We start from the raw sequence: 72,089 nt of genomic DNA, 5'->3' as shown, positions 1-72,089 counted from the left end.
CTAGACTGGGTCTAAGTGGGAAGCAATGGGACAGAGTCCAGGAATCTAACTGTGATCTTGCATGTGATAGTGCCTATCGCTACTCAATCCCAATCAATATTAAGCACTTACTATGTGCAGAACACTGTATTAAGCATTTGGGAGAGTAAATATAACAACTGGTAGACATGTGCCCTGCATACAAGGAGTTTACATTCTTGAGGGGGAGAAAGACATTAAAATAAATTACAGATAATAATAATAATAAAAATAATGATGGCATTTGTTCAGCGCTTACTATGTGCAAAGCACTGTTCTAAGCACTGGGGAGGTTACAAGGTGATCAGGTTGTCCCACGGGGGGCTCACAGGTTTAATCCCCATTTTACAGATGAGGTAACTGAGGCACAGAGAAGTTAAGTGACTTGCCCAATGTCACAGAGCTGACAGTTGGTGGAGCCGGGATTTGAACCCATGACCTCTGACTCCAAAGCCCGTGCTCTTTCCACTGAGCCATGCTGCATAAGTGTTGTGGGACTGATGGTGAGGTAAATAAAGCATGGCCTAATGGGTAGAACATGGGCCTGGGAGTCAGAAGGACCTGGGTTCTAATCCTGCTCCACCACTTCTCTATTGTGTGACCTTAGACAAGTCATTTAACTTCTCTTTGCCTCAGTTACCTCATCTGTAAAATGGGGATTCATAATAAATAAATAATAATTATGGTATTTGTTTAGCACTTACTATGTGCCAAGCACTGTTCTAAGTGCTGGGGTAGATACAAGATAATCAGGTTGTCCCACCTGGGGCTCACAGTTTTAATCCCCATTTTACAGATGAGATAACTGAGGCACAGAGAAGTTAAGTGACTTGCCCAAGGTTACACAGCAGGCAAGTGGCAGAGCCAGGATTAGACCCCATGTCCTCTGACTCCCAAACCTGTGCTCTTTCCACTAAGCCAGGCTGCTTAAGACAGTGAGTCCCATGTGGGACAGGGACTGTGTGTAATCTGATTTGCTTGTATCCACTCCAGAGCTTAGAACAGTGCCTGGCACATAGTAAGCATTTAACAAATACCACAATTATTATAATTATTATATTATTATTATTATTACTAATAAAGGTGCAAATCCAACTGCAAGAGTGACCCAGAGGGAATAGGAGAAGAGGATTGTGAGCCCGTTGTTGGGTAGGGACCGTCTCTATATGTTGCCAACTTGTACTTCCCAAGTGCTTAGTACAGTGCTCTGCACACAGTAAGCGCTCAATAAATACAATTGAATGAATGAAAGAGGAAATAGGGGCTTAGTTGGAGAAGGCCTCTTGAAGGAGCTAATCACTAGGAAATATGATTTCATTAAATATTCTAAAGTGGAACTTATTGAATATACAGCTTTCTCTTTCTTCCTTTTTATGAACTTCTTTCTCTACTGAAGGTCCTTCCCCAGCCCCCTTTTTTTAATGGCATTTGTTAAGTACTTACATTGTGCTAGGCACCATATTCAACGTTGGGGTAGATACAAGCTAATCAGTTTGGATCCAGTCCATTTCCCACATGGAGCTCATGATCTTAATACCCATTTTACAGATGAGGTAATTAAATCATAGAGATGTTAAGTGACCTGCCCCTGTTCACACAGCAAACAAGTGGCAGAGCTGGGATTAGAACCTTCTGACTCCCAGGCCCATGCTCTATTCACTAGACTACACTGCTCCCCCTTAAAGAATTTTCATCTCTAAACCATATGATGCAAATAAAAAGAAAATATATGCTCTTCAAAGTCTGGGGAATTTAGAGAAAGATCAAATGTATACAGTAATTTGAAAGAAAGCCCACTGAGAATAAAACTCTGGAAATTCATGACTTTTCTCAGCACTGCTGTATCTTTCCATGGCACACCTCATAATTATTAATAATTTCTATAATTATGGCACTTAATAATAATGATGATGGCATTTGCTAAATGCTTACTATGTACAAAGCACTGTTCTAAGCACTGGGGAGGACACAAGGTGATCAGATTGTCCCACATGGGGCTCACAGTCTTAATCCCCATTTTACAGATGAGGGAACAGAGGCACAGAGAAGTTAAGTGACTGGCCCAAAGTCACACAGCTGACAAGCTGTGGAGCCGTAATTTGAACCCATGACCTCTGACTCCCAAGATATTAGATAATCAGGTTGGCACCAGTCCCTGTCCCATTTAAGGCTCTGAGTCTAAGAGGGATTAGGATTTAATTCCCATTATACAGATAAGGAAACTGAGGCCCAGAGAAGTTAAATGATTTGCCCAAGGTCACACAGCAGACAAGTGGCAAAGCCAGGATTAGAACCCAGGTCCTCTGACTCCCAGGCCCACATTCTTTTCACTAGACCATGCTGTTTCTCAAAACCATGTTCAATACCATGTGTCAAATCCTTATTAATTCAATCAATCCATCAATCAATGGCATTTATTGAGCACTGCTAAGAACTGTACTCTTAATCCCAGTTTTCCAAATGGGGAGAATAAGGCACAAAGAGATTAAGTGATTTGTCAGAGATGGCACAGCAGACCAGCGGCAGAGCTGGTGCTCAGTCCCAAGTCTCTCAACTCCCAAACATTTAATGCCTTTTCCACTAGACCGCATGTCAACCACTGCCAGGGGTCCAGAAGGTCGGGTATTTAAAGGAATGCTCATCTCTCTTTCCCTAAAGATCATGGAAATGTGGTACCTTCCAACTTCAGATTAGAAAAAGTTCATTTAAGTCTGTTGTTAGTTGTCATAAAAGATTGATTTGCGTTTTAAGGAACTGACAGACCCATTTTTCTTTTCCCAGGCAAAATTGACTTTGAAAGATAGAAAGAACAGCTTCAATGCGGTCAGTAATCATTTTCCTTGGCTTCTCAGAGCTTTGTCCTGGCTGCTCCCTTTGCCAGCAACAGTGCCTCAAAGACATCCTTTAGTCTTGTCATCCCTTTGAAAATCACAGCAGATTATACTCTGTGAGCCTCATCAGGTGTATAATATGAAAACTCCTTTTTACCTGAGAAGTCCGCTTTTGGCCAGCAGCAACGGGGCTTGCTTTCTGCATGCTCTACAGTGATGGCCACTACTGGCAAACTAGAGAGATGAAACATCATGCAACCCCCAAAGAAAGTCATTTGGGAATTCACTTCTACTACGCTTCGAGAACTCAAACAACATTCTGATTACAAAAGAGACAAATGGCATACGTTTATAAAGGTTGGCTCCCTCCCCCGCCCCCGCCAACATAATTATGTTTTGGTAGTTGGGCCATTTCTCATCGGATTTCTACTGTGCAGGTAATTAGAAGCATAGCTTAAACATAGCTTCTCATTTTAACAAATTTGCTCTCTTCACTTCTATTTCCCAACTCTTTCTCTTCACCTCTCTTAAGTGAACCTTCTAACTGTACCTCATTCTCAACTCTCCCACTCACAGGCTTCTGCCTGCCTATATCTACTTTGCCTTTGAGTCCACCAGATCACAGCTCCTCTTATCAATCAATCAATCAATCATATTTATTGAGCACTTACTGTGTGCAGAGCACTGTACTAAGCGCTTGGGAAGTACAAGTTGACAACATATAGAGACAGTCCCTACCCAACAGTGGGCTCACAGTCTAGAAGATACTGAAGATTCTTATCTTCAAAGGCCTCCTGAAATTCCACCTCCTCTAGGTAGCCTTCCCCAATGAATTCCCAAAACCCCAAGTCAAATCAGCCTAACATCCACCCCTAGCACTGAGGTATTTACACCCATCTTAGCAATCAGGTCTCTATTGTTCTACCTATACTACTTATTCCTTTACTCCTTTCTTAATATAATTCATCTTTCTTTACTCTTGTTACTACTAATTTTTTTGTTCTTCCTCTTGCCCCCACTTTTATTAAATAATTCATATCTACTTGTTTCCCCAAAATACTATGACATACTTCTGGTCCCAAGTGATTCTCTAATGAGAATCAGTGTGGCCTATTGGAAAGATCCCAGGCCTAGGTGTCAGAGGACCTAGGTTCTAATCCTGGCTCCACCGCTGGTTTTTTGTGTTTTTACCATGTTTGTTAAGCACTTATTCTGTGTCAAGCACTGTTCTAAGCTCTGGGGTAGATAGAAGTAATTCAGGCCAAATACAATCCCTGTCCCACATGGGGCTCACAGTCTAAGTAGGAGGGAGAAGAGATAATTGAATTACCATTTTACAGATGAGGTAACTGAAGCACAGAGAAGTGAAGTGACTTGTCCAAGGTCACACAGCAGACAAGTGGCAGAGCCGGTATTAGAACCCAGATCCTACTGACCCCCAGGCCTGTGCTCCATCCAGGAGGCCACGCTACTTCTTATTGCAGGCAACATCCTAGCCAGAGTCAGGCTGGGCATGCTACTGAAAAATATCTTGGACATGTTGAAAAAATCACAACATGGCTTCAAACTATGGCATGACACAGTGGACATAATCTGTGCAGCACATCAGATACAGGCAGCAGAGCCAAAACTTCTAAACAGTTTTCATAAACCTTCCAAAAGCATTTGATGTTACCAGTAGATCTAAACTCTGGAAACTGCTTGGTAAATTTTACTGCCTTGAGATCATTCAGATTCTGAAACTGCTTCATGATAGTATGGCTGATCATGTCAGAGCAGGTACACTGTCCAATCCGTTGCCACTGCCAATGGGGTGAAGCAGGGTTGCGTAGTGGACCCAATTCTGTTCGAAATAATTTGGAGGATATGACAAGGGATTTGGATGCAGGCATTAGGATATGCTTCTGTCCCTCTGGAAACTCTTCCAGCTCAACAAATACTACAATTAGCTCAACAGGCTACCAACGTCATCCAAATCCTAGAGACAGTAATTCAAGATTGGCTCTAAGCAGATGACTGCACTCTAGAGGCACAAACCCAAGAAGATCTGCAATGACTGTAAATCCTTTTTGCCAAGTCAGCCAGGTACCGCAGAGTGATGGTCAACCTGAAGAAAATCGAAATAACATATCAGACTGCACAAGAGAAACCCTATGCACAACTAAACACCTATATTATTCATTACCAAGCTAAATCAATCGTATTTATTGAGCGCTTACTGTGTGCAGAGCATTGTACTAAGTGCTTGGGAAGTACAAGTTGGCAACATATAGAGACAGTCCCTACCCAACAGTGGGCTCACAGTCTAAACATCATCATACTCTCTGGGAAAAGATTTCAACGTTCTCTATGGTTATGGGATCTGGACCTTACAAAGATGCCCCATCTGGCTCCTCGAATCAGTTCCAGTAGCTTCTCTCGTGGGCCGTACTCAATATCAAGTGCCAAGATAGCCTCCTCTCTATTCCCTCTGCCTTAGACACCTCCCATCTTCCATCTCTGTACTACACTCTGCCACAAAGTTTGTTTTCTAAAACAATGTTCAGCTCGCATCTCTCTCTTCTTCAAAAACTTCCAAAAGTTTTCCATTTCCCTCCACATCAAGCCAAAACTCCTGATCATTGGCTTACTAAAAAAAAAAAAAACCTCCCTTGACCCCATGGCTCCCTCCAGTTATCACTCCATCTCCCTCTTACTGTTCCTCTCCAAACTCCTTGACCAAGTTGTCTACACTCACTGCCTCCACTTTAACTTCTCCAATTCCCTCTTTGAATCTCTTCAATCTGGCTTCCCTCTTCACTCCACAGAAACTGTCTCTCAAAGGTCCCCAGTGACCTCCTTCTTTCCAAATCCAGTAGCATCCACTCCATCCTAATCCTCCTCCATCCTAATCCAAAATTGCCTTTGACACTGTGGGACACCTCCTCCTAGAAACCTTATTCAACATTGGCTTCACTTGCACTGCCCTCTCCTGGTTCTCCTCCTATCTCTCTCTCTTGGCAGCTCATTCTCAGTCTCTTTCACAAACTCCTTCTCTGCCTCCCGCCCTCTAACTCTGGGAGTCCTTCAAGGTTCAGTTCTGGGTCCCCTTCCATTCTCTATCTATACCCACTGTCTTGGAGAATTCATTTGCTCCCATGGCTAACAACTACCATCTCTACACAAATGATTCCTGTATTTACCTCTCCAGCACTGCCTGACTTCTCTCCTTCTCTGCAGTCTCGCATTTCCTCCTGGCTTCAGGACAGCTCTACCTGGATGTTCTGCGGACATCTCAAACTTAACATGTCCAAAACAGAACTCCTCATCTTCCCACCCAGACCCTGTCCTCCCCATCTCTTTCCCATTACTGTAGACAGCAACACCACCCTCCCTGTCTCATAAGCCTGTAACCTTGGCATTATCCTCGACTCAGCTCTCTCATTCCACCCACATATTCAATCTGTAAGCCAAATCTTGTCAGTTCTACCTTCATCATTAAAATGTCCTTTCCTTGCCATCCAAACTATCATACTGATCCAAGCATTTATCCTATCCCACCTTGATTACTGCATCAGCCTCCTTGCTGACCTCCCTGCCTCCTGTCTCTCCCCACTCCAGTTCTTACTTGACTCTGCTGCCTGGATAGTTTTTCTAAAACCATTTAGTCCACATATCCCCTCTCCTCAAGAACCACCTTTAAATATCTGATATTCATCCCACACTCATCCCCACAGCACTTATGTATATATCCATAATTTATTTTAATGTCTTTCTCAACCTCAAGACTGTAAGCTCCTTTGGGGCAGGGGATGAATCTACCAACTCTATTGGATTCTACTCTCTGAAGCACTTAGTACATTGCTCTGCTCATGGTCAGTGCTCCATAAATACCATTGATTGGTTGATTCAAAGCTCTCCACCAGTTCTCTCCTTTTTTATCTTCCCTCTTCACCTGCTATTTTCCAGCCCACATTCTATGATCTTCCAAAGTGAACCTCCTCACTGTTTCTCTCTCCCACTACCCTTTCTCCAGCCCCTTCCTCAGGTCCTTCACCCTGCCTGAAACTTCCCACACTCAACCCCAAATCTAACAGATCACAGCTTGCCCCATCTTCAAAGCCCACCTGAAATCCCATCTCTTCCAGAAGGCTTTTCCCAATTAAGTTTCTTCTCTTTGGATTATATTTTCCCAACTACCACTTCAGCATTCAATTACTCACAGCCACATAGAGCACTGACAGAAGTATTGATTGACATTACAATTTAAGGACTTTTTATTCACTTTTCCATCTTCCCATTCTTTTGTTATTAGTTGTATCTTTCCTTTTCTTTCTAGCTAGATAATTTTAGGTCTGTCTCTCCTTTTACAATCTAAGCTAATTGAGGGCAGGGATGATGTATTTTATCTCTATTATACTCTATTATACTCCTATGAACAGTGCTTTGTGTTCAGTAGGTGCCCAACAAATACAATTGATTGATTGAGAATCACATGTAATGAATTTCTGGAATGAAGCCAGTCTCGTAGCATTAAAGCTATGTTCAAATCAACACAGCTTCACTAGGTGAGATGTGAGCAGAGTGGATGAAAATAAGATATGCAAACACCTGCTGTTCAGTGAGTTGAAATTGTACAACTCAACACAAGGGGACAGGGGAAATATTTTAAGGACTCGGGAAAACAAATCCTCAGATTATATTACATCTCAGCAGAAAAGTGGGAGACAACTGTGGGAAATGGACCAGTATGACATGTAAGCAAGAAAGGATGGGCTCTTTCTGATCAGACACTGTGCCGAAGCATCAAGAGGACCATGAAACAAATAGGCAAAATTGAAAATAGCACCAGGAGCAACAAAGAACAAACTCAACAGAGACGCAGCATGGGCTAGTGAAAAGCATGGGCCTGAGAGTCAAAGGACCGCGATTCTTAATCCTGGCTCCGCCACTGCCCGGCTGTGTGACACTGGGCAAATCACTGAACTTTACTGTGACTCAGTTTCCTCATCAGTAAAATGAGGGCTAAATAACTACTCTCCCTCCTACTTAGACTGTGAGCTCCATGTATATAGGGACTGGTGTCATTCATTCATTCAGTTGTATTTATTGAGCGCTTACTGTGTGCAGAGCACTGTACTAAGCACTTGGGAAGTACAAGTTGGCAACATATAGAGACGGTCCCTACCCAACAACGGGCTCACAATCTAGGAGGAGGAGACAGACAACAAAAAAAAACATGTAGACAGGTGTTAAGTCATCAGAATAAATAGAAGTAAAGCTAGATGCACATCATTAACAAAATAAATAGAATAGTAAATATATACAAGTAAAATAAATAGGGTAATAAATCTTTACAAACATATATACAGGTGCTGTGGGGAGGGGAAGGAGGTAGGGTGGGGGAGATGGGAAGAGGGAGAGGAAAAATGGGGCTCAGTCTGGGAAGGCCTCCTGGAGGAGGTGAGCTCTCAGTAGGGCTTTGACGGGAGGAAGAGAGCTAGCTTGGCCGATGTGCGGAGGGAGAGCATTCCAGGCCAGGGGGAGGACGTGGGCTGGGGGTCGATGGTGGGACAGGCGAGAACGAGGCACAGTGAGGAGGTTAGCGGCAGAGGAGTGGAGGGTGTTGGCTGGGCTGTAGAAGGAAAGAAGGGAGGTGAGGTAGGAGGGGGCGAGGTGATGGAGATCCTTGAAGCCGAGAGTGAGGAGTTTTTGCCTGATGCGTAGGTTGACTGGTAGCCACTGGAGATTTTTGAGGAGGGGAGTAACATGCCCAGAGCGTTTCTGCACAAAGATGATCCGGGCAGCAGTGTCCAACCTGATTGTCTTCTAACTATCCCAGCACCTAGTACAGTGCTTGACACATAGTAAGGATTTAACAAACATCACAATTACTATTATTACAACAGCACCAAAAAGGCAGTATTTGAGAAGCATAATGGCCTCATGGAAAGAACACAGGTCTGGTAGTCCAAAGACCTGGGTTTTTTCATTCATTCATTCATTCAATCGTACTTATTGAGCGCTTACTGTGTGCAGAGCACTGTACTAAGCGCTTGGGAAGTACAAGTTGGCAACATATAGAGACGATCCCTACCCAACAGTGGGCTCACAGTCTAGAAGGGGGAGACAGAGAACAAAAGAAAACATATTAACAAAATAAAAGAAATAGAATATGTACAAATAAAATAAATAGAGTAATAAATACATACAAACACATATACATATATACAGGTGCTGTTGGGAGGGGAAGGAGGTAAGGCAGGGGGATGGAGAGGGGAAGGAGGGGGAGAGGAAGGAGTGGGCTCAGTCTGGGAAGGCCTCCTGGAGGAGGTGAGCTCTCAGTAGGGCCTTGAAGGGAGGAAGAGAGCTAGCTTGGCAGATGTGTGGAGGGAGGGTTCTTAATCTTGACTCTGCCACTTGCAGGCTGCGTGATCTTGGGCAAGTTACTTAACTTCTCTCTGCTTCATTTTCCTCATCTGTCAAATGGGGATCTAATACCTATTCTCCCTGCTACTAAGACTGTGAGCCCAATGTAGGACAGAGTCTGTGTCCTACCTAAATATCTTGTATCAACCCCAGCGATTGTCACATAGTAAAAGCTTAACAAATACCAGCCGTATTATTTAAGGAAGCTTTTTGTTTGGCCATGGTATGGTCGGGACTGTAACTCCAGCACTAGTTTTTTTGGCCACAGACAAAGAACCGTGAATAAGCTATCACCGTCAGTGGCATTTTCTCCAAAGACCAAGGACAAATGTATGTAGTGATGACATGGCCAGAAATATAAACTTTGAAGTATTAATTCAAAGTTTTAAGCTTCACTGTGCTCTTCACAGTGTTTTCTACCCCATGTACTCCATCCACCGGCCTTTGGTAGTATGTGACATTTGAAACCAGGATTAAATAATCTACTGAAGCCTAATAAAACCTCAGTCATCTGAGGGCATTTACTCCAGTATTCAAGGTAAAAGGCTTCAATTTCTAGAAATATCCTAATATTTTAAACAACTGAACTGCCCAATCAAGGTTGGGCAAGACAATTCAAATTACAGTAAAAATGGTCTCTGAAATTTTAATTTTCAGAGACAAACTTCATTCATCCAGTTTGAAAGAACTCGCTGAGATAACTGCATTTCTGGTACTGCCCTATGAAGGCTGAAATTATAGGATCTGAGTATTTAGACAGACCTCTGCAAAATCCAGAAATGTGATAGCAACTTAAACAGAATACTGATTTAATTTCTACAGCACCATCCTCCCTGTCTCACAACCCTGTAACCTTGGCTCTATTCATCTCATTCAACCCACATAGTCAATCTGTCACCCAAATCCTGTCTGTTCTACTTTCACATCTCTAGAATCTGCTCTTTCCTCTCCACACATGGGCTTCACACAAAATGCTACCACATTGATCCAAGCACTTACCATATCCTTCCTTGACTACTGCATCAGCCTCCTAGCTGACTCCCTGCCTCCTGTCTCTCCCCATCCCAGTCCTTTCTTCACTCCGCTGTCCACATCGTTTATCTAAAAAAAATTCAGTCCATGTTTCTCCATTCCTCAAGAACCTCCAGTAGTTACTCATCCATCTCCACATCAAACAGAAACTCCTTACCATCAGCTTTAAAGCATTCAATCAGCTCTCCCCTTCCTACTTTACTGTGTTGATCGCCTACAACCCAGCCCACATGCATCACTCCTCTAACACCAACCTACTCACTGTACCTCAGTCTTGTCTGTCTCGATGCCAACTGTTTGCCCACATCTTCCCTCTAGCCTGGCCTCCCTCTGTCTCCCTCTGCTTTCATATACAACAGACCACCACTCTCTTTAAAGCCACCTTAAAATCACATCTCTTCCGAGAGGCCTTCCCCAACTAAGCCCTCATTTCCTCAATTTGTTCTCCCTTCTGCGTCACCTATGAACTTGGATCTCTAACCTTTAAACACCTGAGATCCGGCCTACCCTCAGCCTCACAGCATCTTTGTACATATCATTATACCCTGCCATTTCCCTTATCTGTAATTTATTTTGATGTTGGTCTTCACCTCTTGGCTGTAAGCTCCTGGTGGACAGGGATCATGTCTACCAACTCTACTGTATTATACTGTCCCAAGTGCTTAGTACAGCACTCTGCAAACAACAGATGCTTAATAAATACCATTGATTGATTGACTGATTGATTAATTCTCCTGTCCTGTGCTTCTTGATGGGAAGATGGCCTGATAAAATTATTCTGTGGGCTGGTAAATATTTTGTAGTCATTTGCAAGTATTTATAAAATAAAAAATAATGATATTCTGTTAACATTTGCCAATTAGCAAGATTTTACTCATGTTCATTTATTCATTCATTCATTCAATAGTATTTATTGAGCACTTACTGTGTGCAAAGCACTATACTAAGAGCTTGGGAGAGTACAACACAATAATAAAAAGACACATTCCCTGCCCACAACAAGCTTACATTCTAAGGCGGGGGGGGGGGGGGGGGGGAGACAGACATCAACCCAAATAAATAAATTGCAGATATGTACATAAGTGCTGTGGGGCTGGGAGGGTGGGAAGAACAAAGGGAGCAAGTCATGGTGATGCAGAAGGGAATGGGAGAAGAGGAAAGGAGGGGCTTAGTGTGGGAAGGTCCCTTGGAGAAGATGAGTCCTCACTAAGGCTTTGAAATGGGGGGAGGTAATTGTCTGTCCGAGGGAGGGTGTTCCAGGCTAGAGGCAGGATGTGGGCGAGGGGTCAGTGACGAGATAGGCGAGATTAGGACATAGGGAGAAGGTTAGCATCAGAGGAGCAGAGTGTGCGGGCTGGGTTGTAGAAGGAGAGTATCGAGGTGAGATAGGAGGGGGCAAGGTGGTGGAATGCTTTTCATTCATTCATTCAATCATATTTATTGAGCGCTTACTGTGTGCAGAGCACTGTACTAAGCACTTGGGTAGTACAAGTCAGCAACATATAGAGACGGTCCCTACCCAACAACGGGCTCACAGTCTAGAAGACGGTTAAAGCCAATAGTGAGGAGTTTTTGTTTGATACTAATAATAACAATAATAATTATGGTATTTGTTAAGTGCTTACTATGTGCCAGACACTGTATTAAGTGCAGGGGTGGATACAGTCCCTGTCCCACATGGGCTTCACAGTCTCAATCCCCATTTTACAGATGAGGTAATTGAGGCCCAGAGAACTGAAGTGACTTGTCCAAGGTCACACAGCAGACAAGTGGCGGAGTCAGGATTAGAACCCATGACCTTCTGACTCCCAGGCCCGTACTTCATCCTCTACGCCATGCTGCTTCCCATGCAGAGGTGGATGGGCAACCCCTGGAGTTTTCTGAGGAGTGGGGTGACATGTCCTGAGCGTTTTTATAGAAAAATGATCCAGGCAGTGGAGGAAAATATGGACTGGAGTGGGAAAAGACAGGAGGCTGGGATGTCAGCAAGGAGGCTGATGCAGTAATCCAGGTGGGATAGGATGAGTGATCGTATTAACATGGTAACAGATTGGATGGAGAGGAAAGAGTGGATTATATCGATGTTTAGCGATGTGTTATGTTTGATAAGAGCCAAAATTAATCCAGAAAAGAGGACATTGGTGCTAATAGAGTGTTTTCAATTCCATTAGCTTTCCTCTCACAACCCCACACTCCACAGTTTGTTCAAATGTATTATTTGCATGACTCTTCTGCTCTCTCAGAAGTACATTTATCTCAGAAAAAGATCTTGAAAATCTCCCTCATTAAAAAGAAGTGCCTGAAAAGTGGGACACTTTGAAAAAAGGGAAAAATCTAAAGATGCTATGAAACGTGATACCACTCTTTAGGTAGGTTTTTCTTTCAACCCGGTCAGACCCTTTTACACGTGTCTAAATTAAAGGTGGTAAGGAGGGAGAGGGAAGCCCTATAACCCAGCCCGAGAAAAGGCTCAATGTAGAATAGCAGGTGCCCAAAAGGCATCATCCAAATGGCTCTGTCCCCTTGTAACTCATAGATAATATGTGTCCCTAAGATTTCTGGGAAACTCAGAAAAAGATACAAGAGAAAGCTTGTTCTTTCCTGGTACCATTGTCCAAGTGCTTCCGTAGAGACCACTTCCAGTGTCCCAATTGTCCACAGAAAAGCGCAGGGCTAGGGACCATCGATTCAGGCTGGTGAGGTGCGGTTGAGGGCGGTACATATTTAAGGAGAAGATGTTCCCTCCCAACACCCCTGCAACCCGGGCCAACATCATACAACAGACATTCTGATACCACTCTCCCCACCTCCTAAGGAACACTGCCCCTGCCCATCCCATCATACATGACCCATAACAACACCCATCCCATGTAGAGCAGACGAGGAAATTGCGATGGCTAGCCACTAAATTACAAGCTCCTCCACTAGACTGCAAATTCCTTGAGGGCAGGAATCATATCTGTCAATTCTTTTTATCCTACTCTCCCAAGTGCTTACTAAGGTGCTCTGCACCCAGTAAGCACTCAGTAAATACCATTGATTGACTGACCGATTGATTCATGGAGGCAGACAGTGGGTAGCGGTGCTGCCCAGACACTTGGTCATGCCAAAGCTGACTTCTGTGGGCCGGTGACAGAAGTTTCTGGCACAGACAGATAATACATTTCTGGCTGCTGTAAAAATTCCTATCATTGGCCAGGAAAGGCCAGTTGAGCTGTAGCAACAATAGCAATAATAGTAATAATAATTATAATAATATGTGGTATTTGTTAAGTGCTATGTGCCAAACACATCTCACATGGGACTGACAGTCTAAGTAGGAGGGAGAACAGGTATTGAATCCCCATTTTGCACATGAAGGAACTGAGACACAGAGAAGTGACTTGCCCAAGGTAATACAGCAAGTAGAACCAGGATTAGAACCCAGGTCCTCTGATTCCCAGGACAGTGATCTTTCCACTAGGCCATGCTGCTTCCCACAATAGTCATAGCTGCTGTGGCCACTGCTGAAGAGTCTTCTCCCTCTTTTCAGGGGCTGCAGGAACAACCACCAGGAAGCAACATGGCTTTAAGGACAATGCACAGGCCTGGGAGTCAGAGGACCTGGGTTCTAATCCCAGATCTGCCACTTGTGTGCTGTGTGACCATGGGTATGTAACTTAACTTCTCTGTGCTCAGTTCCCTTATCTGTAAAATAGAGATTAAATCCTCCCTCCGACTTGGATTGTGAACCCCATATGGGACAGGGACTGTGTCCAACCTGATTATCTTATATCTACCCCCGTGCCTGGCGCATACTAAGTGCACAGCAAGTATCATTTAAAAAAAATAAGCAGTCACCACCTCTGTTGTCGCTCCATCAGCCCTGTGGTGGAAAGTTCCCCTGTCATCATGTCCTGAAGTCCTTAATGGGATATTTTGAGTGTTCCCAGAAGGGAACATTTCAGAAACACTAACAGCTCATTCCTTTCCAATTCAAATAAAAGAATAAAAGAAAAGATCTCTTCAGCATTTTTTGAAGAACTATAATCAATGAAATTGATTATAATTTGATCAAAATCACTGACGTACAGAAAATTGTCATCTGCATCTAAACCAAAAGAAGTCCTTTTCATACCACTTCCCTTCCCTCAGAAAGGATGGCAAGCCTCACCCAACATGAAGCCAGAATGATTTTAGCTTGTTTTCAGGAATCAGCACTGCATTATTAGCCATTAAGTGAAGTTTTTTTCTGAGCTATCAACTAGCACTGTATCCACAAGTGAAATTTGTATCCACTCCAGGGTTTGAATAAAGAGTAACTAGAACTTTGAAGTTAACAACACTTTATATTTCATTTCCACTCTTCTTTCTGTCTTCCCTCATTTTTCTTTTCACTTCCTTTACCCACTTTTCTCCTCTCCCTTCTTTTTTTGTCTTCACCTCTCTTTCCTCTTCATCAACTTCTCCTCTCAATTCCTGCCCTTACTCTGAGCACCCTCCTTTCTTCCCACTCTCCCTGCTTTATCTTCACTTTGCTCAACTCCTTTTATCGTTGTCTGTGTCTCTCCAACTTTCATTCATCACAACCCAAGGAGGCTGGCTAATGTCACGACTTCCCCACTGTCTGACTCCTTAGAGACCTGGCCTGCATACAGGTGCTGCCAGCCAAGAAGATAATTACACTCCAGATGTTGGTGCCCAAATAATAATATATCTGCTTTGCTCCTCTAATAATAATAATAAACACTTCTGATGTGCCAAGCACTATATTAAGTACTGGGCTAGATACAAGATAATCAGGCTGGACCCAGTCCCTGTCTCACAAGGAGCTAACAGTCTAGGAAGAGGGAGAGCAGGTACTGTATCTCCATTTTACAGATGAGGAAACTGAGGCCCAGAGAAATTAAGTGACTTGCTCAAGGTCACAGAGCAGGCAAGTGGTAGAGACAGGATCAGAATCCAGGTCCTCTGACTCCTTGGCCTGGGCTCTTAAAGAATAGCTAAAGGAATGAGAAAATAGATATAAGTAATAAAGCCAAGTGGTTAAATGGAACATAAACAAATAAATATATAAACTAGTGAGTGCTGAAACAGCTGATAGGAGAACATGACTGGGAAGGTGAAGAGGCTAATCAGGGAAGGCCACCTGGAAGAGGTGGCTTTTTAGAAAATCTTTGGAGGAAGGGAAGAATGGGAGACATCAAGGGGGAAGAACAATCCAGGCAAGGGGAAAGATGTGAACAAGGGAACAGAGGCAGGAGATTTGAGAGCAAGGAGAAGTTTCATTTGGGAGGTGTGAAGACCACAAGTTGGGTGAAACAGGAGAAGGGCAGATAGGGAAGAAGAAGCCAGGTGGACAGCCTTGAAGCTGATGGGGAGGGACCATCACACCTACAACTCCACTCACCTTCAACTTGAGTAGGATTTAAGAGTAAACTGAGCTCCAGTAGCATTTTCCCATCATTTTAAAATGAAGATGTTGGGTAGGGATTTAACTGATTTTCACAATAGAAAAGCATAATTGTTAATTTCTTCACCATTTAATTCACTCAATTCTATATTGTGTAAATAATAATAATAATAATAATGTGTGGCTTTTGGTAAGCATGTGCCAAACACTGTATTAAGCTCTGGGGTAGATACAAGATCATTAGTCTAAGTAGGAAAGAGAACAGGTATTGAATCCCCATTTTGCGGATGAAGAAATTGAGGCACAGAGAGAGAAGTGACTTGCCCAAGGTCACAGCAGGTAAATGGCAGAGCTGGGATTAGAACTCAGGTCCTCTGACTCCCAGGCCCATGCTCTTTCCACTAAGGCACACTGCTTCTCTATTGCTAGTCTCTCTCTTGTTTGTTTTCAGGAAACTAGAAAAAGTCCCAAGGAAACTCAATGAAAGAGGCATCCTGACAGGCAATAGTACTGTCTTTACATGAAAACCACCCTTTCAATGTTAGAGCACATGGTCCGAAACAAATATGTTAATCAAACAGTAGGAAAGAACAGTTTTTCTTGTTAAGAAGTAACCTTTAGACCCGTATGTTCTGATTAATGTTTTTCCCAAACACCTTCTCTCTGTCATGTAGACCCAGTCTTAGAATACTCCCAGTAACCAAAAATATTACTCCACAGTGTGAGATCTCAATTCAGAACAGTCCCCTTTAAGGAGTGCATTCAGAGCACAGTGTGAGTTACAATATTAATTTTAGCTTGGAGACTTGCCATAGTCAGCTTTACCAGAGGATCTGGGTAAAGTTATGTGAGACAGCTGTCCTCTGGCATGTGGGGTGGGGCTATTTAGAAGGGTAGAGCCCAAATCTTGGAGCACTGGATTCACAACTTTCACCAAAGGTATTGTTTTCCAGCCGAAAGTTTGAAGATTACCATTCTGAAACCGAAGAGAAATCATGGCTGAAGAGCACACAGACCTGGAAGCAAGGATAATAAAGGACATACACAGTAAAGAAATCGATCTGGTGAACAGAGATCCAAAACACATTAACGAAGATGTGGTAAAGGTATATTTTCGGATCCTTAACTTTGACCTTAATTTTATCATTGGAAGGGATGGATTATTTCTTTGTAAAAGGTGGATATGTAGTATTAGCCTGCTTGGCAGTAGAGGACCTGTTGTTGACATTTTGTTTGTATTCCTAACTTTTCTTCCTTCCAGAATTTATATCAACTTTGAGTACAAAGCTTGTGCCAAGTTTACCTCCTGGGAGAAAGTACAAAGCTACGAGGATCAAGGTGGGGGAGAGGGGAAAAGAGAAAAGAGGGAGGTGAGGGGCAAATATTGACATAAAACAAGAAAATATTTCTAGTCCTGAACTTCAGAATGACTGCTTATATACTCATCCCTGCCTTTCTTCTAGAATAAGTTGAAATGAGATGGCCAGCAGTGTTTACTTTTCTAGTGGAAATTGAATTTGGTAATGTGAGTGCAGGAGGCTAGTCTATAGAGAAAAGTCTTATCCATTGTAAAAGCAAAATTCCCTGGCCTGAGAACACAAACAAACTCTGGAGATCTCATACCTCAGCACAATGCCATTCACTACTCAGACTCACCAGATGATCTAAATGAAAGAAATCTGTCAGTCCTCCAGTATGCTTCAAGAAACTTGCCTGAGAGTGCCTCTGAGGACGGCATTTGCCAGTTCTTGCTGCTACTTGAAAGGACATCTCTGAGGGGGATCACCAGTTCAGAATCTTATCCCGAATAGAGATTTTCTCATCTTCAGGTTGTATATGACTGCACGAACCGAGATGTAGGCATCAAACAGCTACTGTTTCACATAGTGGGAGCTGTCAAATAGCATATTGAAAAGTCTTCTTTAGCTTCTTCTTTCTCTGAATCATAAAAGTGAAGTCAACACATGAAGAGATGAGGAGGGGGACTGAAATCATTTCTGTTTCATACCTCTTTGTCTTTGATAGAATCTGTAGACAAATATCTCAGGTGTGTGTGGACTGGGATAGAACTTTCAGTGCAGCTACCATCATCTTGGAAGCAGTGCTAAGTGCTTAGTAGAGTGCTTTGCACATAATAAGTTCTCAAAATATATCACTGATTGATATACTCTCTCAGCCAGCTACCTCACACCCATATGGCTGGGTGCTTGCACTTTCAAAATGAATTTCTGTTAAAAAAGGAGATGGTGACAATCAAATTAGCTGATAAGGCAGACAAATGGCTGATGTCAGAGTGCTACAGTGCATGGGAAAGCAAATAATTATAATAATAATAGTTGTGAGGGCAGGGATCACACCCGCCTACTCTATTATTCTCGCACAAGCACCTACTACAGTGCTCAGCACACAGTAAGCACTCAGTGAATACCACTGATTGATTGACAGAGATTTGTTAAGCACCTTCTGTGATACTGATTGCATTTGTTATGTGCTTACTATGCGCCAAGCACTGAACTAAGCATTGAGGTAAATAAAAAACAATTGGAACAATGGATTCATTAGGCAAGGCAGTTTATTTGGAACAGGCTCCATTTGAAATCATGTCATTTCCCATAGCTCCCTTGTAATTCTTTCTTCCTTTCCTAATACCCTTCTTAATAATGTTTGAAGCAGTATACGTTGTCAAGTTAGGTGGATGAATCAGGCCAAAGTCTTCACTTTTATTTGAAATGACTGGATAATTGAAGCCAAAATGTTTTTCTAGCATCCAAATTATCCAGATACTTTGCCAGTGGGGGCCAAGGCTCAATAAAGAAAAGTGGATTAGGGGAAGACAAGAGTTTGACAGAGAAGTGAAAAGTATTAAGATTTCTTGTGGTGAGGCATGAGTGTTGGGTTGAGCACTGAGAAGTGTAGATTAGTGCTCTGCTGGAAACCCTAAATGCAAAGTGAATTTGGATGGTGTGTACATGAGCCCCTCTTCCTACCTACACTTGGGAGTACAGGTTTCTTCTAGGTGAGTGCCACCAATAAGTAGTCATGCCCCTTGATGGGGCTAGGTTGGCCTTTTGTGCCCCAAGTACCCTCAGTGATATACAGTGCCAAGACTAGAATCTACACAATGGGAATTCTTGCAAATGCTCTTACCCCAAACTCAGAAGGCCAGACAATTTCAGATCTTCCCAGCTCGCAGTCTCTGATTATAGGGTCATCTTCGGTTTTGGGAAGCATGCTCTCCCCACTCCCCATTCCATTGTAGGGGATGGATGGGGATGGATGGATGGATCCCCCATCTGAAAGAACATGACTCCTCCAATTTCTGAGGCCTAAGGCAGGCATCCTGGATGCCTCAATAGCTATTTCGCCCATGGTGCCAACTTTTCATTGCAAGTTTGCACCTGGTCAAACTTCAAGAGATGTGTTGAGTGGATGGGTGATGGGGCAGAGCTTTGAGGGGGGTGGGATTTGTGCAGGGAGGCAGAGGGAGAGGAAGGAAAAGGGGAGAAAACAGGGTTGAGATAAGAAGAGGGGAAAGATAGAGGAAGGGAGAAGGAAAAGGAATGGGAAAGCGGTGATTAAAAAATGGAAAGCCAAGAGGAGGAAGAAGGGGAGGAGGAGAGGCAGTGGGAGAGAGAGGAAGAGAGGAGGGCACTTACCCTCCATCGGTGGGCCATCTCCTCCTCCCTGGCCTTGTTCTCTGCTGCTGCTGCATATAGTTCTGGTATGGATACAGGACAGAGCAGCTGATCCAGAGGTCACTCCTGCTTAAGTGATGGCAGGGGGTGGCCAGTGGCTCCAGGTTCAGAAGCACTGAAACCAGTGAAGCACTGAAGCACTGAAGTACCAAACACTGTTCTAAGTACAAGTTAATCAGATTGGACTCAGTTCCTTTCCCACATTGGGCTCGCACTCTTAATTCCCATTTTTTACAGATGAGGTAACTGAGGCACAGAGAAGTTAAGTGACTTGCCCAAGGTCACACAGCTGACAAGTGGTGGAGCCGGGATTAGAACCCATGACTTTCTGACTCCCAGGCCTGTGCTCTATTCACTACACCATGGTGCCTTCTTGTCCCTGTAGGATGTCCCAGGCTGTCTAGGAGACATACAATTCATCCTCACTAGGCTCTGGGGCCAAAGGCAAGAGAAACCTGTGGCCCGACCTCAGAACCTGTTGAAAATAAGGGGGATCCAGCAGGGCCTGGGTCAGTCTGTGGGCCACACTCTGTCAGTCGAGGGCAAGAAATGGTGCCAACACCTAGGCTCCATTTCCAACCCCTTTCCAGCCATATGGTCTAGTGGAAAGAACCCAGGTGTGGGAATCAGAGGACCTGAGTTCTCACCCCAGCTCCACTACTTACCTGCTGTGTGACATAGGGCAAGCCACTTCACTTCTCTGGGTCTCAGTTTCCTCATCTGTAAAATGGGGAATCAACACCTGTTCCCCCTCTTAGACTGTGAGCCCCATGTGGGACAGGGACTGTGTCCAATCTGATTACATCGGATCTAACCCCACATTTAGTACAGTGCTTGGTAATGGATGTCCGTTCTACGCAAAAAGCTGTGGACCAATCTGTGCCAGTCCCTCATTCCCATGAAACTGGTATACCTAGTTCTCCTCATGATTTCTATTTCTATCTTTGACTTCCTTCCCTATAACTCCCAAGAGTGGAGTGGGGTGGGGAGGATTGAGTCAATCTAACAGCACTGTTCACTGAGCGGCCCTACCAAACACCTCCACTTTGGTTCACTATTTCAGTTGCAAGGGATTGGCAACCTCTGACTCCCAACATGGCAACATTTCACTCCAAAGACTAATGTCCTGTGCTGCTTGGTATGCTACTTCGGAACTCTCATCAGATATGAAGCTGGGGAGAAATTTATATATAGATAGATAGCAAGAGAGAGAGAACGTGCTAGTATGCATCCCAGTTCTGTACACTGTATCTATATTTAAATAAAGATCTAATTTAGCTCACATTACAGAATATGCCTTAAACATTATAGCCAACAGGAATGCATAACCTTTTCCTTTGAAGTTTTCAATTACCTTGGAGTAAAATATAAGGCTCAAGGAGACCAGATTGTAAAATCCAGATTAACTTTGAAATTCTGCTTTGCCTAGAAATGTCCTTTCTGTAAGGATTTTTCTTGATGTGAAGAATTATAATTTCCTTCAAGAAAAGGTTAACTGAAAAGCACCACTCTTGTCCTGCTGTGGTGTTAACTCCTTAATGAGTTGATTGCTTTTGATATAGTATCATTAGATCTGCTAGTATGTTGCAATTAAAAGAAAAAAATTAAAAGAAAATCCTTCTGAGTCCAAAACACTCAAAGCAGGGAAGATTTTCAACAATGTTTAATGAACTCTGTTTAGCCCTGATCCTCTTGAAAATGCCTTTGAGTGAAGATAAACTGCAATGAGTATGGCATATAGCCTCCTTATGGGGGAAAAAGGAAACAAAATGCTTGTGCATTGGAAAAAAGGCTACTTTGAGAAAGGAAATCTCTGCTCGATTTATATGGTTTTTCATAAACATATACTTCTCCTATTATATAATAATAATAGCAACAATAATGATGACAATATTTGTTAAACACTTACTTTGTGCCACACACTGTACTAAATGCCAGGGTAGATTCAAGATAATCAGGTCAGACAGTCTCTGTCCGTCATAGGGCTCATAATGTACATAGGGGGGAGAACAAGTATTGAATATTCATCTTACAGATGAGGAAACTGAAGCACAGAAGAGTTATTTTACTTAACCAAGGTCAGACAAGATACAAGTAGTGGCGTCAAAATTAGAACCCAAGTCCTCTGACTCCCTGACCCCTGCTCTTTCTACTTGGTCATACTGCTTACCAAAAGCAGTATGGTGCATTGCACTCAGTAGTTTGCCATGCCCTGCTATAATATTAACCTAAATTTTAACACCTCTTTTCACATCACTCAGAGAAATTTGTTCTCTCTATCCTCCCTCTTTGCCATCTCAGCAGACTTTAGTATCAACAAAATGGCTACCTTCTGTCCTCTACAAAAAGATGATGCCATCTCTCTGCCACACTAAAGCAACTCCTTGATGTTCTCTAGTTGTTTCAGAGCCCAAATCAAAACTTTCTGCTTAGCTTGTGCCATACCCTCCCCAGATCTGAGATTTTGAGCTGGTGGTCCACTGTGAGGCAAGCCACTACTGGTCCCCCACACCTGCCCTCTCAGCACCCTGTCTATGCTCTCAGCTGAATGTCCCACAGGGCCTGAAGTGACCATTATGAAAGCACATGTCCTTCAAGAAGCCTTCCAAGATTAGGCCCTCAGTTGCCTCTTCCACTCCTTTCTGCATCACCCTTATACTTGGATTTGCACCCTTTATTCACTCCTCCCTCAGCCCCACAGCACTTACATACAAGTCTGTAGTTTATTTATTTATATTAATGTCTGTCTCCCGCTCTACACTGTAAACTCATTGTGGGCAGGGAACATGTCTATCAACTCTGTTATATTGAACTCTCCCAAGCACTTAGTACAGTGCTCTGAACTCAGTAAGTGCTCAAAAATACAATTGATTGATTGACTTCCTAACTCATGTTTCATTCAGGTACAGAATGTCCAAACCTGCATGGAGAAAATCAATCAATCAATCATTAATATTTATTGAGCACTTACTGTGCAGAGCATTGTACTAAGAGGTTAGGAGAGTACAATAAGATAGAGTTGGTAGAGAAGTTTCCTGCCAATAAGGAGCTTACAGTTTAGAGGGAGAGACATAAAATTAAATTATGGAAATATACATAAGTGACGTGGGGCAGAGGGTGAAGTGAATATCAAGTGCTTATAAGGTACAAATCCAAGTGCATCGGTGATGCAGAAGAGAGAGGGAGTAGGGGGAATGAGGGCTTAATCAGGGAAGGCCTCTTGGAGGAGATATGATTTTAGTAAGGCTTTGAGGTGGGGAGAGTGGTGATCTGTTGTATATGAAGCGTAAGGATGTGAGCAAGAGGTTGATGGTGAGATAATAGAGATCGAGGTACAGTAGGTTGGTGTTAGAAGAGTGAAGTGAGCAAGCTGGGTTGTACAGGAAATCAGAGAGGTAAGGTTGGAGGGAGCGAGTGGTTTGAGTGCTTTAAAGCCAATGGTAAGGAGTTTCTGTTTGATGCAGAGGTGGATAGGCAACCACTGAAGGTTCTTTAAGAGTGGGGAAATGTGGACTGAACAGCTTTTCAGCTAAATGATCTGGGCAGCAGAGTGAAGTATGGACTGGAGTTGGGAGAGACAGGAGGCAGGAAGGTTGGTGAGGAGACTGATGCAGTAGTCAAAGTGAGATATGACAGTGTTTGGATCAGAATAGTAGCTGTTTGGATGGCGAAGAAAGGACAGGTTTTAGCCATGTTGTGAAGGGAGAACTGACAGGACTTAGTGACAGATTAAATATGTAGATTGAGACTAGACTAGACTAGACTTCTAGACTGTGAGCCCACTGTTGGGTAGGGACCTTCTCTATATGTTGCCAACTTGTACTTCCCAAGCGCTTAGTACAGTGCTCTGCACACAGTAAGCGCTCAATAAATATGATTGAATAAATGAATGAATGAATGAATGAGAAGCAGCATGCCCTCATGGAAAGAGCATGGGCCTGGGAGTCAGAGAACCAGGGTTCTAATGCCGACTCTGCCATTTGTCTGCTGTGTGACCTTGGGCAAGTCACTTAACTTCTCTGGATCTCAGTTCCTCATCTGTAAAATGGGGATTCAATACCTGTTCTCCCTTCTTCTTAGACTGTAAGAGGGACTGGGCCCAACCTGATAAACTTGTAATTACCCCAGCACTTACAACAGTTTTTGACAAATAGTAAGTACTTAACAAAAGTCAGTCAGTCAGGTCAATCAATTGTATTTACTGAGCGCTCACTGTGTGCAGAGCACTGTACTAAGCACTTGGGAGAGTCTTATCTTCTCTTATGCTGTCGAATCATCTCTGACCCATAGCAACGCCATGAACACATCTTCTCTGCCAGAACACCCTACCTCCATCTGCAAATTGTTCATATCCATAGAGTTTTCTTGGTAAAAATACAGAAGTGGTTTATAATTGCCTCCTTTCACACAGTAAACTTGAGTCTCCTCCTTCGACTCTCTCCTATGCCCCTGCTGCCCAGCACAGGTGAGTTTTGACTTGTAGCAGATTGCCTTTGACTCGTTAGTCACTGCCCAAGCTAGGAATGGAAGGGGTAGGCCTCTGCTTGACTCTCCCTCCCATAGTAGAGACTGGTAGAGTACTGGCAGCATTCCAGTATGACTTTGAGAGGGGCTAGGGAAAGTACAGTATAACAATATAACAGACACAGTCCCTGCTCACAAGGAGCTTACAGTACAAACCATTATTATTATTATTATTCATTACTGAATGAGAGAGTTGAGTTAAGGATAATGTCAAGGTTACAGGCTTGGGAGAAAAGGAGGATAGTCGTGATATCTACAGGAATGGGAAAGGCAGGGGGAGGACAATGTTTGTGAAAGAAGGTGCAGAGTTTTGCTTTGGACATGTTAAGTTTCAGTTGTCAGCAGGACAGCCAAGTGGAGCTGTCCTGAAGGCAAAAGGAGATGAAACACTTCAGAGAAAGAGCAAAACAAATGTATTTTGGAAAAACAATGGTAGATTCCCCAACGTTTCTTAGAGCAAATGCTGGCCAATTCATTCTCAGAGGGGAAATTGCCACCCAGGGGTCTCTGACACAAGCTAAAGTCTATTTGTTTGGGTCCTCTAGGTAGGTTTGCTTATCTCCATGAGATTGTGTCCTCCAGCAGGAGTCCTGGAGGAGAGGAAACTGAAAGGTGAGGGTAAAGGGAAGGTTCAGCTTGATGACAGGCTACAGCTTCACTGTCTTATAAACCTTCCCATGGGTTCTCTTCCAAGCTGCCCTGGTTGACTAAGTTAAATTAATATGGCCTCTTCTTGCTTAAAAATAAAGTTGTCCATGAGACAAATGCCAATACCAACTTGGCCTTTTTAATTTTCTCCCTCCCTTTCTCCTCACTTCAAACCCAAACTAAATGGTCTGTCTCACTGAGAATGCAATCTGAAATTCCACAAAAGAGTTTATTCTCAAATTCTGGTAACCAATTAAGACATTAAGTCACTGTATTTTCTGATAAACCACTGGCTGTACATAGTTTTCCCTTGAACTGTGCGTAAAAATCCTCTTTTCATTTCCTGCAAGTGGCATAGTGAAGTGTGAAAAAAGCAATCTTTTCTCTTAAATTCAAGCAGCTTAGGCCTATTCCAAGTCCTGCTAATTGATCATGAGATATGTAATTCAAAGAAAATGAAACTTGTGACAGCTTTGGACTCTCTGAATGTTTTAAAGGCAATAATGGTAAATAACCAATTCAAATCTCAAACTCAATTGCTTCTAATAAGAATACCTTATGAAAATACACTGTATCAAAACTCTCTGGAGTAGAGATGTTACCATAAGTAGAAAATGAGAGATAGATTGAGTTAACCCATCTTTCTAACAAGGCAAAGAGCACATCCCCTACTTCCATGATTATTTATTTTGCCCTGCTTATGTATGTATGTGCTGATGGTATGTTCATGTGTTTTATATCTGACTTTAGACAATTAAACACCTTGAGAGCAAAGAGTGCATCTGTGTAGAAAACACTGTGAAACTCAGTAGTGCCTATAATAGTGCCATGGTCACAGCAGTGACTATTAATGTTTTAGATGATGATTAAATAGATGAATTTAGTATGTAATTACATATACCAAGCAAATCCCTAAACCAAGTGGTCATTGAAAATTTGTTGATATGACCTACTTGTTAGATCAGAGGTTTCAACCTGGGGTACAGTCAATTCTGAGGGCACTTCAAGGTGTCATAGGAGGCTTAGTCAACATGGTGGCAGGAGGAGCATTGGCTGAAGAAGAAATAACAATAGCAGCAGGAGAAGCAATAGCTTCTTACTGGGTTCCTTGGAGGGGTGAGGACTCCAAGGAGCATCACAACAAGCAGGATAGCAGCAGGGTTACAAGGCACAGTCCAGATTAATTGGATTGGATTGGTTGTTATTTCCAAAAGCCATTTGGAATCCTAATTGCACTTCAGGTAGATCTGCCTAGTCCCAGCAGACACAAGCACAGATGGGAGGGAACTGGGCCCAAAGCAAGGATGGGACTGGAGAGAGGCATGGTGGAGGGGATTCAGAGGGGCACAGAGGGGAAGGGGACAGAGAGAAATATGAAGGGGAGAGATCAGAGGGAGACAGGGAGAGAAGGGGGAATCAGACATTGGGATGAAACAGGGTACTTACAAAAGCTGGTCTGCTGTACTCTCTGCTACCCCACTGTGATCACTGTGACTGAAGCAAGAGCTTCTGTGGGTCCTGTTGGCCTTGGCCTTCGGCCTGCTCCTGTGGAAGGCCAGGCCTAATCAGTAAATAAATCACCGGTATTTACTGAGTACTTACTGAGTGCAGAGCACTGTACTAAGCACTTGGGAGAGCACACTACAACAGAGTTGATAGACACAAACCCTGCCTTCAAGAAGCTTACAGTCCTAGGGTGTGGAGATGGTAACAGGTTGGTGGGTAGCAGAAAGGGTGCTAGACCCTGGAGTCATGACACCGTAAGTTCCTTCCTCCTAAATGATAGGCTGTTATTTTTATTTTCATTGTTATCCTTTATATCAAGACTATCTAGACCATAAGCTAATTGTGGGCAGGGAACATGTCTACCAACTCTGTTGCACTGTACCCTCCCAAGCACTTAATACAGTGCTTTGCACACAGTAAGTGCTCAATAAAAACCGTTGATTGAGTGATTGATTGATTTATATCAGGAGTAGAGTGAAGTGAATAATATTTTGAACTACTTCTCTTGTCCTATGTTGTCGAGTCATCTCCGACCCATGGTGACTCCATGGGCACATCTCCCCCTGAATGCCCCACCTCTATCTACAATCATTCTGGTAGTGTCTCCATAGAGTTTTCCTGGTAAAAATACGGAAGTGGTTACCATTGCTCTCTTCCGCGCAATAAACTTGAGTCGACTCTCTCCCATGCCACTGCTGCCCAGCACAGGTGAGGTTTGAGTCGTAGCAGATTGCCTTCCACTCACTAGCCAGTGCCCAAGCTAGGAATGGAATGGATATGCCTCTGGTTGACTCTCCCTCCCATAGCCAAGACTGATAGAGTACTGGAAACTCTACAGGTGCAATCCTGAGAGAGGTTTGAAACTACTACATGCATATAAACAGAAAATAGTGTGATATCATTTTGGAAAAAGATCTAGTATCAGTGATGTAGAGAAGATATCATTTTAGGAAAAGATGAGGGTGTTTAACACCTCAGTAAATGAATTGGCTTATCTTTGGTCTGTTCTTTGAAAAATTTAAATTGCAGCTCTAGCTATATTAACAGTAATCTATTTCAACTGGTTCAAATATCTGACATTATCTCTATCAATGCCTCAGGTTTTAAAGTGGATTCTCATTTGAAGAACCTCCTTGTACTCCTTTTCCATCATTCCCGTGCTACCTTTAAGTCAAAGTGCCATTTTTTTTAAATGAAAGTATTTGATTTTCCCTGTGAATATAAATATTTTATAACCTCAAATGGACCTGTGCAGTCAAATAAGAAATAAAGGCTAATCTGAATTAAATTTTCTGCTGATATAAGCTTTCACCCTCTCCCTATCTAAAGAACTCCCCTGTGATTGAAATAAGGAAGGAATAGAAGTCTGACTGTATGTCCAACTTGGTGATTGAGACCTTCCAGGATGGTGTCCAGCCATTATAAGATGATGATCACCTGCAATAGTTTATTGAGCAGTTCACCCAGTGAACTGACTGTACTCTAGCTGCTAGCACCCTACATGGACTGGGACCACCCTACAAGTCCTAGGGCTCTCAAAGCAGTAGTACTGGATGAGCACAGAGCCAAAATCAATCAATCAATCGTATTTATTGAGCGCTTACTGTGTGCAGAGCACTGTACTAAGCACTTGGGAAGTACAAGTTGGCAACATATAGAGACGGTCCCTACCCAACAGTGGGCTCACAGTCTAGTCATGTATGAGCAAGCTGATTTGGGGTATTTCTCCAGGAAGACCTCCAAACTCCTCACTCACTCCAGTCTTTGTGTTCCCCTACAAGGTCCATAGGAACTCTAGTGCCATGTCTGAGCAGAAGAACATGGTGGCAGGCCACTCGGTGCTGAGAACTTTCAAAATGGAAAGCAGCCAGGCCTGCATCAATTCCAGACAGGGGAGAGACCCACTGAAAATCAGACTGTTTGTTGTGAAACTGGATGACTGGCCACCCTAGCCGAGGCCCTTTATGAGTCAACGCTGCTGTATGGGCACATTTTTTCTTAGTCCAGTGTTCGGGCAGGCCGGACCCTGAAGCATCTATTCCTGTTCTTTTCAGGTTGGGTTGGACCTGGTCCTGAGAATCCAGCCTGTTCCAGTTGCCGTGATTTGGACCTCTCTCCTTCAACAGCAAAGCACATGGCAAATACCTTCCAGCCCCAAAGAGTAGAACTGAGTTTGATGTGGTGGTAGGACATTCAATTAAAGATGTCTGGCCAACAGTGAGATTTGGGCTCAGATAGAAGAAGAGAGATCAAGGATAAAGAGAGAGACCAGGGCACAGGTGTCAATTACTTGAGAGTCGTGGGCAAGAGAGCCCCCATGCTGATCTATCTGTGATCATTTCCCCCCCACAGTCCTCTGCCCCAGCTTGGCCTTCTAATGGCTTTGATTGTAGATTTGGAGCAAGCAACCACTGAACACTTCTGAGATTCTAGAGTGTACAGAAGAATGGGATTTGGCTACCATCTGGCCCACCTCAGAATGTGGTGTCACACTTCCTGCTCATTTTTCTCATTTTTCTCCCTGCATGAGATGAAAAGTAGAGAATCTGGGTTGAAGAGCATAAATAGAGAGGGCAAAAATCTGCAAGGGAGGCATCAAAAAGTGGAGGGCTAAGGCAGCAAGGTCCTCTGTTTGCCTGCTCCCAACTGTTCATGCCTGTCCCTATGTCCTGAGCTGGACCTCTGGATACCCTACTCTCTCACTTGTTCTTCCCAAGCTTTTTTTCATCTACCTCCTAGAAGCCCCACTTCTCATTTGTCCCCCCCCTCCTCTCACAAAATTAAAAGTTCATATCTGAGGACATGGCAGCCATTTACATACTGGTCATAGAGAGCAACATAAGAGCAGATGAGCTTTCAGATAGAGTAGAGAGAAAGCACTTCTCAATCCCCCCATTTCTTAATAAAAAATCATCCTTATGAATGTTATTTATTGAAAATCCAAATGTGCTAAACAAATGTGCTGAGCTACGGACTCCGCCCTAAAGAGTTGGCATCAGCAACTCCACACATGCCTTTCTAGAAGAAGGCTTGGAGGAAATAGACAGGGTGCATGCCAGGCTCCCAAAAGGAGCCAGAGTCACTGTACAGTTGCCAGACATTTCCAAGTCTGCAGCATTTGAAGCTGTAGTTAGGATCTTGCACCATAGACCTCAACAAAGAAGAACAGACAAGTAAGGGTGATAAAACTTACTTGAAGAAGCAACATAGCCTAATGGAAAGGGGAGAGACCTAGTGGAAAGAGCACAGGCCTGCGAGTCAGAGGTCATGGGTTCTAATCTCGGCTCTACTACTTGTCTGCTGTGTGACCTTGGTCAAGTCATTTCACTTCTCTGGGTCTCAGTTACCTCATCTGTAAAATGGGAATTGAGATTGTGAGCCCCACATGGGACAGGGACTGTTTCCAGCAGGATTTGCTTGTATCCAACCTAGTGCTTAGTACAGTGTCTGGCACACAGTAAACGTTTAACAAATACCTAATTTGTATTTGTATACCAAATACAAATGCCTAATGGCCATTCTGAGAACTGCTGTCTAAGCCTGGTAGGGTGGGCAACATTTTGAAGCCCCCGAGGGCCATCAGCAGGGGTAAGCAATGTGGTGGGGGGAAAGGAAAAAGGGAGGGGAAGGAAGGCAGAGATAAAGGTGTTGTATTGTTGTAAGGTACTCTCCCAAGTGCTTAGTCAGTGTTCTGCAAGTAGTAAGTGCTCAATTGATTGATTGACTGGAGGGGGGAGTCGTGGAGAGTGGGGAAAGGGGAAGAGAGGAGGGAGTCTGAAAGGAGAGGGAAAGGGGAAAGGAGTCCCTGAGGGGGAGAGAGGGGAGGAGATATATGAATAGTAATAATTATTGTACTTGTTAAGCGCTCACTATTCTAAACTCTGGGGTAGGTATGGGTTAATCAGGTTAGGCACAATCCCTGTCCCCCATGGGGCTCACACTCTTAATCCACATTTTACAGATGAGGTAACTGAGGCCCAGAGAAGTGAAGTGACTTACCCAAGGTCACACAGCAGACAGGTGGCTGAGCTGGGATTAGAGCCCATGTACTTCTGACACCCGCTTATGTGCTGTAATAATAATAATAATAATGGTATTTGTTAAGCACTTACTATGTGCAAAGCACTGTTCTAAGCGCTGGGGAGGTTACAAGGTGATCAGGTTGTCCCACAGGGGGCTCACAGTTTTAATCCCCATTTTACAGATGAGGTAACTGAGGCACAGAGAAGTTAAGTGACTTGCCCAAAGTCACACAGCTGAGTTGGCAGAGCTGGGATTTGAACCCATGACCTCTGACTTGCCAGGTGCCACTCAGTAGTGCCATCACTTGGGACCTCACTAATCCTGTGCCACTCTAGGCCCTACCAGGTAAACCAGAGAGCTGGATTTGGGCCCAGCTTATTGCACCAAAGTCAGTCAGTCAGTCAGTCAATCGTATTTACTGAGTGCCTACTGTGTGCACAGCACTGTCCTGAGCACTTGGGCGAGTACAATAAAACAATAAACACATTCCCTGCCCACAACGAGCAGGTCTAGAGGGGGAGACAGATATTAATATAAACAAATAAAATTACAGATATGTACCTAAGCTGTATTTGGGGGAAGGGGGAAAAATAAACAGAACAAGTCAGGGCGACGCAGAAAGGAGTGGGAGAAGAGGAAAGGAGGGCTTAGAGAAGGCCTCTTGGAAGAGATGTGCCTTCAGTAAGGCTTTGAAGGGAGACCAGGGGTGTAATTCCCTCCCTCTGCTCTACCCGCCTCTCTGCGCACAGCACTTGTGCATATATGTACATATTTGTTATTCTGTTTATTTTATTAATGACATGTATATATCTATAATTCTATATAGTTACATTGATGCAATTGATGCCTGTCCACTTGCTTTGTTTTGTTGTCTGTTTCCCCCTTTCTAGACTGTGAGCCCATTGGGTAGGGATTGTCTCTGTTGCCGAATTGTACTTTCCAAGTGCTTAGTACAGTGCTCTGCACAAAGCAAGCTCTCAATAAATACAATTGAATGAATGAATGAATGAATGAAATACCATCATTATTATTAAGGCAAACCAGGAAGCGGGCAGCTCTCTGGGATGGTGATTTTGAACCGTCAGTAGCCGTACAGACCCTCAAGTGCCCTTACCTGCGTTAGTGGACAATGACGCCCTTAGACGATACTAGAAACAAGCCTGACAGCCAGAATGGGTTGGGTTGCCACCTTCAGCAGGCATGCTGGGAGCTGCCAATGTCTGCTCTAGGAGTTTATTTTGTAAAATGGCTGTCTCAAAAGCAGGTTTAATATTGCAGCTGACAGAAGTTTGCAATTCTTGGACCTATCTAGCTAAAGGTGTCAGGGGCTGACAAGTTTGTACACACAGTCAATCTCATGCTCACACCTGGAACTCCCTCCCCCTTCACATCCAGCAGACCAATGCTTTCCTACCTTAAAAGCCTATCTGAAATCACATCTCCTCCAGGCCTTCCGCAAATAATTTCTCATCTTCCCCTCTTAAAATCCCCCAACTGTCACTTCAAGCAGTTCCTTACTGCCTAAACACTTTAGTACTCGCAATTTCCACAGTACTTATGTACAAATCTTACATAGAATTGTCCTTTGTATTGATGGTGAAATTCACCAATGAGTACGTGTTACTGAAAGGCCAAGGTGAGACCTACAGTCCTGGCCGCTTTGTGCACACAAAAATGCTGTCCTTTGTTGTGTTGTCATGCTTAATATTTGCAATGAATGGTGCTGTTTTCTCTTTTGCCTCTTTGTCTTTTGTCTGTTCTTTCTTGATGGTGTGGCATGTTGGTCTAACCCTCAGCTTTCAGCTGGGATGCAACTTTGAGGCTTTGCTTTACTGTGTTATATCCTATATATGATGTTATTTCCTCCTCTCTGTAATGTCTGTCTCCCCCATTTGACTGTAAACTCCCTGAGGGCAGGGAATATATCTACTAATCCAATTGTACTCTCCCAAATGCACAACATCATTAAAATCTACCCTTTCCTCTCCATCCCAAGTAGCTACTATGCTGATCCAACCATTTATCATATCTGGCCTTGACTACTTCGTCAGCCTCCTCGCTGACCTCCCTGCCTCCTGTCTCTACTCACTCCAGTCCTTACTTTATTCTGCTGCCCGGATCATTTTTCTAAAAAGTTGTTCAGTTCACATCTCCCCACTCAGAAGCCCCCAGTTGTTACCCGCCAACCTCTGCATCAACCAGAAACTCCTTACCATTGGCTGTAAGGCACTCAGTGAGCTCTCTCCCTCCTACCTAACCTTGCTGATTTCCTACTACAACCCAGTCTGCACACTTCATTCCTCTAATGCCAACCTGCTCACTGTAGCTCGATCTCATCTATCTTGCTGCTGATTCCTTGACCTTATTCTCCTTCTGGTGTGGAACTCGCCTCCCCCTCCATATATGGCAGACCACCACTCTCCCCACATTCAAAGTCTTATTATTAAAGTCACATCTCCTTCAAGAGGCCTTTCCCAACTAAACTCTCATCCTCCCTACTCCTCCCCCCATGCTGCCTGTGCACTTTATACTCATCCCACCGTTAGTCCCATTGCATTCATGTGCATATCTGTAATGTATTGTCTGCCCCCCACCCCAACTCCAAGACTGTAAACTCCCTGAGGGTAGGGAATGTGTCTACCAAGTAATAATAATGATAACAATAATTGTGGCATTCATTAAGCGCTTACTGTGTGCCAGGCACTGTACTAACTGCTGGGATGGTTACAAGCAAATTGGGTTGGACGCAGTCCCTGTCCCACATCAGGCTCGCAGTCTTGATCCCCATTTTCCAGATGAGGTAATGGAGGCAGAGAGAAGTGAAGTGACTTGTCCAAGGTCACATAGCAGACAAGTGGCAAAGCCGGGATGAGAACCCATGATCTTCTGATCCCAGGTCTATGCTTTATCCACTACACCATGCTACTTCTTCAAGTGTGTTGTATGAAGCAGAGAAGCAGCGTGGCTCAGTAGAAAGAGCCTGGGCTTTGGGAGTCAGAGGTCATGGGTTCTAATCCTGGCTCCACCACTTGTCAGCTGTGACTTTGGGCAAGTCACTTGACTTCTCTGTGCCTCAGTTACCTCATCTGTAAAATGGGGATTAAGACTGTGAGCCTCATGTGGGACAACCTGATTACCTTGTATCCCCCCAGCGCTTAGAACAGTGCTTGGCACATAGTAAGCACCTAACAAATATAATTATTATTATTATGGCACTCTCCCAAGTGCATTGTATAATGCTCTGCACACAGCGAATAGTCAATAAATAATAATGATGAATAGTAGAGCTCTGCACACAGTAGGCACTCAATGAATACTATTGATAGATTGAGGGTCAATTAAAATTAGACTGGGACCTAGGAATCCTGACTCCAGCTCCTGTGTATGAATATTCAAGATCTTTACTATTTAAATATTAGACTAAGTACTCTGTCAAATAATTTATTTTGTATTTTTGATAATTTATTTATCTATGTGTGCTAATATCTGTCCCCCCCTCTAGACTGTGAACTCACTGTGGGCAGGGAATGTGTCTATTTGTTGTTATATTGTACTCTCCCAAGAGCTTAGTTCAGTGGTTTGCACACAGTAAGCGCTCAATAAATACAGTTGAATGAATGAATGAGTTGTGGTGGCAGTGGCAGGAGGGGCTTCTAGATGGTACCAGCCCAAGAAACTTGGTGGAGAGAGGCAACATGGCCAGCAAAGTACAGTGCTAAGAGCTTAGTACAGTGCTTCTGCACATACTAAGTGCTCAATAAATACCATTGCTTGCTTGCTTCATTGATTGACTGAGTAACCCAGACATGACTTTCCCCAAACCTATGGACCTGCATATGTCCTTTCCTCTCCCCTCTGAGCTCATACTGGCCCCTTCTCTCTGGGTCACCTCCTGCCTTTTCCTCTCCCTTTCCTTCATGACTGAATCTACGTGTGTGTCTCTGTATGCCTGCGCCTATATTTTCAAACTGTATCTTTATCTGCCTGTGACTGTCTGTCTCAGTGTGTGCCTGGGTGAGACTCTATCATGCTGCCCATGAGAAGCAGCATGGCATAGTGGGTAGAACACGGGCCTGGGCATCAGAAGGTCATGGGTTCTAATCCCAGCTCTGAGGCTTGTCTGCTGTGTGACTTTGGGGAAGTCACTTCACTTCTCTGGGCCTCAGTTACCTCATCTGGAAAATGGGGATTGAGACTATGAACCCCAGACGGGACAAGGACTGTGTCCAACCCGAGTTGTTTAAAACCACCCCAGCACTTAGTACACTGCCTGGTACATAGAACACACTTAACAAATACCATAATTATTATTATTATCACCCTTGTGCAAAACACACTTTATTTGCCAATCCTAAATACAAATCTACCTAATCATCTTTTCTTACACAGCATCTGACTTACATAGCATCTCCCCCTCTAACCTGTAAGCTCTCTGTGGACAGGGAACATGTTCTATATTGTACGCTCCCAGACACTTAGTACAGTGCTCTGAACACAGTAAGCGCTCAATCAATATGATTAATGGATTAATTGACTGGCTGCAGATAGACCAAAGCGGTTTACCTACATATTAATCAAATTCAAAAATGGAAGGATTGTTTGGAAGGGGGGTAGTTTCTCAAATCAATAGAATTTTTCTAAATTTGTTTCAAAATCATTTGACTTCATGGGCCTTGTTTTCCCCTCTCTATTAAATGTCTTGTAGGTGGATTTTGAAGATGTGATCGCTGAGCCAGAAGGCACCTACAGCTTTGATGGAGTCTGGAAAGTCAGCTACACCACCTTTACGGTTACTAAATATTGGTGCTACCGGCTTCTTTCCACTGTGTTGGGCATCCCACTAGCCTTGGTCTGGGGCTTCCTCTTTGCTTGTATCTCCTTCTGCCATATCTGGGCAGTGGTGCCATGCATCAAGAGCTACCTGATTGAAATCCAGTGTGTCAGCCGCATCTACTCCCTGTGCATCCACACCTTCTGTGATCCTCTGTTCGAAGCCCTAGGCCGGATCTTCAGCAGCATCAAAGTTTCTCTACGAAAGGAACCCTAGTTAGTTTGGAAGAATGGGTGGCGGGGGGAATCTATCCCCGTCTGCTCACACAGTAATAATCCATTGATATTTCTGAGAGTTTTCTTTTAAAGACTTCTTCATCTTTCAAACCGTGTATATGAGATTTGTGAAAAGAGAGGGAAAGCACCAAGGGAAGTTACATTTGGGCACAATGCACCTGAATCTGTTCACGTCTCCTGTCAAAGATACTGTTAATTGACAAGATGTGACAATGACAACCGCTTGAAGGGCAGCTACCGTAAAAGTCTCTGCATTAATCCATACTGTAATTGTAGCTATTTAACCATTTTCATGGCAGGAAAATGAGTCGCTCTCTTTCCAAGCATTTTGCTTCTATGAATGCCCAGGTACGCAGTGAGTGAACAGTTTTTGAGTAAGGATGAGCTCTGTTCTAATAAAGAACTCTGGCTGCATTGTGGGGGAGTCCTGCATTTATTTCTGTGACCTAAGCGACAACAAATCATCCTCCTTAACTGATTCTTTCACCATGCATCTTACTTCTCCAAAGACAAACTCATTCCTGCTAGTGTGTTGAAATCTAGTGGGATGGGACCAACTCTAAATGAACGTAATCATAGGAGTTTCAGGTAGGAAGGCTGAATGAATCTACCTGGACCTCCTGGGGGTCAATGTAGAATTGTTTCCTAGCATGTTGTATTATACTCTCCCAAGTGCATAGTACAGTGCTCTGCGCACAGTAAGCACTCAATAACCACCTTTGATGATGATGTATTTTCTCCTGTCCCATCCTGCCACTCATGCACTTACCTAATAAAGTTTCTATCGCTTTCAATTTATGTCTTTGTTCTTGTTCTTTTGCATTGAGCTTATCATTTGCAATTGTATGAAATCAAACTGACAGACTACAGATCAACTAAATTGCAAGTATCATGCAGCCACTAACCTCACAAGTATTCCTGGGCATTAACATCCCCTCCTCTTTCCCAGGTCATCTTCAGCCCTCAAGCACACACATACATGCTCCCCCCACCCTTGTGGGGTCCCTGCTTTACTTACCAAAGATAAAGCCTGTCTTCTTCCATTTTTTCCTGATGCCTCTCCTCCTAATGGGTCTAAATATAGCTATGATTCTGTGTATCTGGAGTATGTGTGTCTGTGTGTCTGTGTATGTGAATTCAGCACTGGAGACTTGAGGATGCTGTACCTAAGCCCTTCTGGGACAATCTAGGAACTCTCGGGCTTACCATGTGAACAAGCTTGGGGCTGGCAGTGTAGCGGCACGTACTAGGGATGAAGGAGAAGATATGGTAAAAAAGTTACATCCAGGTGGTTGGGTCTTACTTCCTCTCAAATGAAACAGCAGCTATGGCAGACACTGTTGTTCAGAGAATTTATTCCACATGTCTCTTAGGACAAGCCTAAACAATCAAAACAGGACTGGCCTCAGATGGTGAGGTAAGCAATACCTCAGGGCACGGCACAGTGGGAGAGGCAGTGCAGCCACTCACAAAGATGATGGCTGTGGTTGTGCTGTACCTAAGACAGAGGCTTATTGCCTCTCATGAAAATGGTGGCTGTGACCTTGCTGTACCTAAAATGGTGACTGTGGCTGTGCTGTACCTAAGATGACTCTGTGCTGCCTCTCATAAAATGGTGGCTGCTGCTGTGCTTTACCTAAAAGGGTGGCCATGATGTCTCTCACAAAGATGGTGACTGTGGCTGTGCTGTACCTAGGATGTTGGCTGTGCCTACATCTCACAAAGATGATCACTGTGGCTGTGCTGTACCTAAGATGGTGGCCACTGCCTCTCACAAAAATGGTGGCTGTGGCTGTGCTGTACCTAAGATAGTAGTTGTTCTGCCCCTCACACAGATGGTGGTTGGGCAGCTTCTCTCAGAGATGGCAGAAACAAGAGCTACATGTCTCTCCGCCCCTCTAAAATGGCAGAAGCAGGATTGTGAGTCATGCAGAATGAAAGTGATCTGTGAGTGGGGTGGAAGTGCACATCTCAGAGCAGAGCTGCCCAGGACCCCGAGTTATGGAGTGGCAGCAGGGCGGGTTGTAGTGACCATGGAGGCAGTGGCAGAAAAACACTGTTAAGATGGACTTCAGCAAAATGTTGCCTCCAACAAATTATATAATGCTCCACACAGAGCACATAAATGATATCTAGTGAAGTCCTGCATGTGCATAGTACCAAGTAATGATGTCATGCAGTTGCATGTGCATGTAGTGTTACACAAGGATGCCACATGGAACAGGGTCAAGGGAGATGGTCATACGTCTGAACCTGACTCTGCCCAAAAAGTTTGTATACTCCAGTTTGGGAATTAGTGGCTTAGAGGATCGTTGCAAGTCCATACCTCATCCTGCTCAGTGGTAAACAGAGGATGTTACCAAGATGGGGAATTAGGACACAATCTGAAATTGCTCGTGATTCTGTCGGTTTCTTTCAAGGGTCCTTTTGCAACTAAAGATGTTCTTGTGCACCCTGTATTAGAATGAAACACATGATGGGTAGAGGCATAGAATAAATAAGTAAAATATAATTCAGCTTCTTGGGTCACTGAATTATTTCCAGCACTACTGTGGAATGTTTCTGCTACTGGAGAAGGGGGCTGGGGAGCAACCAACCTCTATCCCTGAAACACTAAAGCCAGTTCTCCATTGCCCAAATAAAATGGAAAATGAGGCTATTGTGGCTACCTCATAATCTGGGTCTCCCCCTTCCCCAGATCCACCTTTTTACTTCACTGTAAAGAAAACCAGCATGGAATACCTGTGATGGAGGCTGACCAACATAGAATCAGACCATGAATCCTAGATGCTCAGTTCTTCTACTTATTCTTCCATACTACCAGGACACCCTCAACATGCATTTCATTTGGAGGGCAGGATGAAGGTTGAATTAAACTAAAAAGAAGGAGCTGGACAGTATGTAATCTAAGAGTCAAATAACACAAGGCCCTCCTCCTTGATGAAATACTTAAATCCAAGTGGGCACGTTGCTTTATTTCTCTGGGCCCCTATTTTTCCACCTGAAAATGGGAGTGAAAATATCCTTTTGAGAGCTTGTTCATTTCATGGTATTTGTTAAGCACTTACTATGTGCCAGGCACTCTTCTAAGCACTGGAGTAGATACAAAATAATCGGGTTGGACACAGTCACTGTCTCACATAGGGCTCACAGTCTTAATCCCCATTTTGTAGGTGAGGTAACTGAGGCCCAGGAGTGAAGAGGCCCAGGAGTGAAGACAGCATATCAAAAATAGTATACATGGCTGTTGGAAAATCAGTGAGATTCTCAGAAAATAAGTCCCTGTAAAAACTAGCGTCCTATCTTCTTTAGAAATGTTAACATCTTCAGCGATGTGAATCAGAGGGAAACATTTTGGTAACAAAATGAGTTCACACAATCACCAAAGGTATTGAATTTAATATGAAATAATGAATTCCATTTCCTGTGAAAAATTTTAATCAACACGGCCTAGCAGAAAGACCATGAGCCTGGGAGTCAGAGGACCTTGGTTCTAATCCTGGCTTTAACTGTTGTGTTTCCTTGGGGAAGTCACTTAACTTCTCAAAACCTCTGTTTCCTCATCTGTAAAATGGGGATTCAATTGCTGTTCTCCCTCCCACTTAGACTGTAAGTCCCACGCAGGTGTCCAACCTGATTATCTTGTATCTATCTACTCCAGCACTTAGTTTAGACAGTGCTTGGCACGTAGTAAGCACTTAAATACCATCATCATTACAATAATAATATGGTATTTGTTAAGCGCTTACTATGTGCCAATCACTGTTCTAAGAGCTGGCATACATACAAAGTAACCATGTTGGACACAGTCCCTGACCCACATGGGGCTCAAAGTATTAATCCTCATTTTACGAGGTAACTGAGGCAAGGATAAGTTAAGTGACTTGCCCAAGATCACACAACAGACAAGTGGCAGAGCTGGGATTCAAGCCCACATCCTCCGACTCCCAAGCCCACAGGAGTCAGTGGGCCTGCCATTAGGCTGAGAAGCAGCGTGGCTTAGTGGAAAGAGCACAGGCTTTGGAGTCAGAGGTCATGGGTTCAAATCCCAGCTCTGCCCATTGTCAGCTGTGTGACTTTGGACAAGTCATTTAACTTCTCTGGGCCTCAGTTACCTCATCTGTAAAATGGGGATTAAGACTGTGAGCCCCCTGTGGGACAACCTGATCACCTTGTAACCTCCCCAGTGCTTAGAACAGTGCTTTGCACATAGTAAGCGCTTAATGAATGCCATCATTATTATTAGGCCATGCTGCTTTCATTACCATTATTATCAGTATTCTAAGACCAAAAGGATTTTGCAATTCTTCTTATAAAGATTTCTAAGAATAAGGCAAATAAGATCATGTATCTTTAAGGCAAGCCTCTAAGTATTATTTTGTATGATAAATAAATGGTTTCTTAAATATTATTTTATAATTCTTGCAGCTGAAATTGAAATAATCACAGAAAAAATTAGTGAAATTTTTTTGTAAAGTAGTCTATGAAAGGAATTTAAGAAATATCATTCTGAAGAAGTATTATTTTGCACAATGCTCAGAAATAGAAGGGTGTGCAGTTAGTGGGAAATACAGTTTGTTATTTAAGCTTGATTTTGTAGTAATTAGATATCTAAGTATTTTCAAATCCAAACCATAAAATTTGGATTCTCAGGAAAGCCAGATTGCAATTTTCCATCATCCAATTTGTTCAATGTGTTTTCTGAAATGTGTATTATATAGGATGTCATGTTCCTAGATATATTTTGAATACAAGACCAAATCTTGAGGTCAAATTAATTTCAGTGGAACTTTCTCCTGGTTGCCTAAAGAATTCAGGCCAGGCCTATCAACTCAATTTCTAGATTATTTCAAATATTTTAGTTCTCAATGATAAAATCAATTAAAATTTCCAAACAAAAGTATATGTTTTATTTTGTTGTATATTTACACACTTTCCAAGATACAAACCACAAGCACAACAGTCGTTGGAGCAAAATAATTACTGACATTTGTTGAATGGAAAAACAGAGATTGAAGTATTATTGGGGATTCACAAATGATCTCAAGGGTCATTTAACATGAAACCCCAAAATAATTAAAATACACATCACAGGGAAAAAAAATGGAATGAAATACGAAAAAATAAAGGACACGTTTTGCTCCAACTCAGAGAATCACATCTTTGGAAGGAACCTCAAGAGGTCATTTGGTCTATCTTCCTTGGTCTAGCCCCCTTCAATCATTCAATAGTATTTACTGAGTGCCTGCTGTGGCAGACATTGCACTAAGCGCTTTGGAGAGTACAACTGAATCAGTAGACACAATCTCTACCCTCAAGGAGCATACAGTCCAGTGGAAGGTAAGCCCCCCACTTCCTCAAGGCAGGACTGTTTGCCCCACTTTTCAAAATCTCCACAGAGGAGATTTCTAATTCATTCTTGCTAATACATTCCTAGTTTCCAGCCCTCATTATTAGTACAGTATTGTAAGCGCTCAACAAATACCACTGATGAGGAGCACTGTCCTAGTGTAGTTTATGATCTCTGTGCTGTGAATTTACATTATTCACTGTATCCTTGTCCCCCCAAATCTTCACCAGGGAAGGTATGCAGTCTGTGGCACAATCCTGGATTGCAATTTTTAGTCAGGACAGTCCATCACACCCTGCAAATGAACATCCTGGACAGTGTACAGAGAGCTGCCCTGACAAAGATAAGGGGAGAGTTTCATCTCTATCCAAAAACCACACTACTCACCTTGTTTAAAGCCTGAACCATCAGTAAACCTGTGAGAGTAGCAGAACTGCGTCAAGCCCACAAATGTATCGAATTTACCAACAAATTTACATACAATTAATATTGATAATTGATGAATAAAACATGCTCTTATATTTCCTTCATTTTTGTTTACAGAGTTTCTCCTATTTAACTCAAACAATATTTCCTACGCTAAAACTGCTTAGAAAAACATCACAAGTGTCAAATAGTAAGTTATAAAAGGGAAAAAAGAAAAGGTTGTGCTGGGAATGGTTTTTCAAAGTATGTTTCTCGAACACAGGCCTGCATCCCACCAGCTGCTATAACAAACTGAGCGAAGCTCTCCATTTTTAAGCAAGCTCTCAACTACTTTTTCTAGGCTTACCTGGGGTAACTAGGAATACACCTCCTCCACACAGATATAAAACTATGCTAGGGACCATCAACTTTATACAAATACAGAACTAAGCCAAGTTACACCAGAGCAGAACTGTAGTCCAATGAGCCTTGGTACCTTCCTCACTCTGTGGATGGCTGAGTAAAACTTTTCTGACTTGAGCTTTTCCGGCTCAGGACGAAAGAGGAGGAGTTGCTCTTTTTACTGACACTCGTGTCGCCCGCTTGTTTGGTCTTGAGATAGTTCGTGGAGCAGCAAAGAAAACGTTGCACAAGATCATGAAAGAGGTGGCCCGTGAACAACATGTAGATCCAGGGGTTACAGCAGCTGTTTAGGCTTGCTAGAAGCATGGCAATGATAAACGGAGACGCTACAAGTAAGGAACAGAACAAGAAAAATAGTGAAATATCACAGAAGTCACTGTGAGGTATGGTACAGCAGAGATGAGCATTATCTCTCAAACCAAGATTAGACAAAATTCTGCGTCACTGCTACATCATTTCCGTTGAAAGGCTACATTGCTAAACATGGTGGGCAGCATCAGGTCTCTGGATTGGAATGCATTATTGAACTTAGGCCAAGGCCACTAAGCCTTTGTAAATTGCACTGCAGAGTTACTGTGTTTGCGGAAGGAGAGGCTCTCTGATAGAATAAGTGTGGGAAAATGTCAATTTATACAGGGAGAGGTTTACTTACTCAAAATGGTTTATTATTAATTAAGCTTTTAGGGTTTGTAATAAAACTTTGACCTTTCTAGAGCAGCACTGTGATTTCCCTTCAGGATTAGACAGATGGAAGAGATGGGCTATTTGGGGGTGGTGGAAAATAACCACACTCTAAGTAGCAAATCTTCATATAAAAGATGAATATCGCATGAAAATTTCCTGGGGGTTTTCTTAGATTAGACATATTTACTCATTCCTTCAGGGTGAAATCTTACTTGCAGATGGAACTGCAGGCCTTCACAGTTCATCTTTGTTTCATATGCTGAGATTTGGAATTTTAGATGAGGAGAAAAGCTAGCCAAAAGGTTAGAGAACAATCTGGTTCTGGAAAGCAAACTGTTTGGTAGGGCATTTATCTTGCTAATGATCATGATCAATGACATAAGATTTCGGTAAAGGCAACTGTACGGTACATTGCAATGAGAGGTACTGACGATTTGAGGAGCTTCCAGTTTGAGTGGGTGCTGAGAAACTCCTATATTTTAAATATTAAAAGAAGTCTGCTTCTTGTTAAAGGAAGTGGGAAAGTAAAGACCTAACCTAATGATAAAAACTGAAAACATTCTGGATCTCCCTTCCCTCATTAAACCAAAGAGTATGTTTCCCAGTCTCAGTCTTTCGCATCTGCCAAGAAAACATTAACAAATGTTAACAAAACAAAACAGCAAAAAACACATCCAGAATTTGAAAACTGGAAAGATTACCCCAAATCTGAGAACAAGCTGCTGGACATTAACAACTGGCAAAAGAAAAGCACATGCTTTGCACAGGGAGGCAAGTACACATGGGAACACATAGATACGCACCAGGCACACACACAAACACTGACATATATGTAGGCACACATATACCCAGCAGGAACACATAAGCATAGGCAGTCACACAGGCAATTATACTCAAGTAATCCTATGCATGCACACATCTGCACACACTGCCAGCTAAGCACATATGCACACCCACACATAGGCACATGCATGCCTACACAGAGGCTTGCTCATGCACTCACAGATTAATGGGCCACGCACGCATACGGAGGCAGGCACACACACATACGTACACAGGCAAACATATAAGCAGGCATACACACAGACACACACACATATGTGCATGCATACGCACGCACGTGTGCGCGCACACACACACACACACACACACACACACACACACACACACACAGAGGCACATAGGGAAGTTGGAGGAGAAAGTGCTGGAGATGGGAGACCTGCAATGGAAAAATTAGGGGAAATCCCAAAGCAACGAATGAGGGTGTAAAAAGCAAGGAATGAGGGTATGAGGTTAAGGATGCAGGAGGGAGGGAAGAGATGGGGAAGGTGTTGGCTGAATCCACTAGGAGGCAAGGAGGTGGGAGTTCAGATCACGGAGCAGAAACACGGAGGAAGAAGGGATGCTTGGATTCAGCAGGCAGGATGAGGAAGGAAGCGGGGTGGGGGGAGTAGGGAGATGGGAGTTTTGGGAGGGGGAAAAATTCTCAGGACTGGACTGAGGGGAGAGAGGGTGGAGTCTCAGAGGGGCCAGGGAACTGAGCAGAAGGCAAGGGACACAAGGGGAGGTGGAGGCAAACAGGGAGCAGGCACTTACTTCAGCTGCTCTGCTCCCTGCTGCCTCTTCCTCCAACATGGCACCAGGGCCTAAGCTTGGACCTCGGTGTTTCCTGCCAGCCCATCCATGGACCCGGTCTCGCTCCTGGTGGGCAGCCATGCCCAGCTGATTCCCAGCCCCCACAGGGCCATTTGGCCATAGTCCCGCTCCCCCAGGACACAGGGGCTGCAGCAGGTGGGAGGTCGGCAATGGGTACCGGCCCTCCCAGCCAGCTGCCAGCAGGATCACCTGTAAGCCAATCAGGGCTCTTTGTAGCGACACTCTCCTCCTATATATGTACACAGAAAGAGATATAATGTCAAGAGATGAAATATTACAGAAGGTACAAACCTAACACATGGAGAAAGAAAAATGCAAACATTATTAAGTAGGGAAGTGCAATTCCCAGCAAGAGTTTTCACCCTGGTTCATTTTGCAGCCTCAGAACATCCACTCGCCACCATGTTGGACTTCAGCAAATTGGTTCTGTCTTGCTCTGACCTTCTTGCAATCCACTCAGGACCCACAGTAACTGAATGCCAGGAATAGTCAGTAACAGCTGACTGGCACCTAACCACAGATTTTTCTGGATTTGTTCATTTACAAAGTGTTATATGCAATGTATTGTACAGAGGTGCTCCATTCAGCCAACTGGTCAAAATACATTCTTTCGCGGAGCTAGCAACATTGTCCAGGAACTCCAAGAAGGGACAGCAGAAATAACCTCGTCCCTCTAAACTGTAGGCACACTGTGGGCAGGGAACATGACTGCTTATTGTTGTATTCTCCCAACCGCTGAGTGCTCTGCTCACAGTAAGCTCTTAATAAATACCATTGAATGAACAAATGATTGAATGAATTCAGGTCCAACTTATTTGCAAAAGGGATTATGTTTCCTGTCCATTCAAAGCAGAAGCCCTTCAACTGATGTGCTCCGCACACAGTAAGCGATCAATAAATACGATTGAATGAATGATGGAAGTGAAAGGCCCCTTCTCCAGAAAGCTAGGGGAGACTATCAGGATTGTTTCCTGTTAGAAGTAAGATAAGGTTAATTCCATATCGTATTTTTAGAGCAGAAACTGATGGCAGAATATTTGGCCTCGAGAAAAACTCTCAATTTCACAACTGGCTAGATAGGTGTTGGCAAGAGGGAAGGGAAGCAATGGAGGAAATTCAAGAATTTACATATCTGGCCACTGCCAGAGCCAAGATTATGATCACCAGAAAACGTCAATAAGCTTGCTTGAGCTGATAGCAAAACTTGGCCAATTATCAGAGACTGCCACTTAGTGGCCAGATTTGCCCTGCTGGATTTGCCCAGACTGACTGAAATTAAAAGGAACGTAGCAGAACCAGATGCAGATAAGTAAAACCTTTTCTTGTGAGGGTATTCCTATTGTGGATCCTTCCCCCTGGAACTTTTCTCATTTACTTCTCATTTGAGAAGCAGAGTGGTCTAGTAGATAGCGCACGGGCCTGAGAATCAGAAGGAATTGTTGAATTCCTTGTGGAATTGTTGCTGAATTATACTTTCCAAGTGCTTAGTACAGTTCTCTGCACACAGTAAGCGCTCAATAAGTACGATTGATTGAATGAAAGAAGGACCGGGGTTCTAATTCCGGCTCTGCCACTTGTCTGCTGTGGGACCTGGGCAAGTCACTTGTGCCTACTCTGTGCCTCGGTTACCTCATCTGTCAAATGGGGATTAAGACTGCGAGCCCCATGTGGGACAGGGACTGTGTCCAACCGAATTACCTTGTATCTACCCCAGCACTTAGAGCAGTGCTTGACACACAGTAAGGTCTTAATACATACCATCAGTATTATTAGTCTAACTCTCCTTTTGTCAAACTGTTTCAAACTACAAGTTATTGTTCCTTTGCCAGATTCCCAACATGCAAGGTAGAAGTAGTAATAGTAGTTGTCATCATTGTAGTAATAGCAGTAGTAATTGAGCACCCACTTTGAATATGGTTTCTTGCGAAAACTTGCTATGGGCAGGGAATGAACCTACTAACTCTGTTATATTGTGCTCTCCCAAGTGCATAGCACAGTGCTCTACATGCAGTAAGTGCTCAATAAATACCAATCAATCAATCGTATTTATTGAGCGCTTACTATGTGCAGAGCACTGTACTAAGGGCTTGGGAAGTACAAATTGGCATCACATAGAGACAGTCCCTACCCAACAGTGGGCTCACAGTCTAAAAGGGGGAGACAGAGAACAGAACCAAACATACCAACAAAATAAAATAAGTAGGATAGAAATGTACAAGTAAAATAAATAAATAAATAAATAAATCAATAGAGTAATAAATATGTACAACCATATATACATATATACAGGTGCTGTGGGGAAGGGAAGGAGGTAAGACGGGGGGATGGAGAGGGGGACGAGGGGGAGAGGAAAGAAGGGGCTCAGTCTGGGAAGGCCTCCTGGAGGAGGTGAGCTCTCAGCAGGGCCTTGAAGGGAGGAAGAGAGCTAGCTTGGCGGATGGGCAGAGGGAGGGCATTCCAGGCCCGGGGGATGACGTGGGCCGGGGGTCGATGGCGGGACAGGCGAGAGCGAGGTACAGTGAGGAGATTAGTGGTGGAGGAGCGGAGGGTGCGGGCTGCGCAGTAGAAGGAGAGAAGGGAGGTGAGGTAGGAGGGGGCGAGGTGATGGAGAGCCTTGAAGCCCAGGGTGAGTAGTTTCTGCCTGATGCGCAGATTGATCGGTAGCCATTGGAGGTTTTTGAGGAGGGGAGTAATATGTCCAGAGCGTTTCTGGACAAAGATAATCCGGGCAGCAGCATGAAGTATGGATTGAAGTGGAGAGAGACATGAGGATGGGAGATCAGAGAGAAGGCTAGTGCAGTAGTCCAGACGGGATAGGATGAGAGCTTGAATTAGCAGGGTAGCAGTTTGGATGGAGAGGAAAGGGCGGATCTTGGCAATGTTGCGGAGCTGAGACCGGCAGGTTTTGGTGACGGCTTGGATGTGAGGGGTGAATGAGAGAGCGGAGTCGAGGATGACACCAAGGTTGCGGGCTTGTGAGACGGGAAGGATGGTAGTGCCGTCAACAGAGATGGGAAAGTCAGGGAGAGGACAAGGTTTGGGAGGGAAGACAAGGAGCTCAGTCTTCGACATGTTGAGCTTTAGGTGGCGGGCGGACATCCAGATGGAGATGTCCTGAAGGCAGGAGGAGATGCGAGCCTGGAGGGAGGGGGAGAGAGCAGGTGCAGAGATGTAGATCTGGGTGTCATCAGCGTAGAGATGATAGTTGAAGCCGTGGGAGAGAATGAGGTCACCAAGGGAGTGAGTGTAGATAGAGAACAGAAGGGGACCAAGCACTGAACCTTGGGGAACCCCCACAGTAAGAGGATGGGAGGGGGAGGAGGAGCCTGCAAAAGAGACTGAGAAAGAACGACCGGAGAGATAAGAGGAGAACCAGGAGAGGACGGAGTCTGTGAAGCCAAGGTCAGATAACGTGTTGAGGAGAAGGGGGTGGTCCACAGTGTCAAAGGCAGCTGAGAGGTCGAGGAGGATTAGGACAGAGTATGAGCCGTTGGATTTGGCAGCAGGAGGTCATTGGTGACCTTTGAGAGCGCAGTTTCCGTGGAATGTAGGGGACGGAAGTTAATCGAGCTTTGGAGTCAGAGGTCATGGGTTCTAATCCCGGGTCCTCCACTTATCAGCCGTGTGAGTTTGGGCAGATCACTTAACTTCTCTGGGCCTCAGTTACCTCATCTGTAAAACAGGGATTAAGACCATGAGCCCCATGTGGGATGACCTGATTACCTTGTATCTACTCCAGCATTTAGAACGTGCTTGGCACACAGTAAGAGCTTAACAAATACCATCATTATTAGTAGAAGTAGTAGCAGTATTAACAAAGGTATTTATTGACCAGCTACTGAGTGAAAGATACAAGAGGAGTGTGAGACATGTTCCCTGCAGACAAGGAGTTTACAGGGCAGGCTAATGGACAGGTTAATGAGAGTGAACCCACTAATGAGACCATACCCGAGATCACCAATGTCAGAGGTAATCGTGCTGAAAAAAAGAAATCATATTCCATGCAGGCAATCTACACTGTTATCTTTCTGCAAATTCCCTTTACTTCTCTGTAATAAAAAGCTATAGCAAAGGAGGTAGGATTAGAGAAACAAGCCATTTAGGAGGGAGCCAGAGACTCTAGCAGAAAGGGGGAAAGGGATGACTAAGTCCTCCTTGGAAATGACATGATTTATCTGAGAGTTGGGATGCCACCCAACTGAAACTGACCTGAAATTGAGACATGGATGGGCTTAAATATATTTACTGAGGCCCAGGAAGGTGGAAATAGCTGCTACACTGGCTGCCACTACATTCCCATATTTTCTGGGCTACCTGGGGCAAAATACATGGCTTTCAGGGCAATCTATGGTCCCAATTTTCTTCCACTTCCTGTTCTAGCAGAAACTCAAAGATGAACAACTGGTGCGACAATATCTGCCAGAGGAGGGGAATTACCTCAGAGGCCATCCTTCTATGTATGGCTCATCCCTACCCCTCTTCACTCAACATGTTCAGGGCCAGAAGCAACTATCCTTTGAGTCAGCAAGCAAGAGGAAGCACGATGGAATTAGAGACCTAGGGTCAAACTGGAGGCCTGCAAAATTTTTGGAGGTTAATACCTCTTTCAATGAATTTTTGCTGATTAATTCCCCAGTACCCTGAACTGTATCATCCCTTCAGCCAAATCTACCACTTATACATTCAACTCCCTTCCGTACATTCAACTCCCTTCTCAGGCCCCCAGTTCCTCCCCCTCCTCCCTCCCTCACCCCCAACGATCTGGCCTCCTACTTCATTAACAAAATTAAATCCATCAGGTCCGACCTCCCCAAAGTCACTCCCCCCCCCTTCTCCAAACCCCCGGCTCTCAACACTCTCTGCTACTCTCCCATCCTTCCCAGCAGTATCCTCAGAGGAGCTCTCCTCCCTCCTCTCAAGTGCTACTCCGGCCACCTGTGCTTCTGACCCCATTCCCTCTCATCTCATGAAATCTCTCGCTCCATCCCTTCTCCCCTCCTTAACTTCCAACTTCAACCGCTCACTCTCCACTGGTTCTTTCCCCTCTGCCTTCAAACATGCCCATGTCTCTCCCATCCTAAAAAAACCCTCTCTTGACCCCACCTCACCTTCTAGTTATCACCCCATATCCCTCCTACCATTCCTTTCCAAACTCCTTGAATGAGTTGTCTACACACGCTCCCTCGAATTCCTCAACACCAACTCTCTCCTCGACCCCCTCCAGTCTGGCTTCCGCCCCCTACATTCCACGGAAACTGCCCTCTCAAAGGTCTCCAATGACCTCCTGCTTGCCAAATCCAACGGCTCATACTCTATCCTAATCCTCCTTGACCTCTCAGCTGCCTTCGATACTGTGGACCACCCCCTTCTCCTCAACACGCTTTCCAACCTTGGCTTCACAGACTCCGTCCTCTCCAGGTTCTCCTCTTATCTCTCCAGTCGTTCATTTTCAGTATCTTTTGCAGGCTCCTCCTCCCCCTCCCATCCCCTTACTGTGGGGGTTCCCCAAGGTTCAGTTCTTGGTCCCCTTCTGTTCTCGATCTACACTCACTCCCTTGGTGACCTCATTCGCTCCCATGGCTTCAACTATCATCTCTACGCTGATGACACCCAGATCTACCTCTCTGCCCCTGCTCTCTCCCCCTCCCTCCAGGCTCACATCTCCTCCTGCCTTCAGTACATCTCCATCTGGATGTCTGCCCGCCACCTAAAACTCAACATGTCCAAGATTGAACTCCTTGTCTTCCCTCCCAAACCCTGCCCTCTCCCTGACTTTCCCAACTCTGTTGACGGCACTATCATCCTTCCCGTCTCACAAGCCCGCAACCTTGGTGTCATCCTTGACTCCGCTCTCTCATTCACCCCTCACATCCAAGCCGTCAACAAAACCTGCCGGTCTCAGCTCCGTAACATTGCCAAGATCTGCCCTTTCCTCTCCATCCAAACCGCTACCCTGCTCGTTCAAGCTCTCATCCTATCCCGTCTGGACTACTGCATCAGCCTTCTCTATGATCTCCCATCCTCGCGTCTCTCCCCACTTCAATCCATACTTCATGCTGCTGCCCGGATTGTCTTTGTCCAGAAACGCTCTGGGCATGTTACTCCCCTCCTCAAAAATCTCCAGTGGCTACCAATCAATCTGTGCATCAGGCAGAAACTCCTCACTCTCGGCTTCAAGGCTCTCCATCACCTCGCCCCCTCCTACCTCACCTCCCTTCTCTCCTTCTACAGCCCATCCCGCACACTCCGCTACTCTGCTGCTAATCTCACCGTGCCTCGTTCTCACCTGTCCCGCCATTGACCCCCAGCCCACATCCTCCCCCGGGCCTGGAATGCCCTCCCTCTGCCCATCCACCAAGCTAGCTCTCTTCCTCCCTTCAAGGCCCTACTGAGAGCTCACCTCCTCCAGGAGGCCTTCCCAGACTGAGCCCCTTCCTCCCTCTCCCCCTCGTCCCCCTCTCCATCCCCATCTTACCTCCTTCCCTTCCCCACAGCACCTGTATATATGTATATATGTTTGTACATATTTATTACTCTATTTATTTTACTTGTACATATCTATTCTATTTATTTTATTTTGTTAGTATGTTTGGCTTTGTTCTCTGTCTCCCCCTTCTAGACTGTGAGCCCATTGTTGGGTAGGGACTGTCTCTATATGTTGCCAGCTTGTACTTCCCATGCGCTTAGTACAGTGCTCTGCACACAGTAAGCATTCAATAAATATGATTGATTGATTGACAGGGACTGTATCTGATCTAGTTATATCCTGTCAACCCCAGTGCATAGTATGCTGCCTGGCATTTAGTAAGTCCTTAACAAATTCCACAATTATTATCGCAACCACTTTATTTTTGATTTCCATACTTGCAAATATTTTTATATCTGTCTCCCCCAGTAGAGTGCAAGCTCTTTGTTGGCATGGAAAGTGTCACTTTGTTATTCTCTACTTCCCAAGTGCCTAGTACAGTGCATAGCACAAAGCAGCATGGCTTAGTGGATAGAGCACAGGCCTAAGAATCAGAAGGACCTGGGTTCTAATCCTGTCTCAGCCACCTGCCTGCTGTGTGACCTTGGGCAAGTCACTTAACTCCTCTGTGCCTCAGTTACCTCATCTGTAAAATGGGGATAAAGACTGTGAGCCCCATGTGGGATGGAGACCGTGTCTAACCTAATTAGCTTTTATCTGTGCTAGTGCTTAGAGTAGTGCTTGACAAATAGTAAGCGCTTAACAAGTTCTACAATTATCATTAAGTAGATATTCAATAAATGCTGCTGTTGCTACTACTACTGCTACTTCTAATACTATATGATCACACTCCATTTACTCAGGTGGCACCTAACACCCCACCACACCTGTGCCCAATAAGCTGGACAAATTTCCAAGGTGCTAGGCTACTGAGGGAATTTCCAAGGGTGTGACTTCCAGGGTTACAGTGCTCTGCACACAGTAAGTGCTCAATAAATACGACTGAATGAATGAACATGGGGATTTGGGACATTTGTGTCACTCCCTATGTGTTGCCACTAGAGGGCAGGTCTAGGGTTATGCAGAGGTGTTACTTAATAGCGGATTGCCATTGCTTCCCACTCTGTATAGGCTGTCCTACAAGACACAGGGCAAAACACCTTGAATCCCCTCTGAGGTAATCCAACACCCCTGTTGGTTCCTAACAGTAACTGGAAGGATCTGACCTGCAGCCAGCTTCTTCGACCCTAATCCTGTTCCTTTAAGTAAAAGAACAAAAGAAACACAGTACACAGAATTGAAGGGCAAGGAAAAGGGTTACTGGAAGAGTCACATACAGTCAACAGCAACCATCCATTCACTAGCATTTCTTGAGCACCTACTGTGGGTCGAACATTGCATTTAGAGTATAAACTCCGTGGGAAACAGCTTGGCCTAGGGGATAAAAGCACAGACCTGAGAGCCAGAGAAACTGGGATCTTATCCTGGATCTACAATTTGCCTGTTATGTGATCCTAGGCAAGTAACGTAACTTCTCTGTGCCTCAGTTTCCTCAACTGCAAAATGGGGATTTAATACCTGTTCTCCCTCCTACTTGGACTGTGAGTCCCATGTGGGACAGGAACTGTATCTGACTTTTAACATATCTAATCCAGTGATTTGAACAGTGCTCGACATATAGTAAGTGCTTAAAAAGTACCATTAAAAAAAGGGAATACTACCAACTCTGTTGTAATGAACTCTCCTAAACACTTAGTACAGTGCTCTGTACACGGTAAGTGGTCAATAAATACAATTGACTGATTAAATGATTAATGCCTGGGAGCATGCAGTAAGACAAATGGACATGGTCTCTGCCCTTGAGTTGCTCACAATCTAATGGGGAAGATGGACATAAATGGAAACATTCCGTGAAAAAGGAGGAAAATCATAGATACAATTGGTAATGGCAAGAGTGAGCCACAAATGAATAAACGTCTGTACACATTAGTGTTTAGAGTGGCTGATGAGATGACATGACCAGGGAAGCGGAGATTAGTCGTGGATTGCCTCCTGGAGGAGGGGACTTTTCAAGAGGGTGGAGAGAAATATAGACTGGCAGACCTGAAAGGAGAGAAAGTTCCTCACAGGGGAAAGGCCATGAGTCAGAGATGGGAGAGTCAAGGGGTAGAATGTTAGCTCAGGAGGAGCAGAGATTGTAAACTGGAGTGTAGTGAGTGAAGAGGGTGGAAAAGTAAGAAGGAGAGAGCTGGTGGATATACCAGTCAACTGTGTTCAATACAAATGGTGATGCATGAAAAATGAGATTAGTTGAGTCGGCCAAAAAAAATCAATAGGAAATGAATTAAACTCTAACCAACAAGCAAACTCATGGACAGTACCAAAAAACCAACTAAAAAAAAATATTCGTGGTCAACTCCACCCATCCTTTTGCCACAATCCCCAAATTAGTAACAATAATAATGATGGCATTTATAATGATGGCATTTATTAAGCACTTACTATGTGCAAAGCACTGTTCTAAGCACTGGGGAGGTTACAAGGTGATCAGGTTGTCCCACGGGGGGCTCAACATCTTAATCCCCATTTTACAGATGAGGTAACTGAGGCACAGAGAAGTTAAGTGACTTGCCCAAGGTCACACAGCTGACAATTGGCGGAGACAGGATTTGAACCCATGACCTCTGACTCCAAAGCCCATGCTCTTTCCACTGAGCCACGCTGCTTCTCCTAATTGAATCAGACCTTCTTCCTCACCTGCCACAAACCCACGGACTTCCCTTTTCCCCTAATAATGAGCACCGTAATACTGCATTCATCTACCATGACTCTACAAAATTCCATAGAGACGTCTATACCAGCGGGTGGGAAACGACCATCTTTGAAGTGTTTTTGGGGTGGTGACAAGCGGGCATAATATTGTGGGAGGGAAGGGGGTTGGCGACAATGACAATCGGGGTTTCTTGGCAGGCAGGAATTCTGCCAGTCAATCAACAGTCTATACTGACTAGAGACTGGGTAGAGCTCTGTACTAAGTACTGAAGAGTTTAAAAGAATTAAAACAAGGTCCTGCCTTCAAGGAATATTCGAATGGTTCGGTTCCAGCCTAATGTCAACAGGGCCTAAGGTAGACAGACCTATGTTTGGGGAGACCAAGGGCTAAATGCAAATCCATGGTGCTGTGACAATGGGAAATGACTGCTATGGTGGAGGGAGGCTGGGTAGGACAGGAGCAGTCCCTAAGCATCCAATCTCTAGAGGTCCATGGCAAGAACAAATAACAGTCAAGGTTCAGGTTCAAAAGTAGGGCACTGTTAGGAGGGAGGGTGGAAATATCACACATTTTCTTCTCATTGTTTTCGAGGCTGATTGCATCACCTCATTTGTCAAAGTGAATTAAGTGATTTTCACCTCATTCGTTTTCTTTATGTGGATATCTGCTATCTCAAACTGGAAATAGCACCAGATGTCAGCCTACCAGGCTCAGTACCCTCTTAGGCAACACAGCTGTTACCTGCCATCCCACCTTTTGTTCCAATTTGTTATTTCTGGTGCCCTTTCATTATTGGCAAATTCATGTAAGTCAGTAGGTCGTTGGATGCCATTTTGGATGCTGCAGATCTCTTCCTGGCTTGGCTTCTCTGTACCTTCCAACCTCAACTGTTCTTTCGGTCCAAGCTTTTATATAAAAAGCAAACAATTCAATAAATCAATAAAAACCTTGAAAAATACAGAGGCAACAGTTCCTTTTTTCCCATTTTCCCCTACTGTGAGGTCAGGTTGGAGTGCCAATGTGAGAATAAAATATGCGTGGCTCAGTGGAAAGAGCATCTCAGCTCCACCAACTGTCAGCTGTGTGACTTTTGGCAAGTCACTTAACTTCTCTGTGCCTCAGTTACCTCATCTGTAAAATGGAGATTAAAACTGTGAGCCTCCCGTGGGACAACCTGATCACCCTGTAATCTCCCCAGCGCTTAAAACAGTGCTTTGCACATAGTAAGCGCTTAACAAATACATTATTATTATTATTATCATTAACAACAAAAAACTACACCTGATTGCTTATTCATATACCTGCTTACTCATACATCCAATGACAATTTTGGATCTTGCTCCTCAAGACATCAAAGTTGTTTTTTTGCTTCCTATAAAGTCCATATACTCCTCAAAGATCTAAATGCTTTATCAAAAACAGAAGGATATAGAAAGCAAGTCTTCGATTACTCCTTTAAAGACAAAGTAATAGGAAGGAACAAAAGCCTTATTCTCCCTCCCAGTTAGGAGGCAGTGGACTGTTGTAAGACTTTTCAACTTCTCTCTGAGGCTTTATGTAGGAAGGAAGTGTCGCGGCCGAGGAAAAGCAAAATGGAGCTACTGAACATACTTCTGTAGCAATTCTACAAGGGATATGACCTGGTTCCTTCATACCTTCAGGAGCCCAGCTCCAGACAAAGTAAGTGGGCCAAATTGGGCTCCTCTATCTCTCATGATGTCGTACATCCAGGAGCTTGAAAGCAGATGGGTAATTCCTTGGCACATCCTGACTGAATCCAGAAGAGGGCAGTAAGGGACTCTCCTTCTCTGAGAGTGGAAAACTATACCTCTCCCTGTTGCCCAATGTAGAATCCGGGTCTTGGTTCCAATGACAAGTTGGAGAAGAAACTGTTATCATTTTAAAAGACGGGTGTATTCGATGAAATAAAAAAAGTCAATTTGTATTGAAAAAGGGGAGGAGGAAGAAGCTCAGTCCCATATGTGGCTCAGTGGAAAGAGCACAGACTTGGGAGTCAGAGGTCATGGGTTCTAATCCGTATCCGCCAATTGTCAGCTGTGTGACTTTGGGCAAGTCACTTAACTTCTCTGTGCCTCAGTTACCTCATCCGGAAAACGGTGATTAAGACTGTGAGCCCCATGTGGGACAACCTGATTACCTTGTATCTCCCCCAGTACTTAGAACAGTGCTTGGCACATAGTAAGTGCTTAACAAATATCAAAATTATTATTATTGTTATATGGAGCCTGGAGCCTCAACGTTACCAGAGCTCTTCTCTCACCCAACACTGTGGGAGTGAAGCCCTGTCCCACTTTCAGGGAGAATCAATCATTCAATCATATTTATTGAGTGCTTGCTATGTGCCCTGTACTAAGTACTTGAGAGAGTACAATATAACGGAGTAGGAGGAAGCAGGCAGGAGTCCCTATAAATCAATCAATGAGATTTATGGAGTGCTTAGTGTGTGCAGAGCACTGAACTATGCACGTACACTAGTCATTCAATTGTATTTATTGAGTGCTTACTGTGTGCCAAGCACTGTACTAAGCGCTTGAGAGAGTACAATATAACAATAAACGGACACAATCCCTGCCCACAACAAGCTTACGGTCTAACTGGGAAGTCTGTGGCAGTATGGACAAGTAAACAACTGTTTTGTTACTTTGCTGCTACCCACTGGCTTGTTTTAATCCCATTTTCTTTTTTCTTCTTTCCAACATACCCATTTCCTTCCCCTTTAGACCGTGAGTGTCCTCTGGGCCGAGGACAGTGTCTGACTATTGATCAACTTTCTTATTAAGTAATGTAAGCACACAGAGGGCAGCACATGCCTTTGACAAGTTTGGTAGACTGCTGAAGACAAGCTTTCTCCTGACCTTCTTCTGCTTCCTAAGTGACTTTTTAGACTGGATGATGAAGCAGTGGGAAAGAGATCATATTCGAAGGAGGGCCCCACAGTGTAAATTATGTATTTATATTAACGTCCGTCTCCCCCTCTAGCCTGTAAGCTTGTGGTGGGCAGGGAAGGTGTTTACCAACTCTGTTGTATTTACTCTCCCAAGTGCTTAGTACAGTACTCTGAAGACAGAAAATGCTCAATATATACCACTGATTGATTGAGCACTTGGAGCAGAGAACAGGCTAACAGCAGAGCAGCACAAAGCTCCAACCTCTGCCTCCTCCTCCCCATCCATGCCGGGCCTAAAGCTGGTCCCAAGGCCATTGTATCCTTCATACCCTCTCTCCAAGACTGCTATATGTGCTGCAGTGCCACCAGTCACTTGCTTTGACTTTCATTTTAGTTCTCCAGCAGATTAGCTCTTCAGAGCTCCAGCTTGTTGACAGAACATGACTTTCAATCATTTCAGAACATTTGATCTCTGCTTGGTTTTCACATTCATTCTGCCATTAACCTTACACTTTGAGACGTTAAGGGAGTTAGTTAATTCCATTTAACTAATGAAACCTTAACCAATTTCTTGAATTAACTTTAAGTGATATCCTCATATGTTAATAGAATCACTGCTATTTAATGTCAGGGATTGAGATCAGCCACTTAACGTTTCCAAAATATTAAAAGCAAATCCAAACAAATGCATCATCATGCAAATATTGCCATTTGATCTGACCTGTTGCTTGTTACGAACTTAATTTTTCCTTGCCTCTGGCTTAGCACTCCAGTCCATCCAAGCTGCTCTCCTACACGCCCACTGCTTCTGTAACCCTCTTGCTGGGCTGAAAGAGGTGTCAGACTATTCCTCGCATGTCCTTGCAGTTCTGCTCTGATTCCTATAGTGGTGCTGAACAGCTAGGTAGGGGAACATGATTTTCAAAACAGAAGTGATGAAAGTTATTCTTGTGCTTATTTGCATTTGTCTTGCTCTTAAAGCACTTGGAATAAAATAGATTTTGAATGCAAAAAATGTATTTTTTAATTTAATCTATCATAGCTCACAAGACAACTGTGTTGTACAAGAGAGCCACTGGAGTATTAAATGTGGCTTCAGGAGATCTAGACACATATTCTTTCCTTAGACGAAAAGTCAGACAATCCAAGGGAAAGCTACCTTGGTTAATGTGCTTCATTGCTTTCTTCAAGTACATGTACTTGCATGAATTTAGAAAAGCAAGTTTTAATTGTTCTGGCAGTCACCATTTACTCATTCTCCCAAAAGATCAAAGAGATGCAGACACACACACACACACACACACACAAACAAGAGCTATTCTTTCCGTGAAAACTAGGAACCAGCAGACCAGACCATCCTGATAGAAGTGATGTGGTTTCTCAATCGATCAATCAATCGTATCTATTGAATGCCTACTGCGTGCAGAGTATTGTACTAAGCGCTTGGGAGAGTTCAAAGCAGAAAGAGCAGAAAGCAAAAGTCAACCTCTCTCCGACCTCCACCCCACCCCCCTCCCAGGGCATCGGAGGAAGAAGCAAGGTGGTAGGGAGGATATGAGGGACGGAAGGACGGAGGCAGAAGAACATCAGGAAAGCCGGGAGGGCCAAAGTCATGCAGACGAGGAATGGGGATGGAATCAAACTCGGAGCTTCCTAGGGCTGGTGAGGCGCGGGGAGGCGCTGGAAAACGAACCCTTAAGTAGGGGGATTTCTTGGGGCTTGTTTCCCCCCCAAAAACCGTTTTAACCTCCTCTTTGGCTAATCATTTGCCCCTGCCTGCCCTTTCCAGTCCCAAATGACACGCCGCGCCAGGAGTCCTCCGAGGCGGGCGTGGCGAAGGCCACCCACCCCAACTTGGTCAACTCCATTCCCCAGAGTCGGGGCAGTGACGCCCGCTGAGCCCCGTCGTTCCCCTTCCCCGAGGTTGGGATGAGGGGAGCGGGGCCTGGGGGGCAGATGGACAGAGCGGTCCTCTCCTTCTACCGGGAAATTCCCGGCGGCCGCCGCCGCCGCACTGCAGCGCGCGCGCGGACGGCGCGCAATAGACGGGCGCTAAATCGAGCGCGCAGCGGGCCGCTCCGGACAGCGCGCTCGCCGGCGGCGGCTCTGGCCTGGGGTCTACTAGCCGGCCGCCCCCACCTCCCATTCTGCCCCCGTTTGGATTGGCTCCCCTGAGGCGGCCACCCCCGCTCCGCTCCCCGCCCTAGAAGGACTTGGGCCGGTGGGACCCAGCCAGGTGGGTGTCCGGGTGTGTCCGTCCCGTCCCGCCCTGCCCTGCCCCCGGCCGGAGGGGTGGGAGGCGCGGCCCGTTCGAGCGGCGGGGACCCCACCTTGGGAGAGTAGGCCGCGGGGAAGAGGGGCAGATGGAGCGCCACACCCGCCTTACCTTCTTTGGGGGCGTCCTGGTCCCAGACGGACCACATCTGCACAAAGAAGAAGGGAGTCCAGCAGACGATGAAAGCCAGGACGATGATGAAGGTCATCTTGACCGTGCGGATCTTGGCCTTGGAAATGAGCTTGACGCTGCTGACCCGGGCCAAGACGGCCCGGCTGCCGGCGTCGTCGGGGGAAGCCAGCCCTCCCGGGTGCTCCTGCGCCGTCTTGAGCCGCAGGTTCTGCCAGATCTTGAAGCTGATGAGGCCATAGCAGCCGCTGAGCACCAGCACGGGGATGATGTAGACGGCCAGGGTGATCCAGGTGATGTACGCCTTGGGCCCCCAGGGCTGGATGAACACGGCCCAGCAGTCGTAGACACCGTTGCCCACGTCCTGCAGGGAGAAGATGTGGATCTGGGGCACGCTCACAACCAGGCACAGCAGCCAGGTGCCCAGCACCGACGCCCGGTCGGCGCGGCGGCGCAGGGAGCGCAGGGGCTGGCAGATGGCGAGGCAGCGGTCCAAGGACATGAGTAGCAGCAGGTAAGTGGAGGCGAACATGCCCACCACCTGCAGGTACTTGACCAGGCGGCAGAGGAAGTCGGGCCCATAGAACCTGAACGTGATGTCCCACAGGAGCTGCGGCAGCACCTGGAACACGGCCACCACCAGGTCGGCGATGCTCAGGTGCTTCATGAAGAAGAACATGCGCGAGTGCTTGTGGCGGGTGGTGTGTAGCGCCAGCAGCACGCACAGGTTGCCCGTCAGCGCCAGGAACAGGATGAGGCACAGAACCGTCACCTCCACCTTGGCCATGGCCTCGTTGCGCTTTAGGGGGTCAGCTGAGCTGTTCCCGCCCACCGGCCGGGGCTCCAGGCTCCCGTTACCCGAGAAGGCGCTGCCGTTGGCAGCCCACACGTCCAGAGGTTCGCCCATGCCTACTCCCTCTGGCTCAGGCGGAGAGCCTGCTTCTCCTCTTTTTTCTCCTTTTCTTCCTTCTTCTTCCTCCTCCTTCTCTTCTTCTTCTTCTTTCGTCTTCTTCTCCTCTTCTCACTCCTCCCCCTCCCTTCCTCCTCTACCCTCGACCAAGGGGCATGCCGCTCGCGGACCCTCGCTCCGTCCCGATGCGGAGTGACTCCGGAGACGCCCTCTCCTCTGGCTGCCTTTTCCCCGCCACTGGCTAGCGCCCGGCCTCTAGCCGCCCTTTATAGGCAGGACAGTGCAGCCCTGGGGGCCGGCTCGCCCCCTGTGGGCGCCCCCGTCCCGGAGATGGTGCAGGAGCGGAGCTGCGGGGGCCGGGGCACCACCGACGCCGGCTCCGCCCCAGGGCCCCACCCGAGGCGGGGCCGCAGGATCTTCAAAGTCCTGGGGGAGAACGGGGAGGGGCAACCGTTCCAGCAGGGCGGGGGGAGCGCCGTGCAGCAACAGCCCGGCCACCGCCGGCCCATCGGACCCCTTCCCCCTTCCCCTGACTTCTCCCTGTTAGCAAGTTCCCAGCCCTTCGCCGCTATTTATCAGCCAAAGCGCCCCTCTCAGGGGGACCCGGGGAGTCTCTTGGCGCCCCGGGGCACTTCCTGGGTCACTTGAAAATCGCCCCTAAGAAAGAGCCAACGGGTGGGAACTGGCTCCAGACCACCGCCTTACCCCTCGGCCGCTAATGCCCACAGACAACCTCCTTACCTTTCTCTCCCTCTCTGGGAACTCTCAGCTCTCCTGAAGTTTTTTTCCTGAATCAAGTTGCCGTTCTATGCCCTTTAAACCCCAAACCCTGACTCTCGGGCTGGTGATTTCTCCTGCCCCTCTTTCCTTTCCCTCTCCACCCTCCCCCATCTTCTTTTCTCCTGAGATGTTTCTTTGCCGCAGCTTGGTTCGAAATCCAATCAGGGAAAGGGGAATGGAGAGTCTGCGGAGAACACTTCGGGAGTCACCGATGGATGAAAAAGGCACCGCTTGTTATCTGTATTCAATCCAATACCGATGAGCGGTGAACAGGGTGGCCCACTAGGTGGCGAAAGACGCCTGCGCAGCACACCTTCCCGAATAGCTGATTTCGGCCGAGGAACTATCAAGACACCTGAGTTTAAACACCAGTTTCTCACTTTGGGAATTCATATATCGTGAGAAAGAAGACGCTTTGGGATAACTTGCCCCTTTTGCTCCATCCAGAGAAGCAGCGTGGCTCAGTGGAAGGAGCCCGGGTTTGGGAGTCAGAGGTCATGGGTTCTAATCCCAACTCCGCCACCTGTCAGCTGTGTGATTTTGGGCAAGTCACTTCACTGGGCCTCAGTTACCTCATCTGTAAAATGGGGATTTAGACTGTGAGCCTCACGTGGGACAACCTGATCACCTTGTATCCCCCCCAGTGCTTAGAAGAGTGCTTTGCACATAGTAAACACTTAACAAATACCATTACTATTATCCTGGCTTGAAACCTGGAGGAAAACTGAGTTTGTCTGAAAAATGACGATGCTCCCTCAAAGATTATTATTATTATGTGCTGTCGAGTCGTTTCCGATTCTGTGGATATATTTTCTCCAGAACGTCCTGTCTTCTGCCATAATGATGATGATGGCATTCATTAAGCGTTTACTATGTGCAAAACACTGTTCTAGGCGCTGGGGAGGTTACAAGGTGATCAGGTTGTCCCACAGGGGGCTCACAGTCTTAATCCCCATTTTACAGATGAGGTAACAGGCACAGAGAAGTTAAGTGACTTGTCCAAGGTCACACAGCTGACAATCGGCAGAGTCAGGATTTGAACCCATGACCTCTGACTCCAAAGCCCGTGCTCTTTCCACTGAGCCATGCTGCTTCTCTAATCCATAGTAATCTGTAACCTTGCCGAAAAGCACTTAAGGGGATTTCCCAAAGCAGCGTGGCTCAGTGGAAAGAGCCCGGCTTTGGAGTCAGAGATCATCGGTTCAAATCCCGGCTCCACCACTTGTCAGCTGTGTGACTTTGGGCAAGTCACTTAACTTCTCTGTGCCTCAGTTACTTCATCTGTAAAATGGGGATTAAGACCGAGCCCCACGTGGGACAACCTGATCACCTTGTAAACTCCCCAGTGGTTAGAACAGTGCTTTGCACATAGTAAGCACTTAATAAATACCATTATTATTATTATTATTATTTGGGTTGCTACCTAGTGTAGCTAGGCTGTGTAGTTTATTGGCCGGGGCAATTAATTAAAATAAAGCCTTGCTTGAGGAGCTGCTTTACAAAAGGAATCTCTGCTATTCCCAAATTAGACACCTAAAAAATAAAACTATTGTTAGGAGAAAAGTTGCATTTTTGTAAGACGTGTAAAAATATTTCTTGATCGACTTCTTAAGTACAGGGGAAGTCTGCTTAGCTCTGCACTGCAAACCAGAAAAATAATCACCCAGTGTTATTATTGGGTCAGCTCGGTAGCCCATTCAGCCCAGTATTCTCTCTGACAGTGACCGAGGGATGCTTGGAGAAACAGTATGATGGCTACCGTTTTTGACATCTATCCTCATTGTTAGGGAGGTACCCTAACTTTTCCCCCTACATCCCTAACCTTCCATTTAAGAAAGCATTATGGATCCCTTGGCTATCAGTTTTTCCAAATCCCTCTTGAACCTGCTGATATTTTTGGTGTACACAACTTTCTTTGGTAGTGAATCCATTATTCTTACCACGATGAAAAACACTACCAGAAGCAGCAAGGCTTAGTGGTTACAGCATGGGCCTGGGAGACAGGAGGACCTGGGTTCTAATCCCAGCTCCACCAACGTCTGCTGTGTGACCTTGGGCAAAATCACTTAACATATCCTCAATTAACCTCATCTGTAAAATGGGGATTAAGAGTGTGAGCCCATGGGAGACAGGGACTGTGTCCAACCTGATTAACTTGTATCTACCCCAGCACTTAGAACTGTGCTTAGCACATAGTAAGCACTTAATAAGTAATTACTATATTATTATTACTCTCCTAAGAACTTAATACAGTGCTCTGCACACAGTAAGTGCTCAATAAATATAATTGATTGAACTGTGGGGTGGAGGGAGGAGGGAGTGGAGGATACCGTTCAAACTCTGGTTGGAGCATAATTCTGTGTATTTTGACATGGCAATATGTCTGTGATAAACAATAATAGTGATACTTTTGGTATTTATTAAGTACTTGCTCTGTGCTAAGTGCTGGGGGTAGGTACAATCCGATCTGGTCGTATTAGAAAAGAAGAATTTCAAAAAAATGTCATCCTGTGTGACCAAAGCAATCAGACAATTGTATTTTATGAGCGCTTACTGTGTGCAGAGCATGGTACTAAGCACTTAGGAGACCACAATATAACAGAGTTGACACATTCCCTGCCCACGAGCAGTATCATCATATCTTGTCGTTGAAATTTCCCCTGTTGTACAAATTCAGGAGAATGGTATGTTTTGCCTTTGAGGATATATAATTTGTGATGATTCAGGAATATCAGATCAGGAAAACAAACAACAGTGATCAGAAACCAAACTAACCAGATCAATTTTGTTTTCTAAGATGAGGATAGCGCAATTGGTAAACATCTAGAAAAGAATGAATGGAAATGGATTTTGAAAAAGGTTTACACCCAGACCTGAAACAAGAGCAGAGAAACAAGAGCTGAGAAGCAGTATGGCTCAGTGGAAAGAGCATGGGCTTTGGAGTCAAAGGTCATGGGTTCTAATCCCAATTCTGCACCTTGTCAGCTGTGTGACTTTGGGCCAATCACTTAACTTTTCTGTGCCTCAGTTACCTCATCTGTAAAATGGGGATTAAGACTGTGAGCCCCATGTGGGACAACTTGATTACCTTGTATCCCCCCAATGCTTAGAACAGTGCTTGACACATAGTAAGCACTTAACAAATGGCATCATTATCATTATCATCAGTCAGCCAGAAAAATGTTTACCAGCTGCAAAATGTACAGCAGCTTAACTTCTCCTTAACAAGGCCACAGTGATGATGGGTCTGGCATTGCTGGCCAACAGTGGACATCAGTTCTGGATAAATGAATGAATGAATCAATTGTCAAATTGCATCTCAAATCGTAATTTACCACAACTGATTTCTTTAGACCCAGGTGGCCATTTTTATTAAAATCCACAATAGCTGAAAACCACCCCAAATATGTGTGCACTCCCCTTCCCTCTAAGCAACTAACTACTTGGTAGGTGGTGGGGGAATAATGGTTTAAGTCTCCTACCCTTTGGGCACAGCTGTACTATAAGTTCCAGAATGCTGTGGAAACTAAACCTAAACCTATGAACACCTTTGAACACTTTTTTTAAAAATAGGGGCAGCCTACAAAAATTAATAATTGTACCAGCCAATTTGGGACTTACGATCAGCCGCCTTAACCCCATCTGACTTTCTTTCAGGCTAATTTGCATTTCTGGATTGCTGTTAGCTGATGTCAAAATTCCGTTTTATAAGAAAAAATATTTTCCTCTAAAACAAGTGAGTTTTGTGTTGACCGCTTGCTTTTCACAGAAGCAGAAGACTACTGATAGTAATAGTGGTATTTGTTAGGCACTTTGTGTCATTCATTCAATCGTATTTATTGAGTGCTTACTGTGTGCAGAGCACTGTACTAAGCACTTAGTGTCAAACACTAAGCTTGTTGAGTAGTGGATGGGGCAAGTCACTTCACTTCTCTGGGCCTCAGTTATCTCATCTGTATAATAATAGGGGTTGGCACTGTGAGCCCCATTTGGGAAAGGGACTGTGTCCCACCCGATTTGCTTGTATCCACCCCAGAGTTTAGTACAGTGCCTGGCACATAGTAAGTGCTTAATGAATACCATAATTATTATTACTGTGGGCAGGGAATGTCTGTTTATTATTATACTGTACTTTAGTGCTCTTCACACAGAAAGTGTTCAAAAATACTATTGATTGAACAAATGAATATATTGTTATCATTATTATTATATTTACAAAGCATGTACTATGTACCAAGTACTGTTTTAAGCACAGGGGTAGATACAAGTTTATCAGGTCAGACACAGTCCCTGTCCCAGATAGGACTCACAGTCTAAGTAGGAAGGACAACAGGTATGGAATGTCCATTTTACAGATGAGGAAACTGAGACACAGTGAAATTAAGTGACCTGCCCAAGGTCACAAAGCAGGCAAGAGGCAGAACTGACATTATAACCTAGGTCCTTTGACTCCCAGGTCCCTGTCTTTCCATTAGGCCATCCTGCAAATCAGGAACTAAGCCAATCAATCCATCACTGGTATTTATTGAGTGCTTACTGTATACAGAGCACTGTACTAAGCACTTAGGAAAATGCAATGTAACAGAATTGGTAGACACATTCCCTGCCCACATTGAGAAGCCACTTTCAGTACCTCAGTTTCTCCACCCAGATAATCTTTTCTCTACTTGCTACTGACCCTCTTCTTCCCAATGCCCAAATCATTCCCTGGTACTGTGCAAGTTAGGTCCTTAAGGAGATGCGCTAACTAGAAGAGGTCACCAGGGGACCCATTTGTGCATTGCTATGGCTGCAGGATGGGAAGTGCTTTGAGAATTCCAGCAATCAGATGCTATTTTAAAGTTTCTGAGATGAGCATTTTCACCCTGACTGCTGAAACAGTTCTGTTGTAGGGAAAGAAAGTGAGGTCAACAAAGCTGATACCAATGATTGAAAATCATACAAAGCCCATGGGGAGAAGGGCAGCTTAGGTTAAAAACAGCACCACCATTCATTTTTAGAAAAGGACTAGACTTCCCAAGAGAACCTGAGCAACTCCAAATGCCTGTTCAAGTCCTAGATCACCTCAACCCATCTCTGTCACTTCCAGCAGCCTGCTCTTCCATTTTCTTCCAACTCCGTTTTAGTGTACTCTCCCAAGCACTTAGTACAGTGCTCAGCTCACAGTAAGTGCTCAATAAATATTATTGATTGATTTTCCTTTTCATTTAGTAAAACTGAACTTCCATTTGAGAAAACCACTTCTCCCCCTCAATTCCCTACCCTGGCACCAAAGACATTCCAGTCTTTTTTTGGACAAGTATTCAGCAATTTCTCCCTAATCTGTAGCAGAACCTTGAATCTCAGGATAGGAGGAGTAATTGTATTAGCTTAGTAGCAGAGGAGGGTCTTCTAAAAGGCTTTGTTACAAAGCTAAATTGGCATCACCTCATCTAGCCTTCATTTCCATGCTTCAATCTCTAACCTGCCTTTTCAGTAGGAAACATTTCTTTTCTAGTGATGCCAGAAAAGAAGCTTTGGTTGTCCTTCTCAAGTGACAGAGAGAGCTATGAGAAAACTCCAGCTCAAGTGTTTATGAAAATACCAGTTAATTTGACAAATTCAGCAAGTCCATATGTTTCCAATCTGTGAAAGGTTATGTAGTCCTTCTGCAGAGTGGAAATGCAACAACACCCACCTCCAAAGAGCTACAGGAAACTGTCTTTTTATAGCCCAAATTCTATAGGCTTAATTACCTAGTACTTTCTTTCAGCATGCTATGTCCCCATATCCTGCCTTCTTGTTATCCAATCATCACATTCAGTCTCGTAAAATGCTTAAGTAATAGGGCTTAAAGTAATGCAGTATTTCACAAATGAGTTCAGAGGACCACCCAAGATAAAATGGTCAATATTTCTATAATTGCTGAATACCTCCTAAGTGCATGACACAGTTCTAGGTCACTTGGAGATAAATTAGGAGAGGGAAAGGCAGTGGCATATTAACTACCATTGTACCTATGACTGGACCATTATATCTCAAAGGTGCCAGCTGTGAACACTTGAATTCTTAGCCAGGGGAAGGATGATGATAAGAACAGAATCCTGCTCTTCTTCCTTTACGTACCCCTCTGGGCAACTGGGTGAGCTGCCTTACCTTTTTTTTTTTTTTGCCCCAGGAGAGAAAACAGGGTCCTCACCCTTGAGGAATTTATAATGTCCTCCATTATTAAGCATGAGTCTATCCCTTAGTCCAGGATGTAAGAAGGATTATTGTCTTCCAACCCTGTTACATTCTACCACTTAGTACAGTGCTCTGCACACAGTAAATACTCAAAAAAATACCATTGATCACCACTGAAGATGATTCTGACAGTTTGTTATATTAGTTATATGCTCAGTTCCAGGCTCCTCTCCCCTGCCTGAGCAGAGCAAAGGAAAGTGATTCAGTTTGAAGCTGGCAGTGAACTGCTTCAAGCTAGTGCTTACTTTTCTTGAGATGCAGTAAGGAATATTTATAACAAAAATACTAATAATTGTATTTGTTAAGCTTATACTATGTGCCAAGAACTGTACTAACCACTGGCAAAGATACAATATAGACAGATCAGACATGATCCTTGTCCCACATGGGGCCCACAGTTTAAGGGGAGGGGAGATCAAGTATTAATCAACATTTTAAAGGTGAGGAAACTAAGGCACAGAGAAGTTGAGTTATTTGCACATGGGCACACAGCAGGTAAGTTGAACGCAGGACTCCTGATTCTCAGGCCCATGCTCTTTCCAGTAGGCCACACTCCCTCTCAAAAAAGCTGTATGGGGCAAGATATTTCTCTCTGGCCATACTATACCTGAGGTAAAAGGGATGTTAATGTGGGTGAAATTGGTTATGAGCTTAAACTGCAGGTGAGTCCATCTAAACCCTGTTTTTCAATCTTCCCTAAGCAGGGCTCTCTGATAGCACATGGCCTTAACTATATGGCCCAGTGATGAGACCTCCAGTTGACAGTCCTTGAGAGTCTTACAAGTCTAGACTATGAGCCCATTGTTGGGTAGGGATTGTCTCTATTTGTTGCTGAATTGTACTTTCCAAGCGCTTAGTATAGTACCCTGCACACAGTAAGTGCTCAATAAATACAATTGAATGAATGAGTGAATATATGCAATCTTGAAAACCTGATGTCTAATATTCATTGTTGCGATCTTTTCCATTTTGCTATTAATTAAATCCTGATTTTGATCTTGCCTGCTTGGGGGGGTTGGTTCTTTTTGTTTTTATGGTATTTGTTAAGCGCTTACTATGTGCCAGGCACTATACTAACTGCTGGGGAAGATACAAACTAATCAGATTGGACACAGTCCCTGTCCCATATGGGGCTCGCAGTCTTAATCCCTATTTCACAGATGAAGTAACCAAGGCACAGAGAGTTAAGTGATTTGCCCAAGGTCACACAGCAGACAAGTGGAGGAGCTAGGATTATTATTATGGTATTTGTTAAGTGCTTACTATGTGCTGAGCACTGTTCTAAGCACTGCGGTAGGTACAAGGTAATCAGGTTGTCCTATGTGGGGCTAACAGTCTTAATCCCCATTTTACAGATGAGGTAACTGAGGCACAGAGAAGCTAAGTGGCGTGTCCAAGGTCACAGAGCAAACAAGTGGCGGAACTGGGATTAGAACCCATGTCCTCTGACTCCCAAGCCCGTGTTCTTTCCACTGAGCCACGCTGCTTCTCTAGAATTAGAATTCTCTAGATTAGAATCTAGATCCTTCTAACTCCCAGGCCTGTGTTCTATCCACTAGGCTAAGCTGCTGGTTCAGTCTCAGTCATGGCTGCTGAGGCCTACCCAACACCATCCACTGGGCCCTAGAGTGTGGTCTTAATCCCATATCTAGCTTGGGTGATGTAGAGCATAGGGTGCTCATTAATTTTAGCTTTAGCTGATGGAATACAGCAAAGTCCTTCCTAATTTTGGTCTTACAAGGGGAAAAGAAAACCTCATTGGATTTTTTTTATGATATTTGTTAAATGCTTATTATGTGTTAGGTGATGTACTAAGTGCTGGGGTAGATACAAGCTAATCAGGTTGGACACAGTCCATGACCCACATGGGACTCACAGTCTTAATCCCCATTATATGGATGAGGTGACTGAGGCACAGAGAAGAGAAGTGACTTGCCCAAGTTCACATAACAGACAAGTGGGAGATCTGGGATTAGAACTCAGGTCCTTCTGACACCCAAGCCTGTGCTTTATCCACTAAGCACACTGCTCACTATAGTTACACTATGGAAGCCACATCCACCATATGTGTAAAGTCATAACCAAATTAACTCACTTATTTCCCTTTTATTCAAGATGAGTCTTTCCCAGACCCAGAATCCTCCTTCTCTCTATAAAATGGAAACAACTTCTATTGTGTACAAAGCAGGGTTATGAGGATTAATGCGATTACATGGGTAAAGCATTTTAAGATGTTCAAAGAAAAATCTGCGAGATAAACATTAGGATTACTCAAAAATGGATTTAGGAGGGACTACTCTAATTTTCTTCCACAAATTTGGAGCTAGGACTTCTTGAACTCAATAACCCAGGTTATGAAAAATAATATGCAATTTTTACTTTTGAGCCAAGGGTGTAGGGTTAAAAAAAACAACCAAAAAACCCACCACTGGAAATACATGCACTGGTTGTGTCTTTATGACCATGTTGCAAGGGGCATACCTAGTAGAAGACTGATCAAATTCTAGCTAATCCACATTTTTCTTAATAGTTAGCTAATATTGGGAGGGCCCCTCTCATCATACCTGGAGAGTTTCCAGTACTCTACCAGTCTTGACTACAGGAGGGAGAGTCAAGCAGAGGCATACCCATTCCATTCCTAGTTTGGGCAGTGGCTAGCAAGTGGAAGGCAACAATCTGCCTCAGAGCCAAAACTCACCTGTGCTGGGCAGCAGCTGCATTGGAGAGAATCCAGGGCGGAGACTGAAGTTTACTGTGTGGAAGGAGGCCATGGTAAACCACTTCCATATTTATACCAAAAAAACTCTATGGATACACTACTAGAGTGATTGCAGATGGAGGTGGTACGTTCTGGGAGAGATGTGTCCATGGTGTCGCTATGGGTGGGAAACGACTCTACAGCATATGACAAGACAAAAAATATTGAGAGGATTTAATGTTAAGTCTATTTATCCCACTTCAATCCTGCAGGAATCAAAAGCATCAGATTGATCTGCTATAAGCAGGATTCTATTTTTCTTTTTAGATGGCTCCTTTATGTAGGCCTCCTGATTAGCCAGAGGTCTGCCTGATTGACAGTTGTTGTCCAGGGGGGATGGGGGCTCTCTGCCCTACTGCCAGCCCACCTGGGCTCTGGGGACTGCCTTGAGGTGTTCCAGTGTGGCAGGGACAGAATTGGGGGCTGGGAAAAGCCCTATCCTATCCGTCAATCAGGAGGATGTGCTAATATCATAGCTTCAAATGTGTTAGTCAAGTCTGCCGGTTAATGCTAAGTGGCTCCTACTGTTAGATTCACCCTGCTGCAGATTTGGGCCAAAAAAGGAATTTTAAACAATTCATCTATGCATACCTGAATCAATCAATCAATTGTATTTATTGAGCACTTACTGTGTGCAGAGCACTGTACTAAGCGCTTGGGAAGTACAAGTTGGCAACATATAGAGACAGTCCCTACCCAACAGTGGGCTCACAGATCAGACAGGAACAGATTTCTCACTGCTGCTAGAAGAGTGGTAGAAAAGGCATAGGAACTTTTTAAATTTTTTTTGTGGGGGTAGAGGGGGTGGTGGAGGTTAATGGATGTCTTCTTTTCCACATCTACTAAAGGCCTGAGGTTATTATTGCAGCCAATCTGTTATTAATCTCAGAAGGTTTTGCTTCATGAGATTGAGTCTGGGGCTATTTAGCTATACAGGACTAGGACTGTAGTTAACCATCCTGTATTGAAAGCAATCCAAGAGAGATGTGGGATTTGAAACTCCAGCTAGGATCCAGTTAATAGCTCAGTGAAAGTTCCAGTAGTCATGGCCGAATCAGATTCCCAAACAGGATAATGGCCAAAGTCAAGATTTAATCAATATCATAAATTGGAAAGCCTTGCAACAGAAGATACAAAACCAAAGATTTATAGATTGATATTTATAGCCACTGATGTTTAAAGCTGAAAATGCAAGCCTGATTATCCAAATCCACTTGCCATGTGCTTGGTCACATGGGCACCCTAACGTTTTGCCTGAGGGAAGTGGATAGATAGGTTTTAGATTAAAATAACCCCAAATTAGCTCACCCTAGCTTCCTTTTCACCACAGATAGAGCCTGAGCATAGAGAAATAATACATTACCACATGGAACTCTTCTCCTGGCTGGGTTCCAGAAGAACAGAAGATGGGAACAGGACTTCAAAAAAAAATACACAAGGCCCACTGAGGCTTTTTTTTTTCCTCCATATTTCCTCTGAGGATAACTATTCCCCACCCAGAGAGAGTTGGTGCTCTTCCGCAAGGAGCCAACTTCTCCCAGAATGCCCCCAGTAGTTTGGAGGAAGTATAGGCAAAATCCATCCTTTTGCAACCTGGGCTCTGTAGTTTTCCTCATTCTCTTTCCCCACAGTTCTCCTTCCAGCCTTTTGGCAAGGCTCATTTGAATGGATTTAAAAATCACTTTTACAGCTAACGTGTGAGCAGGTATGTGTGAGAGCCAAAAGTCATGCAGACGAGAGATGAGCTCATGACCAGATAGTGGAGAACAGTGTTCTGGGGACAAGTGCTAAGTCTTGGCCACATGGACTTTGGCTCTGTGGTCTGGGTGCCTCTGTCAGGGCAACATCCCTGCCAAGAATCAGCTTTTAGCACCTCACAGGTTAGGTTTCAAAGAATTGTGATTTTCTTCATTCTATCACCAGTGCCCAAAATGTCTCGAGGAGCGATACTTTCTTTTGCCAGAAAGGCAACCAGGGACTGAGTTAAATGGATTTAAGGAGCTCTGAACTGTCACAACATTTCATTTCCTAAAGTGGATTTTGATGGCATAAAAGATGGGAAGAAAATGTGTACAATCAGTTCTCCCATAATGCATGCTTTCACTGTGTGTTTTGGACAGAACGCTGTTGGAGAATGAATACATTCTTCTAATAAATGCACATCTGCCTGGATAGAACCACAATGCAATGATGGAAGAAATGGAGGGGTGCACACAGACTGCACAGTTCAAGGCTGGAGTCCTATGGTATGAGTTTTCCTTAACAGCATTCGTCAAGAATGTAATCCCCATGTTATGGAACTGGACATATTTGAAGATCTTAGAGTCAATTCATTACATAGAATTCAAATAATACCAAGTGCTAAGAAATGAAAATTACTGCATATAATTAAAATGGGATTTTTGCCAACTTCTCTTCTGTGCAAACTTTAGCATCAAACCTTGCAGAAATGTGAAGTAACAGGAGGTAATTTAACTCTTGGAACATACTGACTATTCCCAGTGGAGAAACAAGTTCCACTTGAGTCCTGAGGTAGGTTTCCAGGTTGCTGTCTCCCTATCTTTCCCTTTTACAGAATCAAATCTGGAAGTCTGGATGCTTTCAGAGCTGCCATATTTTAGGGGGATTGAACTGATACTGAGCCACCCCTTACCATTAGGAATTGGCCCTCTCAATCCCAAAGGGTTCTGAGAGTCCCAAAGCTACTCCTTCCCCCATGGATCCCTAGAAGACTGAATGAATTCATGTGCCTCCTTCAGCACCTAACTTGCTATCAGAAGAGTTTGGGCATTGAGGAAAATCTGGCTCTAACTATTTATTCTACTCATCAACATAATCAAACTGAGGTTGTTACAGTCAAATACTTCATTGCCATTAACACTGGGTTTTATTTTTTGTTGTTTTTTATGCTATTTGTTAAGCACTTACTTTGTGCCAGGCACTGTATTAAGCACTGGAGTAGATAGATTCAAGATTTTTAATCTGTCTTTTCTGACCAAAATAGAGATTTTTCATCTCATTAGTAGGTTCTGATAGTTACTCAACCAGTTTTGTTGCTAGGGATAGTAATCTCTGATAATAGATTTTAGAACAAGTAAAAATTGGCATGGTGGTTTGGCTGGTTGGGTCAGGGTAGAGAGCACCTCAATGAATCGTTCCCCATCACCAATAGATTGAATCATGGTTGCTGAATATGCATTTTTAAA

The 72,089-nt window shown here is 44.4% G+C and overlaps 2 protein-coding genes and 1 non-coding gene across 4 annotated transcripts; 1 reads left to right on the top strand and 2 right to left on the bottom strand.

Annotated features, from left to right (window-relative positions):
- Positions 1–16,550: 16,550 nt before the first annotated feature.
- On the top strand, positions 16,551–35,900 carry CAV3 (caveolin 3). The gene is made up of 2 exons (XM_038740220.1): positions 16,551–16,787; positions 34,783–35,900. Exons 1-2 carry the CDS (start codon positions 16,677–16,679, stop codon positions 35,122–35,124), a joined length of 453 nt encoding a protein of 150 aa, XP_038596148.1. The 5' UTR covers positions 16,551–16,676; the 3' UTR covers positions 35,125–35,900.
- LOC119920024 lies at positions 26,773–26,910 on the bottom strand. Its single transcript, XR_005447795.1, has one exon. It is a non-coding gene; the product is annotated as a small nucleolar RNA SNORA7 (small nucleolar RNA).
- A 4,166-nt stretch (positions 35,901–40,066) lies between the features above and the next one.
- OXTR (oxytocin receptor) lies at positions 40,067–59,224 on the bottom strand. Of its 2 annotated transcripts, XR_005457356.1 has the most exons (3): positions 58,196–59,224; positions 43,603–43,891; positions 41,570–41,648 (listed from the first exon to the last, which is right to left on the bottom strand). XR_005457356.1 is itself a non-coding variant. In XM_038772900.1 (2 exons), the coding sequence occupies exons 1-2, from the start codon at positions 59,118–59,120 to the stop codon at positions 41,401–41,403; spliced, it is 1,173 nt and encodes a 390-aa protein (XP_038628828.1). In that variant the 5' UTR covers positions 59,121–59,224; the 3' UTR covers positions 40,067–41,400. The 2 variants fall into 2 exon arrangements, 1 of the variants encoding a protein (XP_038628828.1); XM_038772900.1 differs by lacking the exon at positions 43,603–43,891 and having other exon boundaries at positions 40,067–41,648.
- Positions 59,225–72,089: the final 12,865 nt, after the last annotated feature.

Source organism: Tachyglossus aculeatus, chromosome X1, assembly GCF_015852505.1.
Source record: "Tachyglossus aculeatus isolate mTacAcu1 chromosome X1, mTacAcu1.pri, whole genome shotgun sequence".
Taxonomy (NCBI): Eukaryota; Metazoa; Chordata; class Mammalia; order Monotremata; family Tachyglossidae; genus Tachyglossus; species Tachyglossus aculeatus.
This window is presented reverse-complemented; position numbering and strand designations above follow the sequence as displayed.

Coding starts and splice junctions, on each gene's coding strand:
- CAV3 (XM_038740220.1), top strand. CDS start 16,677: ATGGCTGAAGAGCACACAGACCTGGAAGCAAGGATAATAAAGGACATA. Junction 16,788..34,782: donor TTAACGAAGATGTGGTAAAG/GTATATTTTCGG, acceptor AATGTCTTGTAG/GTGGATTTTGAAGATGTGAT.
- OXTR (XM_038772900.1), bottom strand. CDS start 59,120: ATGGGCGAACCTCTGGACGTGTGGGCTGCCAACGGCAGCGCCTTCTCG. Junction 41,649..58,195: donor CCAGGACGCCCCCAAAGAAG/GTAAGGCGGGTG, acceptor CCTTACTTGTAG/CGTCTCCGTTTATCATTGCC.